Source organism: Cupressus sempervirens, chromosome 2 (assembly GCF_028749045.1).
Source record: "Cupressus sempervirens isolate cs-2001-9-10 chromosome 2, ASM2874904v1, whole genome shotgun sequence".
In the NCBI taxonomy this organism is placed as follows: Eukaryota; Viridiplantae; Streptophyta; class Pinopsida; order Cupressales; family Cupressaceae; genus Cupressus; species Cupressus sempervirens.
In genome coordinates, this window is record NC_143119.1 from 90,260,128 (window position 1) to 90,332,216 (window position 72,089).

Sequence of the window (72,089 nt, forward strand, 5' to 3'; positions counted from 1 at the left end):
AGAACAAAATGTGATTGGTATAAAGTGGGTCTTCAAGAACAAATTGAATAAGGATGGCAAAGTCATCATAAATAAAGCAAGATTAGTGTGTAAGGGTTATGCTCAAGAAGAAGGTTCAGATTATGGTGAGACTATTGCACCAATAGTCAGACTTAAAGGTGTAACGATATTACTTGCATATACTAGTTACAAGAACTTCAAATTTTACCAAATGGATGTGAAATATACCTTTCTAAATAGTGTATTGGAAGAACAAGTCTACATAGAGCACCTAGATGGGTTTACTCTATCAAAGGATTAAGACGTGTTTTTCAAGTTGAATAAAGCTTTATATGGCTTAGGCCATCTCTAGAGCATGGTATGAAAAGTTACACTCATGCTTGGTGAAGATTGGTTTCAAAATGATAAGTAAATATCACAAATTGTATATAAAATTGGAAGTTGACAAATTGTTGATTGTTGACGTATCATTTTCTAACAAAAAAGGTACAACAAAAGGAAGTGAGAATGGATCACATGACATCAAAGGAACAAGTAGCACATATGTTCACTAAGACGTTACCTAAGGATACTTTTGAGTATCTCAAAGGTAGGATAGGGTTCATTCCCCTCTCAGGTTAGAACTAAGATGCAAATGTCACATCAATCCACTAAACCTAATGTTTATCTTTCTATGGATTGGTGTAATGAGGGTGAGCCAAGAGTAAGTAGAAGTTTGGTTTAGCAATTGATTGGTTTGTCAGGAAGTTTGTTGAAAATTCAAAGTATCAAGGTGGACTCTGAAATGAGTGAAGCACCTTTGGTGTTGTTGTCAAAGTGGTAGATAAGATAAGATAAGATAAGATAAGATCAATCTATTAATGTCCAACAAAAGACCACCAAGGGTCTAAGGAATTGAAAGCATACAAGCAAGGAAGCAACAAACTACAAGACACTAAACGATGTCTAAGAAAGAGCAAGTGAGAACAAAATAAACAAAACAATAAAGGGGTCATCAAGGATGCAAGAACTAGAGAACCTTCCTCCATTGAAAGAACTCCAACACCAAACAAGATGAATTTGGGCACAAAGGACCTCTGGTCTATCGCTATGAGTTGCGAGAGCAGTGTCGGTGAGGAGTAAGAGTAGTAGTAGTACTAAACCTGGTGCAGGGTCTCACAGATCTAGAGTGGCTAGCCATGGGGGTAATACTGGCATTGGAGGTGTGCTTCACCCCCCTTGCTAGAGAGAAGGGGGAGAAAAAGGTGGTGATGAGGGGTTGATTCCTAACCTTCTAGGGGGTCAAGCGCTGCAAAGTGGAGTCCTAGAGCTGCATCGCCTCCCTGAGATAGAGCGCAAGCATCTCTGATTCGTATACATGAAGAAAGTTGTGAGGGACCTACAGTCTCTAAATAGGTAATGGAACCTCCCTCTGATCTCATAATAGGATGGGTAGCGGAAGATGAAATGGGTCTTTGTCTCGGCCTCTAACAAGGAGCATAAGCAATAAATCCTATCCTCTTTGCTCATATGATGATCAATCTAGACCTGTAACCAATGGGAGCCAACTCTGAAAGATCCAAGGGAGATGCATAAGGCATGACACCAATGCCGTGATAAGTAGCTAGGTTGTGTAATAACCCCATCAGTGATAACCAAGAAGTGCTCAACATAAAAGGCCATCTTAGGACGTAACCCCTTGGTCAGGTTACTCCAGGTTGTGGTGATCTACTATCCATAAATATTTGTCCTGACCTGTCCATTCAACTCCTCTAGTGACGGGAGGAGATGAGCAAGAGCATCCAATGAAAACTGAAATGGGGAGAAGAGAAGAGGAGAACAAAATAAGAATAAACTGAAAAGGGGAGAAGAGAAGAAGAGTTGTAGAAGAAATCACAAAGGGAGAAGAATAGATGAACAAGGATATTATATTTTAGGAGAGAAATGTCAAGAAGAACATATCAGAAGATGAGTCAAACATGTGAGGCATTCAGTTGGTGTTGTATTTATTGTTGTTGGTATTGTCTAGTGTTGTCATCAATGCCAAAGGGGAAGATTGTTGGTATAACTAATATAGATGTCCTCAAGAGTTGATAGAAGAGTTTCAGGATGTCTTGAAGCTCATATTTGATGATGACTGAATCAATTATTGTGTTGTCTCTGATGTTGACTTAATAGTTTGTGTTGAATTATTTATATATAAAAAGTTTGATCCACTACTGGGCCCTGATCTCCAACAGATGGTGTGTGTAGAGGCTCGGGATGCAGCTTTATCTGCCCTATATCTGTTGTCTTTACTCATGGTGCTACCTACCTACCTGGCCAGATTGATTCATCTACCTGCCCCACATGAATTAGTCTATTACGTAATATGAAAGTTTTTATTGTGCAGGTGGCAAATCAAATGTGTAGACTATTTGTATGATTAGTTAGCATGCAATTGATATGGGACAACTCAAAGATGTCGCTAGTTGCTATGTTTGTAATTTATTGCACATCGTTATTGAGTTATGAATGGTTGAAGTGAAATAGTTTTATCGAGCTACTCAAATTATGATAATCAGTGAATGATTTGATTGGTTTATCAAATCTATGTTATTTCAAGTGATGCACTCCAAGATTTATCAAGTTTATTAAGTTGTTTTTTATTAAGGAAAATAGGATTTGAAAGGACCCTGAAACCCCATTACATAGTAACAACAAACCATAGGAGAAACAAGTCACCAACCAAAAAGGTGACCGAGGTGGCTACAAAGATAACTCAGTACAGCTTAGCCACTTACACCAGGTTTTGACCAAGCACCTGGAACCCCAAATAGATTTTGAAGGGTGCCTGAAACCTTGTACAAGACTAAAGATTTTCAACGAACACTTAAACCAAATGAAGCAACAGACAAACGCAGAACTGGTCACCTCGCAAAAAAAAGTAACCAAGGTGATAAAAAAGCCTATCACCAACCAAGAGAAAAGATCCAACAAGAAGGCAGAGCCAGATACATCACAATTTGCCCTTTGATTTAGAGCGTTCCTTGCATGATCGAAGATTCATTCCAAAAGGGGGAGCAGCTGGCCTAGATTTCTTTCCTTTAACCGCAATCCAACCATCTTCCACCTTATGTTGTTCGATCAATGTAAAGTTATGTTTGATTTGGTTTACAAGAGGCATGTTTTGGACAAATTGAACAGAGTTTAGGAAGAAAAATAAAGAAAAGGTTGAATGTTTCAATTTCTTGTTGAGAAGGTAACATGTATGCAATTTTTAGTAAATCTTTAAAGTTTGTGAGATGTTTGATGGTGTGGCAAGGATGTGCAAGCAAAGAGATTCGATGGATCGGTTATATATTAAAGATTGTGATGGAATTTCATGCAACTATGTTTGTTCATCGAGAAAAGTGAAAAGGACAATGGAAATTGTTGATTGTGTGGTAATAGCTAATGATGGATTAGTGTTTTGTAACATGTTTTGGTTAAATGTTGTTGGATTTTTATAGGTAACATGTTTAGGATTAGGATTACCTAAAGATGAAAGGTATATAAACGTGGCAGAAAGTTAATTTACAAGAGTGGTGTGGAGTTATTAGTTTTAGTGGTTGTGATCAACAAGGATTATGTGATCAAGTTGATAGTTAAATGTTTGCAAGGAGATGCAAATGATGAACTAAAAAGGATTTGTTCAAGCAATTATGAAGTGTTATTTCCAAATAATTATACTTGGTTAATCCTATGAAGTTGACAAATTAAAAGCCTATAACAAGGTCACTTTTAACACAGCAAGCAAGATCATTAGCAGGAGTTGAAGTTAATTCCTTTAACTGGTGGCTCCTCAATATCAATCAAAAAAATTATTTCATACAATTACTCCTAACAGAGTAAAGCTCCTAATAGGGTTAAAGGTAAATCCCTTGACCGAGTGACTCCTACAACAAGGTCTATTCTTTACTAGACATTATTGTGACCTCCTAACCGAGTATGCTCCTACCCGGGCACATTTAAGAAGAGAGCAAAATATTTGTGGATATCAATTCCCACTATGGTTTTTCCCTCTAACCAAGGGTTTACACAATTAAAAAAATTGTACTAATGTTACTTGTGTGGATGCTTTTATGAGTTGTTTTATTATTAAATTTCACAAATTAACATGAACGAATGAATAGATGATAAGTTTGGTTCTTATGGTTAATTATTTTGATAAATTGTGATTTGAGTTTGAAGTTGGCTATCACGGGAGGAATTATTGTGTTACTCGTTACATACATGCACATATGAAACGCAAATAAAAGGTTCAAATTATTAAGTCCAAACTCCAATCCCCATCTCAATGCCATTTCAAGCTCAAACTAAATGGCTTGGATACAAGAAACGAAATAAGTCTAAACATCATTTTGCTTTCAATGCAAATTTTCAAAACTAGCCTCAATAACTTGCAGACAAGAAATAAAATGTTAAGAAATCCCTTCACACGATGCAATCTAAGATTTCAATCTTTTGATGAATCAAAGGTGACGATGTTCAAAACAAATTGATAAATCATGGATTCGACAAGTCTCCTCACTTCAACAAGGCTTAGCAATCTAAGATTTCAATCTTTTTTATAAACTTTGTATAGGGGAATAATTAGTCATCTTAGTTGAAAAAATGAATGGTCTAAACATCATTTTGCTTTCAATGCAAAATTTCAAAACTAAACTCAATAACTTGCAGACAAGAAATAAAATGTTAAGAAATCCCTTCACACGATGCAATCTAAGATTTCAATCTTTTGATGAATCAAAGGTGACGATGTTCAAAACAAATTGATAAATCATGGATTCGACAAGTCTCCTCACTTCAACAAGGCTTAGCAATCTAAGATTTCAATCTTTTTTATAAACTTTGTATAGGGGAATAATTAGTCATCTTAGTTAAGAAAATGAATGATCAAGCATTTTGTCATCTTGCAATTGAATACGAGGGACATCGTTAAACAATGGAAATTTACTCTATTAAATAGATGTTCAAGATTTGATTTAAATTACGAGTTGGATTATAAAAAAATGCTGAATTGATTAATGCTAAAAAGATGAAAGAGTTGATTAATTATAAAACCTATGTATATCATTTACTACTGACAAACGATATATGCAAAATCTATATGGTCAAATTGAGATATCCAGAATGCTAATGTCAACATGATTGAAATGAAATAAACTTTAAACTCGATATTATAGCTACAACAATAAATCGTGTAATTAAAAAAAACAATTTAATCATCTGTTATACCGATGACTGTCATTCTGATGAGAAATACATATGTGCTTACTACATCTGCTATGCCAAATATAAACGTGTGGTCAATATAACAGTTCACAAATAGTCTGCAATCTGCCTGAAAGAAAAATAATAGATACTAAAAATCTGACAAAAAGTTACAGGTGACCTTGATTCGAAAATTTGCTAGCTTCAATCGACTTTGCTTGAGATCAAACTGTGTGCATATGACTCGGTTAATATTCGAACAAAAGAACCATTTTTCTTTCTTTAGGGATCATAAGTCATTATAGGCTATCCATCAACCTAAGACGTCGAATTCAACAACTTCAGCAACTGATACCCTGGATATGAGTAAACTAATTGTTTATTTTGCCTTTTTTTACAGTGTAACTTACACTTTTAATAGTGAAAGGGGTTCAAACATGTGAAATAAATGCAGTAATAATGAGCAAATTTAGATAGATAGATATATGTCTGTTAAGATGTTGGCATTGAAGCTCTTCAATACATACAAACAATATTTGTATACATGAATAGTGCATGTTCATATGAGACTCCTTTTTACAAATAATGCTTGTATTAGATACATATAAAATATACTATATAAAACAAGAAAGCCCCTTACATACATGATTTTTCACTTACCAATATGTTGTATAAAACAAGTGCTCTGGACGAGCAGGAGTCCCTGCCTTCTGGTGGACGGAAACAATGTTTAGTTATTGGATGGAATAGTTGAAGATGGGTCAAATTTAATGGTGTTGCTAAATTTCACATATAACATAATCATATAAATTTCAGCTTATCTAAAAAAAATTCAGAACATTTCTTAATCGATTATGCCAAACGAAAACAAGATTTGTGAAATTATATGGCATTTCCACAAAATCAACTAACGGACAAGTTGTAACATTCCCATATAAATTTATTTAGCGCAGCTTTAAAAATAAATTTAGAATAAAATATGGGGTTTAAAGTGGCATTGCAGGAATCTGTTCTATTATTTTGTTATTGTAAATTTTAAATTTTTGATATAAAATTTTAAAAACATATATTATTTGTTTTTTTATAGGTACTAAGTTTGTAGCTATTTTTGATGTTCATAATTATATTGCAGTGTTTAATCTGTTGACACCTAATTTGCATTATTTTTGAATAGCCAAAAACAAACAAACAATTAGGTTCTTTTTAGTTTGGATTAGAGGATCGAAATCGCAGGCAAAATGGTATCGTTGAAGTACAGAAGCACTTGGCTGCAAGCATTCTGAAATGCGGGAAGGGAAAAGTTTGGCTCAATCCCAATGAAATCAACGAGATTTCTATGCCCAACTCCAGGCAGAATATCCACCAGCTTGTAAAGGATGGCTTTGTTATCTTGGAAGCAAAGAGGAAGGGGCGTCATTCTGGTTATGGTAAACGAAAGGGTAGAAGGGAGGCAAGATTTCCTACGAAGCTTTTCTGGATGAGGTGTATGTGAGTTCTGCGTCGATTGCTTTGCTTTGCAAGTATGGGGAGTCAAAATCTTAACCAAATTTTCTATCTTAAACTAAATTTACTGACTATCCAGGAATCAGACTTCTGTTTATCTTAGCCAAGTGCGTTTAACATTTTGCTGCGCTCCAGGTAAGTGCATTTAAGTGCCTCTTATCATTCCACCGTCAGCAAAATTCACTAAACTCTTCAGCCACATGTACTTTGAGATAATTTTTTCCTTAATTTAATTCTGCCTAAAAATACCTGAAACCTCAGCAAAATTCTTTACTTGATTTTGAAGTTTCATTTATAGCTTCAATCCAAGCAGTTGGGAAATGAAGTAGTGTCAGTTGCGGAAGCCATTGATGGAAGGAAGCAAATGGGGCTGCAATAAAAAGGGAACTAATATTTCAGTGAAAAGTTGCTTGAGAGGAAGTGTTTTAATATTCGTGCAGGGTAAATGTGTGCAAATAACATCCTTTCCCTTTCCTCACCCATTGGTATTAACATGATAGATCGCTCAAAGAATTGGGGTGCCAGAGTTTACCATAAAGGAGATCTCGACCAGGCACCAAGGAAATTCCACATACCTCTCTGGAAAAATAGCAAGATGAAGTCCACAAGTGCGCATTGCCTCTCATGTCTTTCTTAAGGTATGAAATCTTCCCTGTCCAGCTCCAGCATGTGGAAGTGAAAGATTCTCCCAGCGTCATCTGAGGCTGTGGATCTACAACTCGATAAGTATTCAAGAAATCAAATAGAGAATCAAACTTATCCGCCAAGCATTCACAGTTTAAGTGAAACGCTTAGATTGAGAATGATAAAAGCATTAGCGATGATCAAGGATAGTTTATTTGCTGCTGCTGAACTGGAGGAGCTCGAACTCGGGAGAAGCTTCATTAGTAAAATCTTTTTTAACCCCAACAAAATAGAAACAAACCAATCAGAAAAAGGAAATTAATGGTTAGAAAATAATTTTAAAATAAAACCATTTTTAACTTTTCTAATTCAGCAAATCTGATTCTGAAAATTAATTGAGTGGGGGCAACCAGGAACATTAGTTCCCTGCCTTATTACTAACAAGAGAATTCTTTATATTTATGATTTTCTACTAACAAGATAATTTTTCATGTGTTAAGGATCTGCCTTACTAACATTTAATCATTTTTTATTTTTCAGAGAATGAATTATTAACAAAATATAATATAAATACGTCATGAAACTACACCGCAACTACCCTCCCAACAGTAAAAACCAGACCTCACTCAGCTGTTGAGCACTCTTTTGATGAAAAAAACTTCTATTATGTAGGTCAAAAACATCATAAAATTTTTAAAATTATTAATCATAGATTATCATAGAAAATACAATCAAGTAGTAACATACATCTAAAGAATCAAATTCAGGTATGCCAGTAACCGTAATTGATTATAATTCATCAAAGAACTAACAAGTACTTGCCATCTTTGAACCAAATCTTAACAAATAGCAAAATTAATAATTCACAAAAACATTATTAAATAGCTACATTTGTCTCCCGGAACCAGATCAGCCTAGATAGTCAGCTTCCTAAATCTTAATAATCGATTCTCTCTTTGGCAGAACCTTATTTGAAAGGCAAGAAATCAATGCCTAGCATAAATGGTCTTAAAGCTTCTGGAATTTCGACACCATCTTGCTTCTGATAATTCTCTAAGATGCAACATATAGTCCTTTCTGTTGCACTGAGGGTCGAATTCAATAAATGAACATATTGTTTTGTTTGCTCATTGCTCTGCAACCAAACGCAAACAAAAACAGTTAAAATCAATAGTACATATTGTCCTGCTGCTCCTAGAAATTCAGATCCAAGTATTATGCATAAATTTGACTTGCCTTCTTTTGTCCATATCGAATTTCTAGTTTCCTGGACTGATAATCAGTACAATTGGAACAAGATACAAGCTCTCTGTATGTTTTTGATGCAGGAAACCATGCTTCCAAATCATATTTTTTGGCAGCAGCATCATTTAAAGCACCCGAAACAATCAACACAACACGATATGGAAGATTTAACTGCTATGCAAAATTTATGTTAGTGAATCAACAAGATTTCCTTTACAAGAAGGCAAATCCAGGGATAGAAAATTTAAGCATTGATAATTAGAAATCATATTCTAGACATGGTAAATTCTGACTGTTCTGCAGGAAGTACCTCCTTATAGAAGTCTTCAGAATTTTTAAGCATCTCCTCATGCATGTCCCAAGAATCATTTCCGTTTGGGCTAGTTATGCAAAACTGTTCAACTTTTTCAAACTGGTGCACTCTAAAAATTCCCAGTGTATCTTTTCCATGAGAACCTGCTTCTTTCCTAAAACAGGAAGAATATCCTGCATACCTGCAGAACAGAAGTTTTGATAAGTTATCATGTAAGTAAACTGTACGATCCAGACTCTACTTGTTTTGCCAAAAACTAGTTCAAAAGATTTAAAAACCTAAAACATATCGCTTGTTGATTCAACCAAACAAAAAACCATTCGTTACAAATAATAAACCAGAAAAGCAAATGGAACAAACGTGCAATCACCTTATGGGTAGTGTTGTAGGGTGAAGCCAATCACCCCGATGATAAGAACACAACGGCTGCTCAGATGTTGCAATGAGATACTTATCATCGCCTTCGCCAATTACCTGTCCATTTGGATGTTTGTTATATAATTATTATTGAAATTAAACAGAAAGATCTGAACTGTAATATAAATGGAATCATTTCCATACCTATGTCAGTAGTAGTAACAATTCCAAGCATTTGCAATAAGAGAGCCTACTGAAGAAAAGCCACTCTTTCCAAATGCACATCTAGTTCAAAATTAGGTTACCAAAAAAAGATGGTATCAACAACCCTCAACAAGCAGTGCCTCTTGGGGATATGGGGCAGAGCCCCCAACATCAAGGGATAGTGTCCCTTGCGGAGGTCTGAATGTCTTTTTCACAAATTTATCACCATTTTTTGTTTTCAGTTGAATTTTCCAACTGGAGGCCATGAGCATCCAGGCGGCCGCAGCCGGGGGATGTTCCCCCCAAGTCCCCTCATCCTGGAAGGGGTTTTGAGGGCCACATGTCCCCATGGAACAAATAAAATATTACATTACCAAGGCAGTCACAAACAAGCCATCAAGGAGTTCTATGTTCCTGGGTTTGGTGTAAGACAACATGTGGTCAAAAAAGACATTAACTGCTATTTCAAAATACAAGATGAAAGAAAGGAAAACAAGTTGTTTAATGGAAAGATATATTTCAAAGACACTTAAAAACATGTGGCATGCTTTCCGTTCAGATTATAAACCATGTAACTAATTATCAGAAGATATATGCAAAAAAAATTGATGTACTTACAAAAAGTATCATAAATATACAGTAAAAGAGGAGAAATGGCTCCACTCCAGACGCTGCTTCTAGGGTTACCTCCCAACAGCCTGCTCATACCGATGCCCAGAGTCCGCTGCAGGTTTCAGAGCATGGTGTGCAAGGTGGATGGCTGCAGGCTTCTCAGAATGGGATGCATGGTGGACAGCCACAGGTTTCACAGATTGGAGTCTGCAGTGGCAACAATATTGGCATCGGGGCACGGGGCAATTTTCCTCCTGGCCAAACTGTGAATTTTTCCCAAAGAATGGTGTGCACGGTAGTTTTGGCGAATCCTCTGCTGACCCCACAGAAGACTGCTAAAACAGATGAGGAGCGTGTTAATTTTCCAAAATCGCTGCAAATGTACTAAGCACTGCCATGTATTTGGTATATGTGTTCTAAATAGCAGCGACCTCTTACTTATAATGAGAAAAGGATTAGAAAAGACATGTCCCTTGGACATGTCTATCCCTTCATGGGACATGTCTATTCATTAATTTGATAATTAATATAATAACGAATATATATATATATTTCTCTTACATAATAAACTTATATCTCATATATAATTTGATATAGCCATAATTTTATCCAACTGAAGCTACCAAAAATCAACACTCCCTCTTAACTAGGGAGGATAAACACAAGACAGATATTACACCACTGGCAATCTTTACGAATGACACCTTAAGAAATCTTCGATCAGAAGATTTCTACTATTTTTATATCATGAGTATTATCACATTTGATATCATGAGTATTGGCCTTCAAAATATCAACATATGATATTCACCAAATACTCTAAGTAATGGTTTTCATAATATCAACACTTGATATTCACCATGTACTCAATAAGGTAATGGCCTGCAAAATATCAACATATGATATTCACCATTTTGATATCACAATTGAGTATTGGTCTTCAGAATATCAACATATGATATTCACCAAATACTCTATGAGTAAAGGCCTCCAAAATGAGATGCAAGATATTCATCAAACACTGTGAGTAATGGCCTCCAGAATATCAAGTTGTATGATATTCAACACGTAAACTATGTAATGGCCTCTAAAACATCAATTTGCATTATTTTCACCATCTACTCAAAAAATGTTTATAAGGAATGTGCACACGCATTCTCATAATGCTTACCATATAAACATCCACCATGCAAATATAATCTATCATGATCTGCATAGATATCATAAGATATTCATCATAATAGAAAATTAAGTTATTGTAAGATCATCACCTTTCAATAATTTCTGCAAATACAGGTGACATCATTTGGAAGCCGTCACTTCTTCATGATATACACAGAGGGCATGACCGTCACTTTCATAAAATTATCTTTACAAATAAATCATATGTCTAGTCTTATTATTAAAACTATGTTGAAAGATCATTTAAATATCATAGTAATGATCTCGACTTATTTGTATTATTAATTTTCTTTAATATATTTAAAAATAAAATGATTTGAGTTTTAATCTTATACTCATTAAAATAATTTGATTTAATTTAGAATTAATTTTATAATATACAAAATAATGTCCTTTGAATTTCGATGAACTTCAAAGGTTGTGGTATATCTTTCACTTAAAGTCAATTTTTTTTTAAAAATAAAGGCTAATTAACATAATTTGACTTTTTTTTAAATTAATAAAAAATTACTTGTATAAATTAAAAAATCTTGTTTATTTAAAATATTACTGAACTAACCGACCAAAAAAATATATTACCAAACTAATAAATTAATTAATTATTAAAATTTTAAAACAAAACTTATTCCAAATCCTATTTCAATTGTTGTAACAAAACATAGAATATGTATATTTTGACTCCTCTTCTAGGTCAACCAAACAGGTCCAAATGATATTTGAGAACTTATTTTAAGAATGCACAAATACTAGAAAAGAGCTTATTCCAGCATAGATGAATGTCGGATTCGACAATTCTTGCAGCCAAACAAGCCCTAATGGCTTAAAATAGGAAGCATCTGCCCAAAGCTTCTATTCAAATCAGGAGGACACATAACTTTCATCTGCCAGCTATCGTTTTGTATTTAAGCATTCGATTGATACTAAGAATGAGACATTCATTCCGAGTTCCGTCTTGGAAAAAGTGGAGTCTGACTGGGAACAACTTTGGAAAACTAGTGTAGAAGCCATGGATTCTCAATCACGACAACCTTTTAAAAGTTTTAGATCTTCACATATAACAAATGATTTTGTTGAGACACAATGTTTTGAATGGGTTTCAAAATCTCTGTTTGATGGGACTTGTCTCATTCAGCAAGACCTCCAAATATTTTTAGCAATAAGCTTATTTCCTGCGATTATATTTTCTACTTTCTTCACACAGAAAAGGCCAGACGACTCCATTCAAGAAGATAATCTAAAGAGAGACATCATTATTCAAGAAGATAATCTAAACTTTTGGCAATGACATCTGTTCTGCCAATGATACTAAAACCATGTTTTTGTGTTACTTTTTAAATGTTATTTCTATCAATGTATGCTGTCATTCATGAGTACTTCCAATGCATAAGCATCGTAAATTATAATGCCACAATAATAACACTATTTTTGGACCACTTGATATGGTTTCATGATGATGAATGTAATGATTGAGCCCTTGCCGGCTTTCCTTTGAGTTTATCTGCATTTTCTCCAAGCTGCGTTGGTTACAACTACGTTCTATTTTGGACTGGAAATTGCTTGCAGGGATAATCCTGTTTTTAGCAACGGTGATTCTTCCATTATACACGAAGGTGATTCATTTAGTGGTCTCTATTTGTACATTTGCATTTGCAATTTGGCTCTAATACCATGTTGATTTTCCAAGATCGCTGCAAATGTACTAAGCACTGCCATGTATTTGGTATGTGTGTTCCAAATGGCAGCAACCTCTTATTTATAATATGAAAAGGATAAGAAGAGACATGTCGCATGCATGTCCCTTCATGGGACATGTCTATTCATTAATTTGATTATATATATATATAATGAATAGCTCACTAAGGTTTAATTTGCCAAGCTTTTGCCAAGTCTTAGTCAAAAATCAGCTTGCCCGGTATGGAATCCGAGTCCAAGTCTTGTAACTACAATTATAACATTTTATGTAGTGTTTATTTTATAAGCAATATATTTCTAATTAATACTAATATTTTGACATGTAAATGGTTGTCAAATTTAAACTATAAATAATAAAAAATTGTTGTCATAGACACACTCACATCATTATGCACCACCCCTAGCTGCCATTGTAGAATGCCTCTCAACATAATTAGAAAATATCCTTGTTAAACATTATTGCAGATACATAACAAATATATATTGGTGTAAGATCTCATGGATTGTAATACTCTATTCAAGTGTTCAATTATGCAAGAGCTAGCCGATTCAAGGCCAACAAATAAAACAAAAGAAACATACACAAACATAGAACTACATACCTTGTACAGCTCTTCGTCGAATTGCGCTAACTGAGCACATTCTGCCATAACTTCCTTCCTCATAAAGAAAGGTGTCTGTAACGGTGAATATCCACGCTTCCTCAAAAATGCAAGGCCAAAATTTATCAATGCTTGATTAAGAAGTACACCATCACCCTTTAGATAGTATCCTCTCCCTCCTGCTATATCAGCACCTAATGTACAAACAAAGGAACATTTTAGCTACAGCAGATTCAGATTTCACTGAATAATTAAGGGTACACATTTTTTACCAAAAAGTGATAAATAATAATGAGCACCTAATAAGACCCCATAATTATAATTCTTGCATGTGCCATTTAAACCAACAAGCTTGCATATCAGCAAAATTTCAGAATTTATTAGAGGCATTTATAAAATATTATCTCATTAGCTTACACCAAATCCCCAACTGTCTTTGGTGCACCTAGTTACATGGATATACCTGGACCAAACTGGTCAAGGTTTAAATCCTGAGAATGGTCTGGCCTACGTCACCCAGAGCAGGTCACAAGCCTTTATATTGAAAAAGGTACATGCCCACATGTAACTAGAGCAACTCAGAAGTGCTTCCTAAAAGAGCAGTCTTTTGGACTCCTAATTTTAGTACAGAAGTCCTCAAAAATGAATTTTAATAAATCTAGCTATTAGAATTAAATCTTTATTAATTAATGGTCAACATTGTAACTTATGTAAATATCAGATAGTTTCTAACTTACAATTGTTTCATTATAGAAGCACCGTCTTTGTAATCTTTTAAATCATAGAAGCATAAATCTGCCAAGAAATCCCAATTTTACCCAACTAATCCTAAATCCCAAAGCTTGCCAATTTTTCCCCAAAAAATGTTGATTTATGAAGAAATTGTTGACCCAATTTTCAATGACCTTTTTTCCATTTAGAGCACATTAACATCATATTATAATCTCTAAAAATGGCAAAAAAGGTAAAAGGTCATTTCCAAAAACCTATAAAACCCGACAAAAAAACTCACAAAACTGACAAATCACTAAGAAATAGGGTTGCTTACTGGACAAAAGTTAAGTAAACAAGGAATCAGCTTGGAAAAAAGTTGTAATATTGTCCCTTCAGTTTTCTTTTGAACCTCTGAAAAACCCTAATCAGATAAGTGAGAGGAGCAATGGTGGTCATAAACAAAATTTGAAAGGACCTCAATCATCCTGAATTGCTAAGTTGCCGGTTGAGATTCTGGTAAGGATGCAGGTTCAAAATTCATCCAATTTTTTGGGGGTTGCGTTCGGGTTCGTTTTGGGTTCATCTATACAATTGTTGTTTTTTTTATAAAAATATATAAATGTATATATATGTCTATTGCGCAGTCTATTAAAAATAAATATTTTCACTTATTAAATTAAATTTATTAAAAAATAAATAATATAATTGAATTTAAATACATTATGATAAATTTAGGAATAAAATTAGTATATATTAAAAATATATTCAAGTTTGTATATTTTGACTTGTTAATAAAATCTAATAAAATGTTCATATGTTTTCATTTAGTTAGAGAGGTCACAAATTCTTTTGAGTTAGAGAGGTCACAAATTACAGACAGACTTTCACTTTCATTGTATGTGGAGAGCGATGGCCATCGCAGAGGGGACGAATTTTCTATTACATGCGCAATGGGTTTTACTGTTACGTCTGTAACGAAATTCTCTATTTGAGTGCATGATAAAACATTTCTACTCGGGCTTCTCTCCAACTGTGGAAACCAGGCTTGCCTAAAAAGACTTCTTTCTCCTAAACGGAAACTGTACACAATGTCTATTTCTATCTCTTGAATGGAGCTTAGAATCTAGATACTTCACCACATGCAATTCGTGATGATTTTTTGGTGACCCCTGAAGATGAAAAGCTCACAAATCTTAATCTGTATGAATTTAAGGGCAAACTTGACAGAATATTTCACATTTTATAGCAGTTGGCTGAACTTCATACACAATGTCTGGCGAACCCTATGACTAAGGTCGTAAGCATGCTCCTGTGCCGTGAGTTCGCTCATGTGTGATGAAGAGACCTGTCGTTTAATACCAAAAAAAACACTAAACAGTTTGTCGTCTAATATGAATGCTGAATGTTGTCGTTTTAGGATTGGAATGAAAAACAGATGTTTAAAAAACTCGGGTGAAAAGTCAAAGCAATCAAAGTCAATCATCATTTTCTCTAGGATCACACATCATTTCCAACATTCACCCAAAGTTGACCCAAATTCAAATAGGGTCCTGCAATACAAATTTGAAGCGGATGATATGATAGATTTTAATGACGTCCACGAGACTAAAGTAGTCTATGGGACCCATGCAATCACCCTCCCGAGTCAGGAGCGAAACTAGTCAGTTGTAAAGTTTTGGTTAACTTGTCTCTCCTTCTCTGAAGTTTGGTAATCAAATCCGCTGCTCTCTTTACTTGATCTTCCTCGAATAAATAGTTGAAGTCCCTGTTCTGCAATATTTTTGTATAACCAGATTTGATGTCATTGTAAGCCGGGCAGTCTTTGACAAAGTGCTGCTCTGTCTCAACTATTCCCATATTACAAAATAAACATGTTCTATCTACCCACTCTTCCTTTGGAACTTGCCACCGACCAGTTTCACATCGCAGCTGATGTGAACTAGTTCAAAGTTGTGCCATCAACATTTTTGCTGTCCAGTTAATAGGTGCTCTTATATAGGCCTTTTCATCATGACTAGAAGTGGGATTAAATTCTTTAATGTAATAAGATTTTTTCTGCCCTATGCGTCTTGTCCACAAAATATTGCGAAATTTTTCATTGACAAACTTTTTTATTTCTATAATGTTATCCGGGCAGGTTTGGATGTTGATATCCCATTTTCGCATCCATTTGTCATTTTGCTTCATCCATGTGCTTTTCCGCCTCACAAGTTTTTCCTCTATGATCAACTTTGCAACAATCTAATGCCACAGTCTAATGACAACTTTGCAACAATTTTAAGCCGACTAAGAATATCGAGCGAATCGACTTCCGACTTCCAAGGCTGGGTAGCAAATATGGTAACTTAGCTAAATTGTAAAGGACATGTGATATAGTGTTGAAGCAGCTAATGAATTTGTTTATGTTAAGGTTGTAGCTTCAGTTGGATTGATTTGATTTGAGCTACATTATTGTTATTGGTAAATAATCATTACCTATATGTACTTATTCAAGTTAAATTATATATATATATATATATATTGTTATACATATTATTATTTTTGTTAATATATTTTTATTAATTAAATGATGATTAAACCATTGAGACATGTCTCCTCCTCTCATATATTTATGAGAATCAGATCTACATTTGGAACACACCAATATCATGGCAGTGTTATTACATTTGCAGAAACAATTCTTAAAACATTAACATGGTATCAGAGCCAACCTGCAAATGTAACAAAGAAAACTGAACGTAGCATATATGTTCACAAATGAAATTGTTTACCATCATTTCTCACACATAGATGGCATTTTTAGAGTGCGCTATATGCAAAAGATAGATCTGTTGGAAAGGTGTTAAATGCCTTTGAACAAGTGTTAGATAGACATACAACCAGCATTTCAAACTCCAAAGGAGAGATGTTGATCAGAATAAACGTGGATACAAGTGGAGACACAATCACTACCATAGGCTCCTATACATATTGCTAGATGGTGTATGAGCAAATTACAGATACATGATTATATATTTTAAAGATGTAGAAACTTACAAGACAGAGATTGATAGAAGGAAGCGTATTAAATGTACGACATCTAAGTAAACTCACACGGAAGGTAATATGCAAACTATTTCAATGAGAGATATAAAAGACACAATCTCATGTGCCACAGTGATAGGAAAATTTGACATAGATCACCCAAACAATAAAACTTGACCAAATCATCACAGATTCGTATGCCTGACAAGTCGTCAACAACATACTTCCAGACTTGTACATCCTGAAATAAACCATTATCCAAAATAGATATATCCATCTCTGTGATTCCCGACACAAAGATATATCATTAGGAAACCCATTGATAATATTTCAGATGAATTTATCAGAGGCGCAAGATGGATATGGGAAACCATCTAAAATTGCAAATATATGATTCACAATCTAATGGAAGGCCAATATGGTGCAAATCTGGAATAATTGATCAGAATGTTTGTAAATAGTGAATATAGAAACAAAGTTCCGCATTGGCAAATGCGAGGCGCACTGCAGATTTATATTAAATTAACCGTCGACTTATCTTATCTGCATAAGAGTATTATAGATACAAAACGCAGAGGTACCCCACGTCAGAAGAAATACAATTTTATATAAACAAAAGGGAGACTCAATTAATGCATAAACCAAAAATTATAAGAGAAAACATTAGTAAATGATATTGCTAAAAAGGAAGTACAAAATGGATCCCAAATTAATATAATAATTGCCCCCGAAAAGGATTAAATATATATATATAGACACACACGCACGCACGCACGCACGCACATGATAACCATCAAACGAGGATGCCCAACAATTAGATAACATCAGCATCGAGGTGGCCTATGCTAATATTTGAGGGATCAATGTGGTGAAGTCATCAACTAGCTTACACAAAATTATAAGTCAATTCATATTTATAAATTGAGCACCATGCATATCAAATAGAGAGCAAATTGTATGATGTGGAGATTGGGTACGATATCCTCACATGTTGAGTAAATCTTAAATTGTATAGCGAGTGGATAACCATAACAAGTGGATGAAGCCTATTGTTATAAAGGTGGGCATAAGGTATGTCCTCTTTGATATTATTATTGAATAATATACATATATATTTTATTTGAGGTTTCCTCAACATTAGTAAGTCAATGAATATGTAATATATTTTGTATTGAATATTGTGAAATATGTATTGATATATATGCATTTATTCAAAATGATATTTGAAAATTCAATATAATGTTTGTTAACCATAAAGAGATTCATTATTTGAATATTAAAGGTTAAAATGAAGTATAGTAATATCTAGGTTATGTTATAATCTTTTATGTTATTAGTAATAGACATGAGTTCAATTACTAACATTCTTATTGTATATGTACTATAAGAACTATTTGCCTTGATCCTTTTCTCTGAGAATTTTACTGCAAGAAGAGGGAGATTGAGATTCTTAGGGACTCTGACATTTCATTAGAGACAACCTTGAATGAGAGGGAGCAAGTAGAGGATAACCTTCAGTGATCTAGATCGTATTAATATCTCCCTCGGATGTCTTCATCAACCATTATGGAGATGACGTGAAACATACTCTGGCCACCACCATGTACAACAATACACAACTGTGATATAAGCCAATGATATAATCCCCACAAAAATACAAAAGGCAATGTGTACCACTTCCGTTCACATTGCGATATTTTCCCCAAATTATGCCTGATTTCCATGGTGTTTAGTTGAGCTTTCGTTTATGCTTAAAACCTATACCAAAATCATTCACGTCTTCTATCATATTTACCCTTGTGATCTACTTTGGCTGGTTCTTGCAAAAGGATGCTAAGCTTTTGCATATTTTGTATATGAAGAGAAAGGTTATTATACCTCAGAAAAACTCCCAAGAATAGAAAAATGGCACTAGATAACATTTCTATTTACTCTTGCAATGCGATGATTTTATCTACTATCTAGACATGAGTGACTACGTAGGCTGCATACTCCTCCAAGTGACATGAAGAAAACATCGTTTCTCGTGTAGAGTCCAGATTATTATATGAGTGACAAATAATTTGACAAGGAAATACTGTGCGTACTGTAGATTGCTTCATATAATGTTCATGATACAAGGTGGCAAAAGGAGCTAAAATTAGAATGCTATTCTCCACTATGACTAACTCTTTCGCCCACTTCATGTTACTGAACTACAAATTGCTTGGCAATGTGACTGGTAGTGTCATGTCAAGTGTTGAAGTGGACAAACAATCAGTTGGGGTATGTCGAGCATGGCAAAGAAGAAAACCATCAAAAGTTAGATATATATTTTTTCAAGGAATTCATCTTTTAATGTAGCCCAATTAACGTACAAACTATCAATTCATGGGGCACAATATTAAGTTGAAAATTAATAATATTATATTATGGACAAGCTAACTGATATACATCAATAAGATCTTACCAATGACTACTGAATTCTAATTATATAGTCATCTTGGTGATATAATCTACCAATTCCTCTACATAGTGATAGGAAATATTTTTCTTAAAGCAAACATGGAACAAATATAACCAATTGATTCACTCGTTGGTAAGATGATAAACACTCAAAGCTTTGCTAAAAGGTGACTATCAATAGTGACAAGGCTCAATGATATACGAAAGCAATAAAGTTTTTAGAAGTGACTAAATCTAAATATATTCCCATGAAATAATGCAACGGTTCAAAAATGGAATGAGGAGGATACAAAATTGAGCATTGTTTGTCTACTCTAGCCAACATTGGAATGAATTCTAAAATAGTGGAATAAGTGGGAATTTTACATTGTGGGGGGAAATAATAACAAATGTTTCATTCCCACTCGAACCATCTTTAGAAGGGAGATGTAAAAGAAAGAACATCATTAGAGTTTCAAATCTAAATCATCTCTTGGGCAACTTGTATTAATGATGGTGATGTAGAGATAAGTGTTTATTATTCTTAACTATTACATTTATCTACTCATTACAGTCTCTCTGTCCTTTGTAGTTTTATTTGTACTAGGAGTTATTTTTCCTTGATCTTTTCCTTTGTGTCTAAAGTTGATATTGCAAGAAAAGCAAAATGGCACATTAGGTAGCTTATGACAATAGCTTGAAAGAAATTGTCATCAGGCTGGATAAAGTGAGGCTCTTGAAGCAAATATTTTTGATGATTGAGATTATGAGTATCCTTCTACATTAAGAGGGAGCTCTTCTTCAAAGGCAACGCAAGAACTTAAAAGATTGATACTCTGGGGGGAGTCTAGAAATACATGTGTGTGACTACATGATTTTGATGGGCCTACTCTTGTGTGCATTATGAAGAACTATTGACTTATCATTAGAAAGTCAAAAGATAGATATCAGATTCAGAGTGAATCTGACAAGCATCCTTGGGGGCAAAGAGCCTCTAAGGGAGTAACTACTGGACCTAACTTCCCAGGATTATTGTTCAGAGGGAGAATTTTGAGGTGCAATCCCTTGTGAATGATATCTTCTCTATGAGGGAGAAATTCTAAGTGATTCCTTGTAATACATTCTTCTCTATGAGAGAGAAGTTGAGGTGAAAGTCCTTGTTCCACCCTTTGACTTGGTTCATGGTGGTTATTATTTTGCATATGTGGATTATGTCATGAAAGGTGACGATCTTTCATTGATGTATTTTTAGAGGATTGCTATTGTATGGTGACGATCTTATTAATAGCTTGACCTATTATCATGACAAACTACATTTAGTTGCTATCCCGAAGTGTCAGTCGTCATGATAATGAAATTATCATGATTAAACTTCATTTATTGTCCCAGAGTGCCAGAGATCATGATACTTGTCATGGTAGAAACCATGACATTGTGATTTCTTGTTATCTGATAGACTAGATTAAGATGTTGTCCCGGAGTGCCAGATATCAAACAACTCATCCTACTAGGATAAACATATTCTTTTGGTAGACATCAAGGATTTTTTTGATGCCAGTACACATACCAAAAGAATATAAGTATGATGAATATCATATGATTGATATTTCTTGTTGAATCATACTTCGGATGATATTGAAAGATAACATCTAAGTTGACGGACATATACTGATATCCTTAAATGCTTGAAAGCATAATATGTTCTACAAATCCTCCCTAGCTAAGAGGGAGTTTTAAGGTTGTAGCTTCAGTTGGATTGATTTGATCTAAGATACATTATTGTTATTGGTAAATCATCATTTCATATATATATTTTATTCATGTTAAAAATATATATTATTGTATGTATATATATATATATATATATATATATATATATATATATATATATATATATATATATTGTTATAGATATCATTATTTTTATTAATTAAATGATGATTAAACCATAGAGACATGTCTCCTCTCATATTTATGTGAGATTCAAATCTACATTTGGAACATACCAATATCATGGCAATGTTATTACATTTGCAGAAACAATCCTTAAAACATTAACAGTTTTAAATCGTGATTTCAATATGACCCGAGCTCTTTGACCCCTATAATTTATAATTAATATTATAGGATAGTTTCAAAATTTTAATTATTATAACTAATAATATATTAATAGCATAAAAGTACAAAGTGGCAAACATCTGCGATGATATATTCCCCAAAAAAATGAGATTTTTTGATCAATGACTTCCAACATTAATTTTTGTCATTTATTTGGCAAAACAAATTGCAAATGCTATTGTAAAAACTCTAAAAGCTAGGCTAATGATAAAAGCCTACAACGTGACATGATTCTCAATGAAACTGACACACAATGTTGAAGTTAGAACTAGTAAAGTTGGGTAAAAATTTTTGCAAAGTCGGGTAGTAGCATGGGAGATAGGCAAAAAAAATCTCTTTCTACATTGAATATATTGTATAGCTTGACTAATCCTATTTCTTATTTAAAATTGATTTTGTTTGTAGAAATTTCAAATACTTAAATTGTTACAATATGAAACAAAAGAAGACCATAACAAAGCTGCCTTATTTGTTTGGATATGATCTAAAAGAGGAAGGTAACAAAGTTTTGCCTTATTTATTCTGGAGAATAACAAAGAACCCTACAATAATTATTATAATCATTTTAGTCTCGTCAATTATGACAAATAAGTTCTTATGATTAATCGAATTGCACAATATTTATATCTTTACTCAAAATTAAAGTAAATAGTTCATGCAATTTGATCTCTAAATTCAACATATATAAAGTATTTTTGGTATATACGTGCTAAGTCACAAGATTCGGTGAATCCCAAGCATGAGATTTGGATTTTGCCGAATATTAATTTTTCCTAAAATATTCAATGAAAATTGTCAATGTTCGCCCACAAAAATTGGGATTTTTTTTATTGTTGTAAACATTTAAAAACTACTATTCTAGGCATTTGGCAACATATTTTAGGGTTTTGGAACCATTTTTTTCAGCCCTAAAACGCACAAAATTCTAAAAACAAAGGATTCAACAGAGGTTTTAACAATGGTTTGTACAGTCATGTAGAGATGGAGTGTGCACATGCGAAATTTCCAACTCTTGTAGATGAGTGTGCATAGGATCCTGCAAATGACAACAATTTTTCTTTTGCCTGCAATTTTTCGGCTCCCGCGTCTGCAAATTCCTCAAATGTCTTCTTAAATTTATTTCATGTAATTATATAGTTAAATTTATTTCATGTAATAATATATCGTAAGTCTTTGTTAAATTTATTTTAATGTAAAAGTCTTTGCTAAATTTATTTAATAATGTTATGTAATAAAGTATTTATTAGGTTGATTTCATTGTAATGCATAAATGTATTGTTTGTTTTATTAAATTTATTAAGTACAAATGGAATAATATTCACTAATCTTAGGTTTATTTCGTTATTAATGTAATAATGCATATATTATATTTATTCATTTCAAATTAATTTTTGTTTTATTAAATTTGTTAAGTATAAATGAAATGTTTTAAAAATATATTATTTTTGAAGTAATATAGTTGATTCTTTAAATTTTAAAATGTTTGAGTAAATAGGTCATTAGAAATATATTTAATCAATCTATTAAATTAATGTGAAATGAAATTTTTGTTTTATACTTAATATATACTATGTTTTATACTTATAAATGTGTCATCATGTTTATAAAGTTTTTAAATCTATTAGGCAATTTTAATTATTTTGATAATATATGGGATATATTAAATATATTTAAGAAATAATTAAAATTATATTAGGCAAACTTAATTCAAATTTTCTTCCGAAGTTTTTTCTCTTGTTGAACTTCATTCGAATTTTATAGTCATCGAACTCAAATTCGAATTCAAACCTTGTGACTTAGTATACATGTCCATGTAATAAAAAAATTTAAATGGAAGCTTTTTCCCTTAAAAATTGGCAAATTTTATGAAATCTCAGTGACCCAGATTATCAGAGAGATGCACCAGAAACAACCATACGATCAGTTCTATTATCATTAACTTTACTATCCCATTCAAACAAAAGGAAACAACTACTAACTTAATCAGTAAAATAAAATTCTAAGTCCAGAGAGCCGACCCTTTTCAGACACCTCCTTTGAACCTATAATTTCTTCAGAGACAATAAAATAGTTAGCGAAATCAATCTCAATGTACAGAAATGGGATCTAGGATCTTCGGACGCTAGGATCGTGTATTTGGCTTTGTTTTCAGGTTTAAGTACAACTTTCTTATCCCCAATTGGAATAGTGGCTTGAGACCAATCTAATCTTACCTCCCCACCCAAGTCTTTACAAAAAGTTTCTACTCAGAAGCATCTCGTAGCTAGCAAGAATGTCTACTACTAAAATGGTTAATTTGAGCCTTTTGTTAGGGAATTCAGCCAGAGAAACCTAAGCATCATTTATCTGTCCTATAAGGGGAACTTGTTGGAATCCATGGCGTAGCATTTACCAAAGGTTTTGGTTAAAGATAGGTCTAGGGCCTTATCCACTGTAGCAGGCATAATGTTGGCAGAGGCACTAGAATCAATGATAAAATTGCTCAACCTACAGCCATGGATGAACAAGGATACATAAAATGGGTTGGGTTTTTCAACATTTGCATATGCTTAAGATATTTTTGCATGATTAGATGTTTCACCGTTATTGAGTCCTACAGCAGGATCAATATGTGTTTTAGAGTTGATTCTTGAGCTATCTGATTGAACCAGACTTTTAACACATTCAATTAATCTATTTATTTCATCAAGGTCAAATCTTAAATAATCAAGGAGAAACTTGAATCCGGGAGGACTTACAAAATTCCACTCTATTAGACCCAGACTTGGGACCAGTTTCTTTGGGTATCCTTTCTTCATGAGCCGAGTTCTTTTGGATTTTGAATTCAACCTTGTGATGTCTAGCATGATCACACCATTTATTGGTGGGTATAGAAGAGGATGAAGAAGCAAGAGTCTTATCACTATGATTACTCCTGGTGAGTATAGTACAGGAGGGATCTTCTAGAGTAGTATGCATGCCGCCACCTCGCTCTGAGTCAAACTCATTCAAAGTAGCAACTTACAGAGTCGCCAAGTCCTCCAGAGGATTCCTCATTGAGAGGTATTTCTTCGATAACTTCTTTATTGACCTCCATCTCTCTAAAACGGATCATTTTTGGACAAGACGATCCATCATATTCATCAATCAAGTGAAAAATACACATGTTCGCCTTCTTAGAAGAAGGCCCCTCAATTGCTAATTTTTGATTTCCCGACAGTATATGAGGTTGTCTTCCCTGTGTTTCTAGGTGATTAAAATTTATAGGGACATCACAATAAGTCATTTCTAGCATATTCCTTTTCATCTTTGAGACATCATTCAATAATCTCTGAAATACAGGATCTGTCAAACCAAAAGTAAATGCCTGATTTTGAGGATTTTGCATCTCCTATGTCCACTTCCCTGCAGCCAAGAGGTTGTCTTCTAACTCTACGGCTAATCTTTGTGTTGCATCAACATTTGCTACTCTTTTCCTTCTCAAGTGAAAACTTATGTCAGGGGGCATGGCATTCACAAAAAAACTCTTTCTGTTCTCATTATTGGGTCTCTTCATGGCAAGGATTTATACAAGATCTTATTAAATTTAGCTATGAAGTCATGCATGGGTTCTTGAACATCCTTTTTAATTTGCGACAATTGTAACAAAAGAGTATGTTCAGCATCAGCAGCTTTGAACCTAGATTCAAAGCAATCCTCATGGAAGCCCAGTCAACGATAGCCCCATTTGGAAGATGGTGGAACCAATCAGCGGCAGCCTCTTTCAAAGTTTGCACAAACAATCTGACTGCAACATTTTCAAAGCTGACAGCAATAACTCCAAAGGCTATGTTAAATGCATTCAGGTGTTCATCTGTGGATTTCTTCCCATTTCCATTGAACTTAGTTAGAATGTCTTGAGCTCCTTTAGGTAACGAATCAAGATTAGCTCTGAGGGCCAAAGGTCCCACTTGAGCACCCCAAGGGTTTGCAGCCATGGCAAGGAACTGGAAGTTAATCAGTTGGATATTAAAGTGTGTGAGGATTAGGGTTCTAGACAAGACTAGAGCTTGCAAGGAAATGGTAGTTGGTTTAGGTATGATTGGAGAAGCGGGGCTACTTCTACATTTAGTTATCCCCTTCCTCTTATGAGTATGATCTAGGGCAAAATTTAGTGACTTAACAAACTCAAAGGATTCGTCTATGGAGTCTTTACTTTTATCACCCCAAGTGTACTTTTCCCCAACCATCCTGACAAAGGAAAAAGGTTTATTACTAGATTTACTGTGAAGGGTTAAAATTCGAAGCTTGTTGGTCTAGTCTTTCTACAACTACTTCTTGAGCGACAGGTATCCCTCTTATTAGTTCAGCTCTCTCTTCTTCGTCTTCATGAACCTGACTAACCTACAAGTCTTGTTAGTTGCTAATCCTGTTATTCCAAGCTAGGGTATTTAGGTCAGAAATAATATCTTCTCGAGTATTATCGAACCCTAGACCTGGTTGAAGAACTGGGAAAATGTCTTGACGAGGCAAGCCCATTATAAATCAAATATTCCCATTTCCCCAACGGAGTTGCCAAAAACTGTTAGTGAATAGTTTTTCCCTCCCAGTTATTTCAATTTATATTAATAGGAAAACAGCTTTCACCACAAATGAGTCTTGAAAACTTGAAAAGACTCTATGTTTAAAGGCACAGCTCCCTTCTACAATGATTTGAGTACAACTCTTATTGTAAATGAATTATAACATCTACTCTTTAAACCTGAAAGAATAAAGTGAAAACATCCTCTCATAAACACAAAAGAATGTTGCATATTGAGCAATTAATATTTGATATATGCCATACGACACATACTTAAAGATTCTAGATCGTGATAGGCTCACCAAATTAAAACAAAGGAAAATATAACTTCAGCACAGTCAATGAAACAGCATCCATGCAGAAAGGAATTTCATACGAAACCATCATCAAACAAGATAACCACATGATTATCAGAGAGATGTACCAGAAATAGCCATACGATCAATTCTATTATCATTAACTTTTTTGTCTCATTCAACAAAAGGAAACAACTACTAACTTAATCAGAAAAATAAAATATTAAGTCTAGAGAGCCGACCCCTCAGACACCTCCTTTGAACCTATGATAAATGGCACTATGAGGTTCCATTTTTCCCATCTTAGTCATTCATATAGAGACGACCCTAAACCCTACAATGGCATGTAGTTATTCATACGAGTGTGTTGGAAACAATAGTCCACCAAGATAACAACCATAACAAGATGCACATAGACAATTACACCAAATATGTTAACTAAGGACACCCTTGATCAGAGGGAAAACCCCTGTGGGAATGATGCCCACAAGATGATGTACTAATATAAATATTCCTTGTTAGAAGATGGACCCTGTTAGGAGTCTATTACAACATTTAGTACATATGAATCCCTATTAGGAGACTTTGAATCCTTGCTAGATGATTCCAACCCTATTAGGAGTTGTGCCAACCCTGCTAAGAGTTGTAGAAGATAGAAGGACCCACTCTCCAAACAGCTTTTGGGGAAAGACCACTGAACTCACTGTCCAACTAATCTTTCAACTATTCCTTGCAAAATAATTGTATGTACTATACTTTAACTTCTTTCCTTTGTCTTGTCAATCAGACTAATCACTGTCAGACCTTGTAGACCAGGTCACAAACCTCGGATCCAAGTATCAAACTTCGGATCACACAATAAAACCTCGACAATGAAGCTTCCTTCACCTCCACTCTACTCTACTTATCTTCGCATTCTGCTCTTTGTGTTGCTTCCAATCATTGGCATTCCTCCATACATGATAAAGGAAAATGTTCTTCCTTTATACCGAATCCATAAAACAATTCCCTAAGTTGGTTGTTACCCCTTCTCAATTAATTATTATAGAACCACATTAAGAACACGTTACACTTAACGATAACATTAATCTTTCACCTTGCAACTTGAATAACTTTCCGTACACAACATTATGACGAGCGAGGTTAGTCATGTCATCACCAACATGTCTTCTTTACATCTTTAACTTCAGCTTCTCAGAATAACATCTCTGCTAAGAGATATAATAAGTTTACCAGAACATGCCTCTGTAAACTCGATCTCAAAACAGTCTTCACCGAAACTTGCATAACTTCTTCCAGACTTAATATCTTATGCTTCCAAGGTTAGTTGCGTATACTAGACACATAGTATAATCTCCCTTTAACATCGCTACTGAAAGTACTCAACGATCTGTTCGTACCAACTTGATCTTTACTGTTGTTCTTTCTATTAGATACCATAAAAAATTGCTATGTTGACATCAATGATAAACACAATCATGAATGTAACATATCATCATGATAATGATCTAATCATGTTTCTACAATACTCCCCCATAGGAATATCATCAGCATTCATGCTTCCAACATATATATACCAAAAAGCTCCCTCTGCAAAAGATAATGTCAAATTTATAACCAATCCACTCACAATATCTGAAAGAAGTGAATCCATGTAGTCTCAAGGACATCCACAACACATAAACTAATAACCTGCAAGAACAACTCTCATAAAAAAACTCCAACAATCTCCCAAGCTCCCCACAACCAACAGAGGAAAGAGATAAAGGGATAACCATGTCATCTCTCACATGACATACATGAGCACAAACCAGTGATCACAATCTCTAACCAATCTAAAATTCAATGTAAGTGAAAACTGAACATACAAGAAGATAACCAAGACCAAAGAGAAACCATGCAAATCATAACCTGTATCATGTCTTTCTACACACACCTCTAGATGTAAATTGTGCAAGTATGATCTCCTCCATAAAATCCCAACCAAGAAGCCACAACAACACCCAAACCGTACCATATAACTAATCATGGATGTAAGCCTCTCACAAAAAAATCAAACTCATAAACCATTCTAATCCAAGGAATATGCCTAATATAAAACCATCTCCCAAACTCAACTAGCATAACATATGCAAATGGAGATAACCAATGTTAAACCATATCTCAAATGAACCCTCCAGAATTAACTCATGTACCATAGCTCAAGATCCATATCCATGAAAGATGAACATAAACATAATGCACCTGAGAGAAACAATGGCTATACCTCTCAAATGGTAAAACCACTGAGTAGACCAAGAGTGAGGAATGAGAATGCTCATCAAGATATCCAAGTCTCTTACCAAGAATCAACTAAGAACAATCTCCTCGCAAGTCCATATCAGGTGAATGACCTTCGAACTCTCCTGTTGAAACCATCAACTATCCCAACAAATACTACTCTAATCCAAGAGAAATCAGCATCACCACCGTCTCTATGTATCCGTGAGCACATGTAAGCAATCAATCCATGCCAACTCCAAATGCAACATAGCAATATCATGAAGTATCCAACTTATGAACAATGTACTCAATACTAAGAAACTAAACCAAGATCAATGTCAAAGTTTCAACCATGGCCTCAAGAACATAAACATGACAACATGATCTAACCATCTCAACCAAAGAGATAGCACACTCCATTTAAACATACTATAACATGTCAAAAATGTTAAACGCATATGAATAGTATACCATGACATAAAAATAAGACCATCCTAACACCAAGGACCACACCTTTACCAAGAACCCTATTAATCCTTAAGATGCAACCATCTCCACACACTATGAAGAAAACCATCTCCATATACCATGAAAAACCATCTCCACACACCATGAAGATAAACAAAAACCCCATGAGTCCTCAAGATTTAACCATCTTCACACATCATGAAAATAACCAAATGCACCATGCAAATGTTAAAGACACTTCTACAGCAATAGGATCTAAGACAAACCTCCAACATTTGCAAACACTTAATAAATAATAAATATATCAATGCCAAAAAAAAAACTCCCCCTCACCCATGGTAGCAAGTCACCTATGGCATCATAACATCCATCTCCTACATGAAGATTCTCCAAGTCTATACACACAACCAAAGTGTCAATACCAAATGAAACCAAGATCTCCAAACCAAGAAGATACAAACCAAACTAGCAACTAATCCTGCACTATCACCTCATCACTATCACAAGCTCTCAATAAACCCTGTACCCAAGCTATCCATGACATCATGATAAAAAAACCATCCTCTAACTATAAGAATCAACCAAAACATTAAACCATCAAAGAACTCAAAGTGCATATCATGAGCTCTTCAAAAGAAACCAAATAACCATGATCCTCAACCAAGAAGATATACCACCATAAACAAATCAGGAATCCAAGCCAATGAACATCAAAGATGTATCTGTATATCCAATCATATCATGTCAAAATCTATGGCATTATGATCACATCCATGAACCGAGCATCTAACTCTCAATATGTCCAACCTATCAGCATAATATAATCAACCACAATCCTCCACCATGATTGTACCTATTAACAACATCTCATCCCCTTCTATATGAAGAAAAAATCAAAAAATCATGTGACTTAGGGCATAGACAACCCAAATCCAAGCCACCAATCTGAATATGCATCAATAATGAAAGATCAATGGGCAAAGACAACCCATAACCAAGCTATAAATGCAACTTGTAAATATAGACCGCTTACAACACTACACAACTTGTAGACCCAACAAGTCATCATACATATCCAAACCAAACACTAATAACCATATCATCATGAGACCAATCTAAAATATGAATTGAGTATACAATGACATCAAATTCAATTCTCCAAAATATACAATGTCATAAACTCACAATGCTACCATAGTCAATACATACCATAAACTGTTCAGATTAATATATCACCAAATAAACCATGCCAAACTTGCACCAAATCTGAACCAATGTGTAGAGCTCTCCAAGAGCTTTTTATTGACTACTCGAAGTCCAAAATCCAACTCTGTATGCCAAAGATATGCCCTAATTTGTGCTCAAAATAAACATCTAACTTTCGGGTTCTTAAAACTTGACAAAATGTCAAAATCACAGAACTAAACCTACACCAAGTTGTAGTGCTCTGAATTAGCTTTCCAACGCCTATAAGAAGTCTAGAATACGATATCCTTAGAAAAAGTTATGATTGTTTTACTAAGACAATCTTTATTACCATTTTCACTGTGATTATCTGCTTGGGTGGATGATTCTTTGTCATATTCTTACCCAAAGTAGAAGTTGTTATCTCAACTCTTAGCTCTATTGAAGATTCTGAGCTTTGTTCCTACCTTAGCTCTCCTTCATTCTGCAAATCATTGTTAATGATAACTTCCACATTGTCAAGGTTAGCCTCTAGAGCAACAATAGTTACCAAAGCTATCTCTTCTAATACTTCCTCTTTAACTAATTCAAGTTCATTATCTTTATCATCACAATCATTCAAGAATCTTTCCATACTTGCTTTAAATTCTTCATCTTCATCAAAAAGTGAACTCTTTCTAGTTTTCCTTACTCTCTTAGGGCATGTAGATGAAAAATGACCAAACTCATTACATGTCCAACAAGCAAAAACGTCCATACCTTCTTTCTCTCTTTTCATGAGCAAATCAATACCTTCTTTCTCTCTTTTCATGAGCAAATCAATACCTTCTTTGATCTCCATATCTTCTTCGGATCTGGATCTATCCAAAAACTCAGTGCTCAAATCTATACACAATTCCGATCTCTCACCAAGAAGCTCCATCTTCTGGATGTCGAAATTTCCTCCATCAGATTCAGGACTATCTTTTCTAAAATAACTTGCCACTGATCTCACAAAGTTGTTAAACTTTATCTTCAAGGACTTGATGCTCTAATACCAATTGTTAGAAATAATAGTCCACCAAGATAATTGAGAGGGGGGGGGGAGGGTGAATCAATTATCCAATAATTAAAACATTTATCAACCTTAAACAATCTTATCCATTCAACCATAGTAAACAGCAACCATAACAAGATGCACATAGACAAATTACATCAAATATGTTAATTAAGGAAACCCTTGATCAGAGAGAAAACCCTAGTGGGAATGATGCCTACAAGATGATGTACTAATATAAATATTCTTTGTTAGAGGATGGACCTTGTTAGGAGTCTATTACAACATTCAGTACATATGAGTCCCTGTTAGGAGACTTTGAATCCTTGTTAGAAGATTCCAACCCTGTTAGGAGTTGTAGAAGACAGAAGGACCCACTGTCCAAACAACTTCTAGGGCAAGACCACTAAACTCACTGTCCAACTGATCTCTCAACTATTCCTTGCAAAATAATTGTGTATTGTACTTTAACTTATTTCCTCTCTCCTATCAACCAGACCAATCACTGTCAAACCTTGTAGACCACGTCACGAACCTCAAATCCAAGTATCAAACTTCGGATCACACAATAAAATCTCAACAATGAAGTTTCCTTCACTTCTGCTATGTTTTGCTTTATCTTTGCATTCTGCTCTTTGTGCTACTTCCAATCATTCGCATTCATCCATACATGATAAAGGAAAATGTCCTTCCTTTATACCGAATTCGTAAAACAATTCCCTGAGTCAGTTGTTACACCTTCATTTAATTATTATAGGACCATATTAAGAACATGTTACACTTAGCGATAACATTAATCTTTTATAGGACCATATTAAGAACATGTTACACTTAGCGATAACATTAATCTTTCGCCTTGCAAGTTGAATAACTTTTTGTACACGTAACATTATGATGAGCGAGCTTAGCCACATCATCACCAACATGTCTTCTTCACATCTTTAACTTCGGCTTCTCAGAATAACAACTTTAACATCTTCACCAAAACTTGCATAACTTCTTCCAAACTTAATATCTTATGCTTTCGAGGTTAGCTACGTATACTAGACACATAGTATAATCTCCCTTTAACCTTGCTACTGAAAGTACTCAACAATTTATTTGTACCAACTTGATCTTTACAGTTGTTCTTCTGTCAAATACCACAGAAAACTCTTATGTTGACATCAATGACAAACACAGTGATGAATGTAACATATCGTGATAATGACCTAATCATGTTTCTACAATACTCCCCCTTAGGAATATCATCAACATTCATGCTTCCAACGAAGTGTAGTCCCTAGACTAGAACTATGGGTATTTGAACAATTATTTCTTATATTCAATTAATGAACATAATATCAAATTTAAACTAACACTAAATATCATTACTCTAAATAAAAGTGTATTTCTATTATATGTGATTTTACACATACACACATCTATAAGTAAAATATATTTATATACACACAACAATTTGGTAATAGTGTCACTTTGTCCTCAGAACAAATATTCGTGGCCAAATCATTTCACAAGAATTACACATATACACACATATAAGTAAAAATATATTTATATAGATACAGCAATTTAGTAGCAGTACCACTTTGTCCTCCTCAGAACAAGTCTTCGTGGCCAAATCCTTTCACAAGGATAAAGGAAAATCTTAATTAGCTCAGTGAAAAAGACCCCAATTAGTCTCAATATAGCTCGAAGAACAAGAAAGTTTTGTATAACTACTACCACAAATTTGATTACTTGATAAAGGATTGTGAAAATCAAATTGCTTTCGAAGAGCATAGACATGAGGGATCTTAATCTAAAACCAATGTCACAAAGCACTCATAGCAAAAAGAATCTACATTTTATGCTTTCATGGCTAAATGCTCTACAAATCATGTGACATCTTCTTGGTACATAGACTTCAAATACTTCTCAACACTTCACTGATTAACATGATTGGTTCATACACTTCTCACCTTTCACCAATTCAACCAATTTCAGAGGAGAACAATATATTGTTGTCGGCAAAGGCAACATGCAGATTCAGTCTAGTGGAGGAATATCATATTCCTAAGTGTCTTTAACATTCCTACTATGGAACTAAATCCTCTCTCAATTAGCCAGATTATGTGGCATTCTCCTCAGCTTGATGTGGTCTTCAACTCACATAGGCATTTGATTGTTGATCGTGTGACTTGCACAATTGTGGTAGTTGGCATCAAGGATCATGGTTTAAACAAACTTTCGGATATGGGCAATTTTATTGAGCATGCCTTCGCAACTACATTATTTTCCATCAGTATTCTCTAGCATCAGCAGTATGGCCACCTAAACATTCACTATCTTGCTCGACTTGTTCCGGAAGATCTAATTCTTGGCTTACATGAGATTTAACTCAAAATCATTGAGTTTGTAATGCTTGTCAGGCAAGGAAGTAGCACAAGACACCATTCAGGGATTGTGACTCGGTGATGAACCTCAAATGTATTGTTGTTGGATGGTGACTCGTGACAAACCTCAAACGAATTTTTGTTGGTTTACGTTTTTGTATGTGTTCCAATGAATACACCTTTTGTTACTAGTTCTAGGCATTTCTTGCTTTTTGTTTATGATTTCAAATATAAAATGTGGGTGTACTTTCTTAGACAAAGAAAGTATATTGTTGTCAGCAAAGGCAACATGCAGATTCAGTCTAGTGGACGAATATCATATTCCTAAGTGTCTTTAACATTCCTACTATGGAACTAAATCCTCTCTCAATTAGACAGATTATGTGGCATTCTCCTCAGCTTGATGTGATCTTCAACTCACACAAGCATTTGATTGTTGATCGTGTGACTTGCACTATTGTGGTAGTTGGCATCAAGGATCATGGTCTAAACAAACTTTCAAATATGGGCGATGTTATTGAGCATGCCTTCGCAGCTACATTATTTTCCATCAATATTCTCTAGCATCAGCGGTATGGCCACCTAAACATTCACTATCTTGCTCAACTTGTTCAGGAAGATCTAATTCTTGGCTTACATGAGATTTAACTCAAAATCATTGAGTTTGGAGCTTGTCAAGCAAGCAAGTAGCACAAGACACCATTGAAGGATGGTGACTCGTGATGAACCTCAAACGTATTGTTGTTGGATGGTGACTCGTGACGAACCTCAAATGGTGACTCGTGATAAACCTCAAACGTATTGTTGTTGGATGGTGACTCGTGACGAACCTCAAACATATTGTTGTTGGATGGTGACTCGTGACGAACCTCAAACGTATTGTTGTTGGTTCACATTTTTTTATGTGTTCCAATGAATACACCTTTTGTTACTAGTTCTAGGCATTTCTTGCTTTTTGTTTATGATTTTAGATGTAAAATGTGGGTGTACTTTCTTAGACAAAAATCAAATGTGTTTACTCTATTTCATAAGTTTAAGGCCTTCACAGAAAAAGAATCAAGTTGTCCATAGTCATTCTTAGGTCAAATAATTGGCGAGTTTTGTTCTACTACTTTCTCCAACTTCTATGAATCACAAGGCACCAACCACCAATTAACCACACCTCGCACTCCTTAGCAAAATGGCATTGTTATGTGTCGAAACCTTGTAAGTGAAATGGCTAGGTCAATGATGGAACACATAATTGCTCCTAAGAAATTTTGGGCAGAAGAAGTATTCGCTGCAATTTATCTCCTTATCGATCTCCCACACAATTTGTGAAGGAAAAGACTTTGAGATATCCTGGACTAGTCGCAAACCTAGGATCAATCATCTAAAAGTATTTGGCTCTTCAACATATGTTTGGACTCCACATGCCAAGCATTCCAAGTAAAAGTTTATGAGTCAAAAACTTTGTTCACAGGGTACAGTGACAACCACAACTGGTGCAGAAGCACCCTAGGTTTTTACTCTAAGCCCTAGTTAAGTTTTGAGTTTTTGATTGAGGAGTGGATCGCATCGAATAAAGCCATCAAATAAGTGCATCGAGGACCTTAGGCTCATTCATACGATATTTGCAAGTTAGCATCCAGACAAGCAGTTAAGCTCTTTAGCCATACGAAGTTGCGCAAGCAGTTAAGTCTCTAGTTTCGCAAGTTCGCAGCAATCAGCTAAGGGAAAGTGTTAAGACGTGCGAAGTGGCAAAAGAGTGAAAGAACAATAGTGAGCACATGATCGCAATCTTAAGTGATTAACAGTTCAAGAAGCCTGCAAAGCTACAAAGGAAGGAAAGATAACAATTTTGCATTGTCGCCAACAAAAAATGTCAAGTCAGCCTAGCAGCAATCAAAGGAAACAAGGCAGCTCGCAACCTCACAACCTGAAACAGCTAAGCCATGTAAATGCAGCAAAGATACGCTCAAGGGTTTCGCAACATCACAAGTGTTAAGTGACAGTTGGTGAAGTCAGTAGCAAAGCAGCGCACAGAACCTTTCGCAAGGTTGCAACTTAAGTAAGCCACATTTCGCAAGGTCGCAAGGTCGCAAGGTTGAAAAGCAGTTAGTGAAGTCAATCGTGAAGACGGAATCAGATGCTTTTCGCAAGGTCACAGGAGTCAAAACACAGTTAAGGAAAATAGTGGCGAAGCCCCGCAAGTCTACATTCACATAGTCGCAAGAGTAAACAAGTAGTTAAGAGAATGGGCAGCGAAGTTGCTCTAAGACGTTTTCACACGGTCGCAAGGTAGAGTAAGCAATCAAGAAAAGAGGTGTGAAGTCGCGACCAGTGTTCGCGATGACACAATGATGAAGTAGACAATTAGTGGATAAACTGCGAAGGCACAAAAGTGTTAAGAAGACGGTCAGGCACAACATCACAATTTGGAACGCAGTTAAGGAGGAAAGAAGTGCGAAGAGGCGAGAAAGACTTGTTCGCAATGTCACAAGCCAAAAAAGTCAAAAGAGGAAAAGAATACGTGAAGGAAATTGGACACGTCAGCCAAGAAGCAGTTACGAGTTAAAGTTGAGAATCGAAAAAGGTGGTTGGACGCCAAATCTTGATGATTTGCTGGAACGAGCTGGAGTGGAGATAAAAGTTGAAGGATATTAGATGGCACAAGAAGCATGTGAGAGTTGGAGCTAGAAGAAATTGTAGAAACAGAGTTAGAGAGTTAGCATCGTAGAAGATAGCAAAGAGTTATTTTCCAGTAGATACAGTTTTCTTGAATGTAATGTGATTTTCTAAATTCAACAAAGATAGTTAAAGTGTGTTAATCAATTTCGGTCTATAATTTATCTTCTATGGGTACAGCTTAGTAGAGTAGAATTGTGTTGTGTAGGAGTAGACCAATAAATAGATTCTTCTTGATCTTTGTGTTCAGTCAAATGGACTATTGGAGTCGGGAAGAATCCTCTGTACATATGATCTTTTCTTTTATGTTTCTGTGTGTGTTGGAGCTAGCTCTGAGTTCAAGCAAGGCCTAGGCGAGTAAGACATGTCTCGGTTAGGAAACTTGCAGAGAGAGGACAAGAGAGTAGAGAAAGCATGATTGATTTTTATCAGTCATGAGAAGAAGTAGTGGTTTGATAGTGTTTTCGGTGAAGAGATTATTTCCTCTAATACTAGGGTCAGGTAGTAACCCTAGGGCTCAAGAGTGAGTCTAAGGAGTTCTAAAAGAGAGTAGAACTCAGGGTGGAAGGCGACCTCCCCATCAACAAACCTTACCAACTAACTAATAGAGACATTGAATGAAATAATCTTTTTGTCATGATGTTGTCTTTGATGAGGATCGATCTACTTCAAACAAAAGATATTGCTCTATAGTATACATCTGAATTCCTCCTCAAAGAATATATAATTAATTGTCTTGGCCTTGCAAGGTGAAGATCCATCATTGTCTTCTCCCTTCATTGCCTTGACGTTACAAAGTGAGGACCCTTCATTGTCTCATCCCTTCATGACCTTGATGTCACAAAGATTTTTTTTTTTTAAATTCAAGAGGGAAAGATAGCTCCCACTGCCATAACATCAACAAGCATTGTTCTACTTCATAAGAAGCTTATAACATACATAGCACAAATACATTGTCTCAAAACATCTGAAGAATCTGTAATTGTTAACGGAGAGAATGCCACCATCACTGCACTCTTTATCCTGTGATTAGTAATTGACAAAGTTGGCCATTACCTCCGTGCAATTGCACACTTTTATGCACTTAGCCAAACAGAAATTAAGCTTTCATTGTTGCTCCACACTATTATTTACACGTCTAGGCACATCTAAGTATCTGGAATTGTTGGTGCAGAGAATGCCACCATCCCTGCACTCTTTCTCCTATGATTGGTAATTGAAAAAGTTGGCCATTACTTCCATACAACCACACACTTTTATGCACTTCGGCAAACAAAAATTTAGCTTTCATTGTTGCTAAGGATCAAAGGAAAGCTATTGAACTAATAGTACATTTCTATGGAGAAGTAGACTGCAAGCATTCTTACCAAGACACTTCCAAGAGTGAAGTTTTGTTACTTCCAAGATAAGCTTGGCATAGTGGAAAATGATTCATAACATCAAGCAGCATTGTTCTGCTTCATAAGAAGCTTATAACATACATAGCAAAAATTACACTGTCTCAAAACATCTGAAGAATCTGTAACTGTTAGTGGAGAGAATGCCACCATCACTGCATTCTTTATCTTGTGATTAGTAATTGACAAAGTTGGCCATTACTTTCGTGCAATTGCACACCTTTATGCACTTAGCCAAACAGAAATTTACCTTTCAGTATTGCTTCACTGTTATTTACACATCTTGGCACATCTAAGTATCTACAATTGTTGGTGCAGAGAATGCCACCAATCACTGCACTCTTTCACCTATGATTGGTAATTGAAAAGTAGGCCAGTATTTCCATACAACCACACACTTTTATGCACTCGAGCAAACAGAAATTTAGCTTTCATTGTTGCTAAGGATCAAAGGAAAGCTCTTGAACTAATAGCACATTTATACAAAGAAGCAGACTGTGAGCATTCTTACCAAGACACTTCCAAGAGTGAAGTTTATTTACTTCCAAGATAAGCTTGGCATAGTGGAAAATGATTCTCTTGCTGAGAGAGAACCTCAACTTTTGTGATTCTATGCATATTGTTGATGAGTTCTTCTCTAAGAAAGAAGTTTGATGTGAAATCCCGTGTTAACGAGTCCTTCTACAACAGAGAAGTTTGAGGTGCAATCCCTTGTCTCAGGCAAACAGAAATTTAGCTTTCTTTGTTGCTATAGATCAAAGGAAAGCTCTTGAACTAATAGTACATTTCAACGAAGGAGCACACTGTGAGCATTTTTACCAAGAAACTTCTGAGAGTGAAGTTTTGTTACTGCCAAGATAAGCTCGGCATATTGTTAAATGATCCTCTTGCTGAGAGAGAACCTCAACTTTTGTGATTCTATGCATATTGTTAATGAATTCTTCTCTATGAGAGAAGTTCTATGTGCAATCCCGTGTTAACAAGTTCTTCTATGAGAGAGAAATTCAAGGTGCAATCCCTTGTTAATGAGTTCTTCTCTAAGAGAGAAGTTCAAGGTGCAATCCCTTGTCAATGAGCTCTTCTTTGAGAGAGAGGTCCGCAGTGTAATCCCTTGATCCACCCTCTGAAAGTGAGCATGGTGGAAGTCATGAGTGTGAAGTCATGAGTGTGACCTACTGACTCCATTTTATGCTTTATGGTTCACCCTTTAGGAGAAGCTATAGTGAATTTTGTTAGATTGAGATAAACTATGATGAGATTTGCTTTACTAATAAAATTTCTACTGCAGCTATTTGCACTTGTCATAAGATGGCACTCTGACGATCTCTCTCTTGCTAAGAGAGAGTGTTGAATTCCTGGTAGCCACGTGATAAATCTTCCTTGATGCTCTCTATGCCCCTCCTTGAGTTTCTCTGTTGCTGTTGTATTGCTTCTGGGCATCGTCCTCTTGTCTGCCTCTATTGAATCACAGTATGGTATTTTGGCAATATGTCATTTCATTGGGAACTTCTGCGGTCATTCATTATCTGCCTGTGTATTGCATTTCTGGCATTGTGCACACAAGGAAATGTTCATTTAAATACTTTCATATCTCCTACTCTTCTATTTATGTCAGTGTGCTACCTACGTGGACGTGTATATTTTCTGTCTTGACTTCTTTACTTCTGGGCACACCTGGAGTCCACACGTATGCTGACATGGTATCTCTGCTGCCAGTATCTCCTTCTGCCATTTTGGTATCGCAGAAAGTTTCCTTTATGTTTAGCATTGTTATTTAATGTTCATGGGCTTGGAATGGAATGTCCTCTTCGTCAGTTCATATTTGTCATATATTATAATTAAGAAAAAGACCGTTCAAGTTGTAACGGAAGTCTTCATCAGTTCATATTTTTTCTAATTCATCCTTTCAAGTGTGGAGTGCACGATATCTTTGCATTATTCAATCTGATATGTGATTCCTTATCAATACTGATGAAGAATTTTAATCTCAGTATTTTGCAAGAGGAAGATCGTATCGTTCAAGAGTTCTGAGAACTAGCATGAGTGTATTATTCTGAAATACATGTGTATCAGAGCCTTCAAGTGATATTCCTTTTTATTTATGTAAGCTCTGACTGTTCTATGATCCTTGGGCAACTGAAGTATTCAAAGGGGTGGAGTTATGTGTGATCAATTTTGATATTGTAATTAAGAATCTACTTTCTAGCCAGCTGGGTTGTTTCCCTTAAAATATAAAAAAATTAGCCTTTCTCAATTATTTTAAGATTTTTGTGTTTTTCAGATTCCCAATTACTCAAAACTTCAAAAGATATATATCTTTTGGAGTACATATTCATTGTCTAGAATTAATCTTTCCATTACGGGGATTGACTTTATCTCCAATCTCAACAAGTCTCTAGTTCCTCCAGTTAAGCAAAGCTAGAGTATACACTCCTCTATTCACTCAATTAAGAGTGATTGGTGGGCTGCAAAAAGGATGGAGGAGTCGATTTATGCAAATTCTAACTTGCACCTCCTCTCACATAAGCATGTTGATTATAAGGAGGTGGCAATGAAAAAATGTGATGCAATGCCTAAGAATGCCAATTTAGCTACTTCTGTTGCACATCTTTTCTCAATATCTATCAAGGATGAAAGACAAGAAGCTACAGCACTGGACAGACTTGGAGCAGCATTGAGGTTGCTTGAGTTCTAGTGAGCCAATTGATAGCATTGATGTTCTTGATGAAAATCCATTTGATTAGTTAATTGGAATGATTTGAGTTTTGGCATTTGACACTGAATTGTCAATTGTTTATTATATATCAGCTCTATTCTCAATTCTGAAATCTGATTTTTTTAAGGAAGAATATGGTTAATTCTAATAGATACATATAAACAAACCTGCAGCTTACCTGCACATGCACACACACAAAAAAGGATAAAAAACAGCAAACCCTGAACCCTTTAGCTCCCCATGCTCAACATGGAGACCTGAAAAACTGAATAATTATGGATTAAAAAAATACCTCTCTTTAAGTCTGCAATACCAAGAAGCTGAACAAGATCAACATGATTTTTCAATTCAGGCTCCTCCCTAATTTCTCCCCAAGTACGAATGACAGCATTGTTTGCCTGCAAATTAAAAATTAAGGAAAACTCAAGTTACATAATCTAACTCAAATTAGATAATCTATCTCTTATTTAACAAATAAATAGAACTCCAAACCAAACTGGTGGTGACCTACCTCATCATCACTGATAGGTACAGAGTCATGTACAAGGTTCCCAATGACCCCCAAAAGAGAATCTAGGGCAGCTTTTGCTTCTTGGACCTCTATTTCCTTCTTAGCTGATAATTTTTTGTTCTCTTCTGTTTGTTTTATGACTTCAGAAGCATCCTGCTTGGCCTGTCCAAAAGGAAAAAGTGAGCATATGTTGAAGCTAATGCCATCCAAATAAATCCACGGAACTATGTATAACAAATGAAAACAACAAAAAAATATTTTTTATGCCCTTAACCCATTAGTGGTACACAAGGCAAGGCCAGTTTGCAAAGGTCATGCACAAGAGGAAGGATAAGACTATGGAGAAACTTTTGCACCTATGGCTACACCTGAAGGGGTAAGGACACTTCTTGCATTTGCTGCTTATTATCATATGGATGTCAAGTCAGCATTTCTGAATGTTATCTTAGAAGAAGAGGTTTACATGGACCAACCTAAAGGGTTTGCCAGTTCAAAAGGGAAGAACATGGTGTGCAGATTACAAAAGGCTCTATATGGATTGAAACAGGCACCCAGAGCATGGTATGAAAGGTTGCATTCATACTTGATCAAAATTGGATTAACAAGAACAACTGATAATAGCAATATGTACCTGAAGGTAGAAAATGATGACAAGTTGATGATTGCAGAGGTATTTGTTGATGACATCATCTTTGAAGGTAACGATGTGATGAGTATTGCATTCTCAGAAGAAATGAAGAAAGAATTCGAGATGTCTATGATCAGTGAGATCAAAATATTCAAAGGTTTGCAGATTTATCAGTTTAATGATGTCATTTACATCAGTCAGACCAGATATATAAAGGAAATATTGAAGACATTTGGACTGGAAGATTCGAAGCCCAGTGATAATCCAATGATAACAGGTTGCAACTTATCCAAAGAAGATGATTCTAAGGCAGTGAATGAGACATTGTACAGATCTATTATTGGTAAGCTACAATATGTGGTGCACTGCAGACTGGATATAGCACAGGCAATTGGATTAGTAGCAAGCTTTTCCTCTAATCCAAAAGCATCCCACTCAATTGTAGTTAAGAGAATCTTCAGGTATCTCAAGGTAACTGAAGAATATGGGTTGTGGTATGAACATAAAGGAGATACACTCATACTAATTGGGCAGGTAATGTAGGTGACAGGAAGAACACAGGTGGTGGAGGATTGGAGCATTCTTTCTAGGTGAAAGACTTGTTTCATAGACAAGTAAGGAGCAGAATTGTGTATCTCAGTCAACAGTTGGAAGTTGAATATGTGGCTGTTGCAATTAATTGCACAGAGGTGATATGGATTAAGCAAATTTTGAAAGGAATACAGAGGAAGATAAGCTGAACCAATGGTTATCTACTGTGATAACACAACTGCCAGAAACATTTCAAGGAATCCAGTGATGCACTCTAAGGCCAAAGACACCTATCAAGGATTATTATCTTAGAGAACAGGTTCAGGCTGAGGAAGTAAAGTTGGAGTATGTGTCAACTAAGGAATAAGTAGCACACATATTCACAAAGTCATTACCCAAGGATATGTTTGAGTACCTAAGGGGCAGATTAGGGGTAATTCCCTCACCTAAGTTGAATTAGAAGAAGATGTCGTTACATCAATTCAAGTGCACTTATTAAATATCTTTATGATTTGATTTGATGTTTGGAGGCTACTCCGAGGGAGCAATTGCAGATTGAACAGGGGTGTGATGAAACAAAGGTTGCAAAAACATATAGTAGGCAAGCATTCACACCTTTGGCATTGTTCTCAAAGGAGAAGAAAGTGCCTTCATAGTTTGAAAAGTAAGAAAAAGGGAGAAAGTGACTTCATTACTTCATGAGGTCAAAGAGGAGGAAGTGTAGTGAAAGGGGAAGACAAAAGTAGAAGTAAGACAAAAGTGGAAACATTTTGTTTCCAGTAATTGCTGTTGAACAGGTTTGTGTATGAAGTCAAGCAAAGCATAGCATGTGTTGCCATCAATGTCAAAGGGGGAGATTGTTGACATTACTGATGATGTGATGATAGTGTGAAGAGTGATGATTTAATTGCATGATGATCAGTTATTGTGTTGTCATTGATGTCAACTATTGACCTAATGTTCCTAGTATGTTGCCAAGCATAATTATGAAGAATTGAGTCTTGCACTAAGAATCAGGCGTGTATGATCGTGCTAGCTCTTAAGATGCATACGTTAATTGTTGTTGTTGAAGAGAAGAGTAAGATGATCGTTGAAGTGTGCAACTACTAGAACAGTTTGTGACAAACAATAGGTGATTTGATTGGTTTATCAAATCTATGATAAATGAAGTGAAGCAATCACACAATGATGTTCACAAGACAGTGAAGCCAATATAGTTACAATAGCAACTCATTAGCATGACAGGTAAAGCATTTCCAGGATGAAAAAGAGACAGGTACAATAGTTTCAGGTCAAACAGGTGAAGCTTTGATAGACAGGTTAAAAAAGAATTAGTTCTTGAGTGACAATTGGTGATCTAGTCATCAATTATAGTTGTCGAGATTGTGATGAATCTAGATGAGTCAATCATGATCTAGTGATGTGGATGTACATGTGGAGGCTAAGTCACAGGATTCGGCGAATCCCAAGCATGAGATTTGGATTTTGCCGAATATTAATTTTTCCTAAAATATTCGATGAAAATCATCAGTGTTCGCCCACAAAAAATTGGGAATTTTTTTATTGTTGTAAACATTTAAAAACTACTATTCTAGGCGTTTGGCAACATTATTTAGGGTTTTGGAACCATTTTTTTCGGCCCTAAAACGCACAAAATTCTGAAAACAAAGGATTCAACAGAGGTTTTAACAATGGTTTGTACAGTCATGTAGGGATGGAGTGTGCACATGCAAAATTTCCAACTCTTGTAGACGAGTGTGCATAGGCTCCTGCAAACGACAACAATTTTCCTTTTGCCTGCAATTTTTCGGCTCCCGCGTCTGCAAATTCCTCAAATGTCTTCTTAAATTTATTTCATGTAATTATATAGTTAAATTTATTTCATGTAATAATATAACGTAAGTCTTTGTTAAATTTATTTTAATGTAAAAGTCTTTGTTAAATTTATTTAATAATGTTATGTAATAAAGTATTTATTAGGTTGATTTCATTGTAATGTATAAATGTATTGTTTGTTTTATTAAATTTATTAAGTACAAATGAAATAATATTCACTAATCTTAGGTTTATTTCGTTATAATGTAATAATGCATATATTATATTTATTCATTTCAAATTAATTTTTGTTTTATTAAATTTGTTAAGTATAAGTGAAATGTTTTAAAAATATATTATTTTTGAAGTAATATAGTTGATTCTTTAAATTTTAAAATGTTTGAGTAAATAGGTCATTAGAAATATATTTAATCAATCTATTAAATTAATGTGAAATGAAATTTTTGTTTTATACTTAATATATACTATGTTTTATACTTTATAAATGTGTCATCATGTTTATAAAGTTTTTAAATATATTAGGCAATTTTAATTATTTTGATAATATATGGGATATATTAAATATTTTTAAGAAATAATTAAAATTATATAAGGCGAATTTAATTCAATTTTTTTTCCGAATTTTTTCTCTTGTCGAACTTCATTCGAATTTTATAGTCATCGAACTCAAATTCAAATTCGAAACTTGTGACTTAGTGTGGAGGTGATGATCTAGCATCACAATGATCAAGATCAATTTGTGGAAAACATTCTAGAGGAAGCTCATGACACGTCAAAACATGTTGACCTCTGGCACAAAATACTATGAATTAGATAGTGTGGTCATGTAAAGTGGTTTGTAACATAAGATATTATCTTACGACGATTGGATCCAAGTTGGATATTTGTATTTCCCAATAGTAATACATTTAGGATTTGGTTAAGTCAGTGGACCAGGCAAAAACCAATATAAATAGGTGAAAGAATAACATATTTGATGTTGTTGATTGTGGTCCAATTTGTGTAACTGAAGAAGTGGAAGGTGCAGTCCAACTAGGAAGAAGGTTAGTAAGTTGAGAAGAGAGTGTGAGCTAAAGTGGATCTAATCAGGCAGAGATAGTGTTGTTTTACACATCAATCTTCTTGTTGTTCCCTAACAGTTGCAATGGGTGAAATCCCTTAACCGGGTGGATCATAATAGGCCCTTATTGTAAATCCTTTAGCAAGGTGACACTTTAGCTAGTGTTCAAAATCCTTTACAAGGATACTCCTAACAGAGCAAGAGGTAAATCCCCTAATAGGGTGGCACCTAACAATGTCTTTGTAACTCCTAACAGGGTTAAGCTCTTAACAGAGTGTACTTCAGAATAGTACAAATTATTTGTGGGTACTAATTCCCACCACGGTTCTGATCCAAATTGGGTTTCCACATGACCAAGATATTTGTGTCAAATGTGTGAATGATTTCATGTGATGGATGCTTTTAGTTGATGCATTTAATTTGATTATTGGTTAGTGGTTAAAGAGGTTCAAAAACTTGTTTGTTTGGCTGATTTCTGATTCACCTCCCCTCTCAGTAATCTTATCCCTTAGGACCAACAATTATGTTTCCAAGAGATTTGTCTTATAGAGCCTTATACAAAAACCTGCAGTGCAGCTGACTGAGACTTTGTATCGATTCAAGGTAGTCAAACAAAGTGAGGGAAAATTATCAAATCTTTGCCTCAGATTACTTGTTCATTTGATCAGCAAAAGTTTACTGTCCTTTTCTGATGCTTGACACAGAATCAACTGTACCAGTAGCAGATCAAGTGTATACTTATAACACAGAATTCCAATCACATTACAGACACTGAATATTTCCAGCTGTTCCACTTAAACAACACACTTGTTAAGATTGCAAACTTAATGAACAAAGTATACAAAACATACCACAATAAGTTCATACTAGTATTTCTAAAAGACGTGTTAGAGGTGACAATAGTAGGATGATCGGCACTTTTCAGGAAGTCTCACAAACCTTTTGAGACCATAACAATGTGCAGTTCATCATGATTATATAAATTATTTGGGACATACAAACTCAAGAATTGGATTTGTTATGGACACTCAGAACTACAAAAGCAAGAACTGATCATCCAAATCCACAGAAGTAAATATATTTATCAGATTACTCCTGTTCAAAAATATGAAAAATGTAAGCTAGTAATAAGCAGGAAAAGAAGGCTGATAAAGATGAAAATTGGTGTCCCTCTCTGAGAGGCTCTGTTATTACTGACTTTTGATGATGCATGTAAAGGAAACCTGGCAAAGCCAGAGGAGTGGAAAGTTTTTGTATGCTGACTACTCTATTTTAGAAGCAAAATTATTAATGAAGAAGAATGAGAAGAATGGCTAGCGGGTTCGGAGACAAATAAAAAATCATAATTTTAGAAGCTTGTATTACGTGGAGATTCATTGATACTAATCAATACATTTGAGAAAGTTCAACCCCTAATTGGCAACTAAATCATTTTGTAGAAGAGGTTCAAGGCCTTGAATGCATTTTTAAAATATAAGTTCTCCACCTTTCAGAGACAAACCTGGGCCTATCACAAGAGCACTTAATGGATGTATAAAGTCATATTCCTAGCTACCAGAATGATCTTATTGAACATTTAAGTATTAGGGCACCTTAGCATGTTCAGATGGCAGAAATGTTATGTGCTTCTTACTGCTGAAGTGCATCTCAAGCATAGGAAATTATTAATGTAGACAGTGACAGTGGAATAAAATTTATTTGAATCTTCGTTTACTCTTAGAATGATTACATTTAAGGTAAGGTGTACAAATTAATAAAGATAACTACCATATTCCATAGCAGATTGGTGTTTCACTTGGCACCTGTTGGCCCAAGCTGAATTATGATCCCCCCATGACTGGTTTCTGTGGCATGTAGCATATTTCTGAGGTGTTTTTTAGAAGCGTTTGGAAAGGAGAGAATTGGGATTAGGCATTTTGCTTTTGTATTGTTGACTGGTTGGATTGCAAGAAGACTCACTATGTTGTTTGCAGTCATGGCAAGCAAAACGTGGTATGAAAGTGAGCCAGAATGGGAGACAAAAAGTACCACAGTTGGAGCATGGGATACAGTGGACATTTCACTATGATTCTGATGCAGTGATATAGTTTCTTTGTCACACAACAGGTACTTCAAGAATAGGCACTGGTAGCAAGCTAAAAGCTGCACTACAAGGTAATTTTGTCACCAAACTTGTAAGATGTTCCAAGCATAGACCTAAATGGGGCCAGTTATGGATACAAAAGGACCGGTGAGTGCAGGCATGAATGTGGTCAGAGGCCTGAAAAGGGAAGAATCGGTCAATTCCTCAAAGGCTTTGTTAGAGCAGCATAGAGAACTTCAGGGTCTGTGCTATGAGGTGACCATGCTGAGAGCCTTCTCTGGATGTCGGACAAGCAATTACAAGCATATGGGTTTCTCACCATAATGGCTATGTAATAACATGGTTTCAATTTTTTTTCTACAAAAAGCCCACCATAGAAAAGATTTAAGCTGTGGCTTGTAATTGCCTACTCTGGAGGGAGAATATCAATGACTCAAGCTTACGACAGCACTGCCACCCTTTTAGCATGTATAAGGCAAGTGGTGGCAAACAAATAAGCCACGTATGAAAGCTATAAGATATGGTAGATAGCTTAAGGGAGATGCTAGTTTTATTGTTTTGTACTTTGCTTTTGTGTTTGGCCCAACTGTGTTTTGCTTCTAGCACTTTTGGAAAAGTATAATGTAACGTTTTTACATTTAAGGGGCTTAGTAGTGGTTGCTTTGCATGCTTGCCTTTAAAAGTGAGTCTTGTTACTGTAAGCATGTCTTTCCTTTGATGGTGGAGCCTCAATAGATCCCTGGCTATTTGATCTTAAATGGCTTAGGATTCCAAAAAGTTCAGTACATAAATGTTGGAACTTCCCAATGATTACAAATATAATTACCTGTAGATATACAAAAGCTGATTGACCAGATAAGACAACATCCAAGCAACTTTGTAAGTTCAAGAGTTCCAAAAGTTTTGCAAAGTGTGATTACACATATGTAAGAGGTTTCTCAAAGATTACAAATCAAGTTACTACCTTGGAGACGATATGGTATAGTATTTTATAGGAATATCCTATGTGAAACAGTCTTCTATGAATTGAACTACCGGTATCTGTGTCAACCAGTTAAGCAAGAGCTATGTCCTTGGTGCCTACCAGTTAATACCCACTAATTCAGGTGTGTACTCACCATTTCACTGCCAGAAAATTAGAGTTAACAATGTACGACTGTGGATCGACAGTTTTGAGGAGTGTTTCAGTTAGCTGTATATATTTGAGATAATGAACTGTCGATTAGTTGCCATCATTTGTGGACTGCCTTCCTTGGATTAAGTATCACTGAGAAATGGGTCTATAAAACATGGCATAAGACAGAAGAGGACCTTGGGGGACATTAACAAAACATTCAACTCCTATTTTATTGTCTGGAAATTTGCTACAGTGATTGGGTGTATTGGAGACAAAACCATTCACACATGAACCTATCATCTTGGGGACAGTAAAAACCTCAAGAACAACACAAATTACTTAGCATAGAGTTTGTATGCTGGAAATAGTGAATACCCAATAAGTTGTATTCAAGGTTGCATGGGAACGGGAGTACTTAGCGTACTTGGGGTACTTAGGGTACAGGTATAGGTACGGCTATTTTTCATCATAGGAGATGGGGGTACTTGGGTGTGTCAAACTTTATAGAAAATCTGAAATTATGAGTCATGACAATGGTTTTTCAAAACAAGAACAGTGATAAAGTTTGCAAATGTAATGTATTGTTTTCAGTTCCAGATTTGCTTTATGTTTGTAATAATAATATATGATAAATGTTTAGATGCATAACAGAGAAGGCAGACTTTAAACATGAACAGGAAGATCATAAATCATATGACCATGACATATTGCAAATGATAAATTTCTGACTTGAACAGTGATAAAGTTTATTGTTAATCATTATTGTATCAAAGTTTCAAATTGATTAGGTATTGAATTAAGCTTGATAAACAACAAGCAGATATGGAAACAAAAAACTGAAGAAAAAAATCAGAAATTTTAATCAAGGTCCTTAGCCATGATGCTCTCCAACGAGTACCCCGTACTTAGGATACGTATACCTAGTACACTAGGGTATGTGGGTACATGGGTACGAGTACCCATGCAACCTTGGTTGTATTATATTGGAAGACTTCCTAACACAATTTAAGATGTATATATTCCTACATTTAGAAGGGCTTATAATGTTATAAGAGTTGCGATCTTGCCATCCTACGAAAATGATTTTGTTTTTTAAAAGCAACATCAGTATTACCCAAGTAAATGGCACACAAGGATAGATAGCTGGAATTCTTCAACTTGATGAGATCCTTGAAGTATAGAAGAAGCAACTTACCAAACAATACATGTATGCCTCCTAATAAAGGCACAGAAAGGGAATTTGAATCTTCCACTACAAACTAGAAAGCTCCATTTAAATTAATCACAGGTATGAGACCAGCAAGTGTAAGCTCATTGGAAAGACTTTTCAACGCCTTTGAAAATAAGGATGGTTTTAAGAGAGAAACAAATTCGTTGGATGATAAATCTTGATAAGGAGGATATGATGAATGTCAAGGTTAGACCTAGAGAATATAAGAAATTATTTGAAGGTATATTGTTGGGATAAAGAACTTCCTTCATATGCAGAATACCATGTGGGTGATGGAACTCTTCATATTGCTAAACAAAAAGACCTAGATAATCAAGATGGTCAGCTAAATACACAATCAAGACAAAAATAAGCAGATAGTTTCAGCCAGAAATAGGTTACATACAACAGCATAAGGCAGGTTGTACATGTTGCTTCTTTCAAGTCTGAAGATAAACAATCCTCGATGTCTGGGTAAAGTCCTCAACCTAATATTTAAGGCAGAACAGCTGACAAAAGAAAAGATTTACCCAGACCATCTTTAGGACCAAGAAATTGGCAGAAGAAAGAGCAGTTGTAGCAGTTACGCAAGATGAACTTGCTAGAAGAGGAAATCTCCTACTACATCCCAATTTTTGACCTAATTTAAAATATAGGCGTTGAGGTTCACATGAAGTCAGTTGACAGTTAATTTGGTTATAATCCTGTGAAATGGTAAGAAGGTTAGTCGTTATAATTTCAAGTGAAGATAACAAGTTAGTTGATCATTTATCACGAATTCATGGAATTGAGAAAATGGTCAACCATTACGATTATTTATGATTAAATAATTTATTATGATAATATAATTTAACTGCGGGGAATTTGCTTGCAAGAAACACGTCGGAAGAGTGGAAGCATTGTTAGAAAAGAATTAGGCAGAAGCATCACCATCACTGGGCAAATGGGTTGAGGACTTAGCGACTTGAAACAGGATACATTTGTGGGACCCGCATGAGCTATTAAATAAATAATTTAAAATGTAAAATAATTTAATTAAAACAATGTAGTTGAAATATAAAACATACGTCAAAAGATTTTTGATCTTTCATCATATCATTTCAATAAATATTTATATACGTGCATATAAATATAAAAATGATTTGGCACCATTATAATTTAATAAAGTGATGTTTACATGTACATATAAGATTATAAAAATATTCAAAATATAATAACATTTGAATTATAATATTCAAATTATAATCTTCCAACTCTATTCTTTCCAATTTAATATTCTTGTTTTTAACTGATTAACACTTGGCATGATAAATCGATTTAATATTTGGCAATTCGAATTGTCTTATAATCTTTCCAACTTCTCTTCCAACCTTTTTTTATTCTCTTTCCTTCTCTTTTTTGAATCAATTTAATGCTTGGAATTCGAATGGTTTATAATCTTTTTAAACTAGCGGAAGCCAAGAAGGCACGAATCTTCTTTGTAACTATAGCCATGATTGAAGTCCGACAAGTCCAACACCTTTTTATTTTCTCGTCTGCCTTGCCATGGAGATATATATTATATCCATAATAGCATAGTGTAAACCCTTTTTTTCAATTCTTTTAACTACATTTTCCTTTATCTTTTTGTCATCTCTAGCACCTGGTTTCATACAATTCCGTGAGCCAAAGTCCTTCTCTCCTAGTCTAAGCGACCATTTTTCAAAATATCAACCAGTACTTTTGTCCCACCAAGAACATCATTGTACAGAAATCGAGCTCAAGCTAGCATGGTTGCAGCCTTCCAAGTTCAAGTTAGATTCCCACTAAGATTGTGTATGACATACATTTCTCCTCTGCCTTCGTATAGCAAGCTCACAAGCTCCCACCTTCTCGTTTCCAGCTCTCTATCAAATTCAGAGGATGCCTCCTTATCTTATGTAAGAAGACGGAAAATAAGATTAAGCAATCAGCTAACAAGGTTGCAGGATTCTGTGGATTCACATGCTCAAGCTAATGGAGTCAATATTGCTGAAGATGCCACCCAAGTATTCATTCTAGATGAATCACAGGCTTCAACAAAAGTAGTACAAGCCAAAGATACTTGTTGGGTAACGCTTTGAATATTAACAAGCTCTTACATGACATGGTATATGTTGACCCAGCCTTTTCAAATGTTCACAATATGTTTGTATGTTTATTGCTTACATTTGATATCTTGTTTGATATTATAGATTTGATCCTCTTTTAAAATTTTGCTTGTCATGGCAAGTGAAAGCCAAGAAAAACATAGTATGGGTCTATAAATCATTATGCCAATGGATATTAGAATTAAACAATCAATTCTGAAACCTTTAAAGAACATAACCAAGTAATCACAGATTGTGAAATGTTGGATGTATGCAATCTTCATGAATAATCAACAGAGCTGATTACTCTGAGATCCGAACACCTAGGATTCATCGGCTATATAGCCATGGAAAAGGGTGAAGAGGTGAGATGGAGTCTGTAATGACTTAGAATATTATACATTTAATCTAGAATATTATCATTTAATAGCTCATGCATGGTCATGTTATTGTAATCTCCTACTATCAAGTCAAGTGGTGTAGATACCAGGATTGTTCGGTAGATGACAAATGTTCCAAGTCCAATTCCAAGTAGAGAGGGCCTTTCTCGTTGGAGATTGTGTGGGGAAATAAAGTTTGGTCCGAGGTTGGGTGGTTAAGCCCCTGACAATGTTTCACCTCTCCCCAAGTTGTCGGATGTACAACAAACAAAGATAAGCTATACATTCAATTGTTTGTCAAAAACATGTATTATCACTTTTATGGTGTACATGCAAAGAAGGTAAGATTAATTGAATTATTTCATTGTTAAGTTATTTTACACCTAGATGAGAGAGAGAGATTTATGGATTGTTTTTCATTTATATGAATATCGAATATGAGCATATTTTCTAATCTTGAGTTATTGCCATAGTTAAGAAATCGGAAGGAAAAGAATGATACAGCGGTATCTAATGCCCTAAATGATCCAGTGGTAATTGAAGCCCTAATTGATACAATGGTATCTAATGCCCTAAATGATCCAGTGATAATTGAAGCTCTAACTGATACAGTGGTTTGTGATGCCCTAATATTATATAGTGGTAATTGATAGTAATCATCATTTGGTTTTGATATAGCGGTATTGAATGATAGTCGTTATATGATTTTGTTATAATGGTATTTGTGGACTAATCTAGATAATTACAGAAGCATCCCTACAATGATTTTTGATATCAAATTCCATAGTATGTGGATTTTAATTTCTATAGTAAATTCCTTGATGGTGATTTAAGTTCTTAGTTAAGAAATTTTGTTTAACTAATTTTAACCGTCAATCTCTTTCATATGAACGAAAACTAATTTATCTGTCTTCCTATGAAAATGAAGTAATGATTGTATTTCTATGAGTGTGTTAGTTGTTAATTAAGACCCGGGAAAACTGGATGCTACATCTCCTTCTCTAATTGAATGGTCACATGTGCAATATGAATGCTTCAATCTAGATTTAACTCTCCACTTCCTGGACCATGTTTGAGCATCATGGGCAAACATTTGAATTCATTGACTCGTTGGAGGGAATCCTTCATGTAACAATTTAAAATATCTGTTGAACTAAATATGAACTAACACCAGCAAGCATGGTATAGAATGTTGTAGGATGCTACTTGGGAATCAGTTGCATTCTAGATGAAAATTCAGATATTTGTTTTACAGATATCTCTGTTGCATTCTAGGTTTCAAAACCCTATAAAGATTGGACTGGTAAAACTTCAGTTTTGTTTAAGCATGGTTTGCAATGTTGCTCAAAGCTCCCAATGGCACAAGAATATTACCACTTTCCAGCAAAGCAACTCAACATGAATGTATATGGTTGGTCTCCAACTTGAAAGCGCACAATGACAAACCTTTTGCAAATGTTTTCTAAAAGCAAAAACAATGATCACTACCATCCTGTCAACTCTATTTTCCACTAGCCCTATATCATGTAATATTCTAATCTACAAATACAACTGATACTCCAATTAGATCTTTTGTTACTACTTTAATGTGCTTTCATTTTAGAATATTTATCTTATTAACCACGCATTAATCTTATTTATTTTTACCTATTAGATTTAGCATAGTTAAATTCAGAAACCCTAGCCTGTGCTCAAAAAGTCTTAAACTAACCCTAAACTGCATCATCAATCACCAAATAAGAACTGAAATTTACTCACGATTTTCAGTTTGGCAACCTCCTTATTGATCTTATTGAATTCTTTCCGTAAAGTGTCCAACTCAAATTGCCCTGCAGTGATAGATAACACAAAACCAACCAAGTCCAACACAAAACCAAACGTCAAAATCCCAACCAGGAATTAAAAACTTTCTGCCAAAAATAACTAAATCTAACTTAAAGTTGAATACCAAATAGTCCCAAGCTCGGTAAAACAGTCTAAGATTTAATCTAACACAAAGTGAGAAAACAAGACGAATCTACAACATGTAATGTAAGTGTCCGGATCAACTGGACAAAATCATTCTTTTCAACCTCAGTGTCATCTTATGATCAATGAAGAAGCCTTTGGTAACCAACACAGCAGTGAAAACTAGACACGTATTTACTGTCATGCTGACAAACCCTATCGACTATAACTAAAAGACGGCCAAAGAGGCTGAAGTCAAATGGATGATTCGGGACCTAGACAGGAGCCACGAGCGATATGATACATATGTGAAATTCAGTAGAGCACTACATTTAACAGACTTGGCGTGCTATACCGTTACAAAGCGTAAAAACACAAGAGTTAACCCAACAAAACAGAGCATAAAAGCAACCAAATTTTCAGATGTGCAAATCCCTGAGAAACCATTGCAACAATAGCGGGAAAAAACTTACGTTCACGCCATGCCTTATCAAGCGCAATGACTTCATCAACGACCTCCACTTTGGCGAAACGCCGCCTCTGCGACTCCCGCACGCGCTCGGGGTTGTGTCCCTTGTCTTCTCGAAACAAATTTATGTCCAACATGTTGAAAAATCTGTAACCTCTGAAGCGAGTGCAGCTCAAGAAGGCAAATACAGGGGGTCGTGTTGACAGCGAGAATCCAAACCGGAATGGGGGTTTTAAAGTAGCCGTCTTTACTAGGTCATTTGCAGTGAACGGCAATTGCAGAAAATCCTCCCCCTTGGTAAAGAACAAACATTATACAGCTGATTAGTTTAGCCAATAGAACTTAATACTGTACACAACTCCCCGCTAAACCAGTCATTATCCCTGTCGCCCCCGCGATACCACTCGTAATCTCCCGCTATACCAGCCGGTAGTGCCGACCGCCGGAACTTTGGCAAAAAGTCGTTAAAGTAAAATTAATCAAAAAATATATATATATATATATATTCCACCACTTCACCAACTTCGAAATCGGCCTCTCGGATCTTGTTTTTGTGATTAGCAATGCATTTTGTTTTCTATGAGATTTCTAAATTTTTCAAACAAAATAAAAAGGGTATACATTGTTGATGTCTCGGTTTATGGATTTTGTTCATATGATTGTGGTTGGCATAATTATGTATTTACTAATTACACTTGTTGTGAATATGTCTTGCAATCAAAAGCTATATATATGTATATATATGTGACATGGCCATTTCACCTGTCATGTCAAATTAGTGAAATAATTTGGCATATTCTTCTAATTGTTCATATTAGTAAAGTATTCTTTGTTTTAGTTTTCATGTTATTGGTTTGTATGTAATGTATGGAAGATAGTCTACAATTTAAGGTATCAATCTACCAACCTTATTCAATTCTAAATTTTTATGTGATTGATAGAAGTACGGTATCAACATATGCATTATCAGTATTGGATTATATTTCAACATTAATAGTTTAAACCGTTTCAAGAATTTGTTCATTAGCATATGAACCAATGCCAAGAGTCTACTATTGTTATATGTAATTGATTATGTGTATTGTTATGAACATTTTGTGGGTAAATATTGATTACCATATATTCTCTTGGATCCTGTGTTTAAATGTGATGTGATTCTACTATATTAAAGATTTGAAGGATGTATGGGGATTCAAACATTGGGGATTTATATGCATTTAAATTTAGATGATATCAATTTAAAATTGGTTTGGAAAGAAAATATGATTTTAATTGGGCTTTGCGAATGGAATCAATTCCCAATTAATGTAGTTTTAGATTTTTACCATAACATAATATGGTTTGGGGGTTTATGGTATCGATTTGGATATAAACACATAGAGATGATTTGGATTAAAAATTTCTAAAATTGATAGTGCCTTTGGTGAACAATTCAAATCATACTATTGGACTAATTTTAGGAGCAGATATTCTTACTACCAAATATATTTTTCAAATTTCATTTTGGAGGACACTAGGATTGAGATTGAAGGTTGATTTAAACATGGAATGAAACTCTATTTGAAGAGCATCAAAATTGATTTGTATTCAATCATAGGCATTAAATATTTTCATACTAAAATTTTGGTTGAAAATGGTTTGGATTAGAAACCATAATGCATGTTTGATTGCTTCAAATGGAAGGTTTGAGTTTATTAGAAAATTTGTGATTTTGGATAAGCCTTCAAGTTCTTGGCAAGTTGAGAAAACTTCAAGATTGAAGTTACGCTTAAAAGAGTATGACAGTTGGGGAATGAGTAGAAATGGACTTTGGCTACAGGGAGAACATTGAGATGAAATATATGAATTGAGGAATGTGAAAGATTGATATTGAAGAACACAATTTGTCTTTGCTCGTTTTATGGCAATGAAGAAATGTGAAGTTTTACAAATTTGGAAATGATCTTATTCAAAAGTATGTAGAGATAATCCACTGTAGTGTTGAATTCCTTAAAAATAGTTCCAATGTTGATTCCTCTGCATCAAAAAACATAATGAATCTTCTTCATCTAAACAAATGCATAAGAATAGATTATATGCAGTAGTATTTTGTTGAATTCTATGCATCTTTGTAAGGAAAATAAATGAGGTATAGTCACTATGAACAGAGGTAAATAATGGAAACTCTAACACATTTAAATGTAATGTTGGCCAACTATGTCACTAGATCCATTTATACACAAAGATCAATTTCATCAATGATTTTTGGAACTAAGGTTACCTTACTGGTCATTCATATAATGTAAAAAGAAACCGCAATAAGAGATATGTCATTTCTAGAACATGCACATTTTAAAAAACCATTACCTTGGTGATTATTATTTTTTAGGTAATCAGATTAATAATTTTGTTGATCTTTCTAAAATCTAATTTAACAAAATTCGCATGTTAGTTATTGGTTAGTGATCTAGTGTAGACAATTTATTACTTCCATAATTAATAAAACTAAAATTAAATCAAATCTCCTATCGGCTCATTATTGCATGCATAGAAACATGCGACTACCAGTTTAAGTTTACTTAGGATAATGTATTTTGATTTTAGTTGTCATTGGGACACTTAGGAGTTTGCATTCTATTTGAGTGCATGGTGTAGGAGAAATTTTCTCACACATAGTTGTTGTCTCATGCCTCGTTGTTTGTGAGCTATATCTTTGTGTTCTTATCACCTTATCATCCTCTCATTATTGTACACACTTTATTACACAGCGGAGGATGATCTGCCTTTGGTGGACATGTGCTTACACCTTGCATAGTTGATAGCTCATCTATATCATCACTTCTAGTTAGAATGCATTGCATATATATTCAAACACATCTATGATGTACTCATCCATTGTCATTTGATCATTATTTTGTCTCTCTTGTGTTATCTCTCGAGCTTCTAGATATTGGCATTACATTAATTGTCCTAGGCAAATTCTTACATGGTATTAGAGCTAAATGAGTGTTTATTTCAATCATTGGAGAGTTTTGTTTGCTTCAACCTTTGGAGGGTCATCATTCAAATGTAGGATCAACATTTTGTGGGAGCATCTTCAACAAGATTGAACCTTGTCATTGCATCCGGTTGACCCTTCTAGCAAATTTTGACTATATATTTATCTGCCTTGGGAAAAAGTCCAATTTGAGCCAAAAAAAAAATTGCAAATCATACCCTTAAGGCCTGACCTACAATTTGGTAATGGTTCTTGGCATTTTTGTATTTCAAATTTAAAGTTATTTTTTTATTTCCATCATTATTTTTCATATTTGTATTATTTGTGTACTGGAGCTATTATTTTTTGCAAAAAAAATGGCATATCAGGACTTTGTGCAGGGTCTTGCAAGTAGATCGGACAGTCAACCCCCGAACCACTCCAAATTGAGCACATAATTGAATTTGATTAGGTGAGTCAAGTGTAATATCCCATATTATTTAGGGTTAGATTAGGATAATAATACTTGTAGAATAAATGTTAGAATTCAAACATTAACTAGTCAAATTACACTATTCTACCCCTAACTTAATTCCAAACCTTAAAGACGTCTTTAGATTGGGTTTCCTAAGCCACAGTTATTCGACTGTCTTCTCTAGAGTGCACCCTTTAAAATTTACATATGCATATGTTAACATCATCAGAATATTTTGGCACATCAATCTCAAGCATGTTGGTCAGATGGAGGTTGTATCAATCCCTCATACCAACATTATAGAGATGATGACAATCTCAAGTATATTGGTTCGATGGAGATTATATTAGTCTCACATATTGACATTATAGAGATCCTTAATCTCAAGCATGTTATTCACATGAAGACTATTAGCCTCACGTACCAACATTTATAGAGATTCCTTAATCTAGGCATATCAATCAAATGGGATTTTAGTCTCTCATATTCACACTTATTGATGCACAAATATTGTTAATATAAAATGGTGAAAGGACAATTAACATTAATAATGGAACTAGACTTACCTACCTTTGTTGGGTGTGTATCTAATGCCTCTATGTTCTATATATATCCATGTACTTGCAACTACTAGTGGTCTTACTTGTGTGGGAATTCATATGTATTTTTAGGTTATGCATTGTATATGATATATTGCCACCTCCCTTAATCAGTACAAATGCCACATGCACCCTGCATACTTGTATGGCGATCTCCATGTCAGACATTTGTGCCTAATAAGATGTTGGTTACTCCTCCACGTATGAAATTATGTTTGCTCCTTAATGGTGGATTTACTTCATATATTTCTTATGTCAAGTGTGATGTTATTCATCTTATCTGATGTGTCCTGTTACCTAATTTTAGGTACCTATTGCACCTTTTTGTCTACATGTCATTTTTTGGGTTTTATGCCTTAAATGCTCGTGTGATAGACTTGATCTTCATTTTGTTGATATTCCATGATGCCTCCCCTCTTACTATTGTTTTCCCTTATATATGTGCATGGGGAAGGGTCTTGTCATGTCGCAACCCTTGGTCTTGTCATGTTTTACCTTTATAAGTGTATTGATTATTTAATATTACTGGTATTCATTGGTTTAGAAGTAGTTATTAATTAATAATTGATTTTATTTTGATTTATAAGTAATTACTAAACAATATAGTTTAGTTCAAGACATTAATATACTGATTAAATAATATCAATATGATTTATATAATTGATAGATGCCTACATTTCTATCTTATTTGAGGCTCATTGCATCACATCATCACTCAGATCTGATTAGTTCACTTTACAAAATGAATTAGAGAGTATCCCAATAGTTGCGAGACCATGATGGTGAGTTCTCACTGCGGAATGGTGTGCTTTGGCTTTGAACAATCTAAATATTCTCTAAAGGGTGCATTTGGGATAATTCTCACCTCTTGCAAACAACTCAAGCTTCATTGTTCCTCTATGCACGTGTTGGTCCCTCTTGCTCTATCACCAACCAACGGTCTCCACTACTCCTCTAGTGGCTCATCTCCACAGACACACAACTAATGCGCCAATCACCATGCAAACAATGTTAGATAGTCCACATGACAATGAAAAATATGTTATGTGATAATGACAAAGATGTCATACAAGAAAACACAAATATTCCATATGACATCAAATTTGCCACCTCCTTGTTCCTTCTGTGGTTTCGTAGAGCTCTAGTAGAGAGATACATAAATGAATGGGCAATTTCCATGCACCACCACCCTTTCCACCAGATAGACACATCAATAATAGTGACAACTCACCTACCACATCATTGTCCAAGCAAGCAAGATACTTCATAATATACATATAGTCAGCAACCACATTATCTAATGAGTAAGCCTTTTCTAATGTCATCGTTACCAAATTGTAGATCAAGCCTTAAGGGTCAGATTTGCAACAAAAAAAAACTTCAAATTATATTTTTTCCTAGGGTAGGCACATTTATAGTTTAAATTTGTAAGAAAGGCCACCTAGATGCAATAGCAAGGTTCGATCTAGCTCAAAATGTTCCAACAAAATGTTGATCTCATATTTGAATAGTGGCCCTCCAAAGGTTGAAACAAGAAAATCTCTCCAATGGTTATAAAATGAATGCTTGTTTGGCTTTGATTCCATCTAAGATGTGCTCAAGACAATGAACAAAATGTCAAAATCGAGAAGCTCAAGAGATAACACAATAGAGAGAAAATGATGATCAAATGAGAATCTAAATAATTATCAAATGATAATCAATGAATACATCATAGATGTGCCTAAATATATAGGCAATGCATGATAACTAGGAGTGGTGATAGAGATAAGTTATCAACTATGCAAGGTGAAAACAAATGTCCACCAAAGGTGGATCATCCTCCATTATGCAATAAAGTACGTGTAACATGTAAAACAACAACACGATGATAATGTGATAAGAACAAAAAGATGGAGCTCGTAAACAACAAGATGTGAATACAACAACTATGTACAAGTGGATTTCTCCTACACCATGTGTTCAAATAGAATGTGAACTCCTAGTCTCAATAACAACTAATATGAAAATGCATTATCATAAGTAAACTTAAGTGAAGTGTAGTTGGTAAATATTTATTTACACCAAGTGCCTCAGTTATAAAGTTCAAAAGGTCATTAAAGCAAAAAAAAGGCTTAGTTATGATGTCATCATATTCTGGCATTTAATTTGATGATTTTTTGACTATCATAACTAAGCTCCACATTTGTGTTCTTATCACATTATCATCCTCTCATTATTGAAGATGTTGCACATAATTTACTGCACAATAGAGGATGATCCACCTTTGGTGGACACGTGCTTACACCTTACATAGTTGATAACTTATCTCTATCATCACTTTTAGCTATCATGCATTGCCTATATATTCAGGCACACATATGATGTATTCATCCATTATCATTTGATCACTATAGAGATTCTCATTTTATCTTTATTTTGTCCGACTTGTGTTATCTCTTGAGCTTCTAGATCTTGGCATTACATTCATTGTCTTAGGCAAATTCTTATATGGTATTAGAGCTAGAGGAGTATTCATTCCATAGTCATTGAAAAGCTTTCCTTGCTTCAATCTTTGGAGGCCCTCGATTCAAATCCAGGATAAGCATTTTGTGGGAGGATCTTGAGCAAGATTAGACCTCATCATTGCATCTGGGTGACCTTTCTAGCGAATTTTAACTGTAAATGTGCCTATAATGAGCAAAAGACAGCTTTGAAGTTTTTTTTTTTTGCGAATTGGACCCCTAAGGCCTTATCTACAATTTGGTAATGCTTCTTGGCATTTTTGCACTTTAGATCTGAATTTTTTGGATTTGTATTATTTGTGTATTTTCAGTTTTGGTTTTTTTTTTCTATAAAACAACCTATCGGGCCTTTGTTAAGGGTCTTACAAGTGAATCGTGCAGTCAACCCCCAACCCATTTGAAATTGGGCATCAAATTGAATATGATCAAGAAAATCATATTATCACTCAAATCTAATTGGCTCAGTTTACAAATAGGATAGGAAAGTATCCCCAATAGCTATGGAACCACCATGGTGATTTCTCACTACAAAATAATGTACGTGCTTTGGCTTTTGAACAATCTAAATATTTTATGTGGGGCACATGTGGGATAATTCCCATCACCCCCACACAACTCAAGCTCCATTATTGCTCTTTGCCCATGTCAGTCCCTCCTACTCTACCACTAGCTAGTGGACTCCACTGCTCCTCCACTACCTCACCTCTACTGATACATGACTGACATGCCAACTACCATGCAACAAATATTGGATAGTCCATGTGATGGTAACAAATATGTCATGTGCTCATACTCATATATGTCATGCAACATCTATGGTCAAATTTGTCACCTCCTCTATTGTGCGGCATATCTGTAGACCCTACATAAAGATCTAGCATAGAGACATATGGACGAATTGGCAGCTGTCACATGACCACTACCTAGTCCACCTGAAAAATGCATCAACCCATATGACACATCAATGATGGTGAAATACCATGTCATCTGCCAAGTAAGTAAGTCACATCAACATTTGCAAACAATTAGCAGCCATGTCATCAGATGAGTAATCCCTTGTTAACATCATCATTTTGAGGCATTTAATTTGTCAGTTGTTTGACCATCATAACTAAGCCTTCTTGTTTTGCTTTAATATTTCTTTGGACATCAAATTTAAGCTCATAGGTTTGCCAATTTCGTCAGGGTTTCAAAAATCAAACTGCTCACCATTTATAGTTTCAGATTTATAGTCCAACTTTGAGAGGCCATAACTTGGTTATCTAAGCTTCAGATTCAGTGTATTATTTTTGGCCTAAATATCCTAAAATGTTTAATTGTGTTGTTAGATTTTGGTTTTGGTGTATGAATTTTGTAGAAATTACAACTTTTGGTGACTATACTTGTCTAATCCTGATTTTTTCAACTTCAAATAATTTGTTTGGGCTCATTTGGACACATTTTGAGGTGCAATTTGTTTTTTTGCAGTGCATGATTTTTTGTCTACTTTCTAGATTTTCAATAATATTATTATCGCATTTGGCCAAGAGAAGCTTGGGATAAACTTGAAAATTTGTATGGGAAAGTAGATGAAGATATGGCCCACATGATTGAGGACAATATTCTCAAATTGGATCCTAGGATTTTTTACACCATACAAGATTATCTCACCCAAGTATACTTCTATAGATCGTAACTTAAGGATTGTGGTGAACTCATTAAGGATGGAAAATTGATCAATCATTTGATGACTCCTCTTTATCTTGAATATTTTGCTTTTATTTCAAGTTACGATACTCACAAGTTTGCAATTGGAGATGTCTTTATTGAGCCTTCATTTGAATCATTTTCAGAAATATTGGTCTTACAACAATAAAAGTTTGTCGGTGTGGGAATTCTTAAGTCTTCCAAGTTAAGGCATTGGTGGCCAATAAAGGGAATCAAGGTAATATAGGTGGTAAGAACTCCAACAAGAATAAAAAGTAGTGGAAGGCCAAACCATAACAAGGGACACAACAATTTTCCTCCTTGCAAGAATGCAAATCTCGCTTCAACTATAAAAAGGGAAACACTTCTAAGAAGGAAAATAAAATGTGTGCATGTAATAAGAAGAATTATCATGATGAGAATGAATGCTACAATAAGCATGTTTATGAGTTGACAACCATAATGAGAAAACACAACATTAGTTTTCCAAATGCCTATAAGGATAAGGGGTCGTCGTCTACTTTAAAAGGTAAGGGACAAGCTTTGGTACGAAGTACAAATAATTTAGAGGAACAGGTTTTTAATTTAGTGCTACACATCATATGAGTGCTTCAAAGGAGTTTTTTTAAATTTGAAAGCATCCAAGGTACCTTGCATCTTTGTTGGACATGATACACGAGTTGAAGTTGAAGGGAAAGGCAATGTAGATATGACAATGGACTTTTAAAATATGTTCTTCATGTTCCCAACCTTGGCACCAACCTCCTTTTATTCTACCAAATCACTCATTATGAATGTGGAAACAAAGTGAAGTTTCTTCCTAATTTAGTTGTGGTAAAAAATCTAAAGGGTGATTCCATGGTGGAAATTGGCAAGGCTAAATATGATACATGACTTTATTCTTTTTCTCACTTTCTACCTAAGTCTAGTTCCCTTCCATTGTTGACACACTCAACTTCATAAAGTAAACTTTGGCATGAAAGGTTTAGACATCTCAATTACCACTATCTTCAGTAGCTTAGCAAAAAGGATATGGTCAAGGGTCTACCTCGAGTCAAGTATTCATAGGGTGTATATCCATATTGTGAAGTGGGAAAGCATCTAGAAATTTTTTTTTATAAGGGGAATTATTAGAGAGCAACATTTGTTCTTGAATTAGTTCATAGTGATGTAGTTGGCCCATTTAATGCATTGTCATTTGGAAAGTCTTGCTATGTTCTCATCTTCATTGATGACTTTTAACACTGCACTTGGATCTTCTTTCTTACTCATAAGAATGAAGTGTTTGAAAAAAATCTCACCTTCAAGGCTCAAGCTGAGAAGAAATTTGGGAAAGCTATCAAGATTCTTTGTATAGATAATGGAAACAAGTATGTGAATTCAAGGCTCATAGAATTTTGTACACGTGAGGGTATTGATCTTCAACATTTAGTTGCATACACTCTGCAAGAAAATGGTATTACAAAAAGGAAGAATAGAACCCTTAAGGAGATGACCACTTGTATGCTACAAAAAAAGTATCTTGATTGAGTTGTTTGGGTTGAAGCTACGTGTTGTGCTATTACATCAAAAATAGAAGTTCTGATAAGGCCTTGAATGGAGTTACTCCTTCCAAGACTTGGTGTGGAAGAAAATTGAGTGTTAAGCATTTTAAAGTCTTTGGTTGTCCAACTTGGGCAAGGTTACCTCCACAACAATGCAAGGCATTGGAACCACAAAGTAAACCTTGCATATTTGTATGTTATTTTGAGACTCTTAAGGCATACAAACTTATGGATCCAAAGACACGTGTGATTTTCTATGAGAGAATTATTCACTTTGAATATAATTTTCCTAGTGTGGCTTCTTCAACTCATCCCTCTTCCTCCTTTGCGGAAAGTGATAATGATGATAGTGACTTGGAAGATGAGACTCCTTCACATGTGACTCGTAGGCCATCACCTTTGCATGGTCAACAAATAGTTGAGGATATTCCTTCTTATCTTCTACTTCCACTAGACTGCATTGGGCACAACTAACACTTGATTCAATAGGTTCATTGATGGGGAATCCTTTGGATACTATGAGGATAAGGGAACAATACACATCATTCTCATGCTTATATAAAAATTTCTTCAGAATCCACAATCATTTAAAGAAGCATCACAGGTTCTTGACTAGGACAAAGCTATGGAGGAATAATATAATTATTTGATGAAAAATAACACTTGAGGCTTGGTTCCTCTTCCCAATGGAGGGAATTCAGTTTGATGTAAATGGATCTATCAGACCAAGATTGTAGTAGATAGAAGTGTGGATATAAGGGTAGACTTGTTGCAAAAGGTTTATCATAGGTTCTTGGTGTTGACTATACTAAAACCTTTGCACCTTTTTCTAGGATGAACTCCATTCATTTGACACTTGTTATTGTTGTAGCTCATGGTTGGGTTGTACATCAGATGGATGCGAAGAGTGCACTTTTACATGGAGATCTTCTTAAAGAAAATTATATGGAGCAACCACAAGGATTAACATAGGATACTACTATGATTTGATGGTTGAGGAAGTCTATGCATGGACTCAAACAAGCTCATAGGGCTTGGTATGCCAAGATGGATTCCTTTATTCTCCCAGTGGAATTCACAGGTGTCATTCAGATTCAAATGTATACTTTATTCAAAGGGATGACTTACACTTGATGCTTGTGCTTTATGTTGATGACTTGATCATCATAGGGAGTACTTCATCCATTATTCACAATGTCAAGTCTTCTTTGCAAGACAAATTTGTTATGATAGATTTAGGTTTTCTTCAATTTTTTCCTTGGTATTGAGATCACGATGTCTTCAACAAGGACTATGCTTTCTCATCCCAAGTATGCTCTTGATTTACTTGCTCAATTTTGCATGAAAGATTGTAAGGTTGCGCCCATTCTCTTTCTTTCAGGCTTCAAGTTAGAGGAAAATTGTACCATACCACTAGTTGATGATATATTTTATAGATAGCTTATTAGAAGTCATCTACTTTACACAAAGAACTATGACATAACTTTTGCAGTTGGCATTATTTCTCACTTTATGCAAAAGCCACATGAGCTTCATTGGAAGGTAGCCAAATGCATCTTGCAATAGGTACTAGGCTTGAGTTGGTTAGATACATAGACTCTGATTATGTAGAGGAACAAAATACAAAGTATCCTTAATTTTGAGTTTTTCTTGTTGAGGGATCTTTGCCTTCCTCCTCTTAACATACATTCAATGAGTAATTTGTCTAACTTGATTGCTCACCATTTTGTTTTCTTTAATTGCTAAGATAGTTCATCCTATTAACTCCAATAAACTAAGAAGCAACATTACAAGTCATGCTTGAAAAGCGAGCAACATTGGATGTTTCTTCCAATTCTATCATTGAGGCTTGTACATAATAGAAGGTCAATTTTAAAGCATTCAATGCAGAGAGTTTGAAATCGTATTGAGGAATCTCAAAATAAATATAAATAATGGGACTCAGATGGCTATAATAGTTCAAAGTGTTAATGACTTGTACGATATGATGGACATTTGGGAGTAGGTGAGGGTCAACCTCAAGAGGATTTAGAAATAAAGTTTCCAATTTTTGCTCAAACTCTACCAAGGGAAATAATTAGATAAATTTGATGGATGGTTGGGTTCTATTTATACCCATGTTAAGGAATTTAGGGTCATTTTTTAGGAAATTAATGGCACGAGGAAGGATGCAACACTTCGAATGTTTGAAGGTGGCAAGTTCTTTGATATACTTAACTGGGAAATATACCAAGATTCCAATGAGATCCAATTTTACCCTATTAGCAATATACTTCAATAATTCAAGGGGATAATTGAGGCAGTGAACACATAGGAGGATTTGCAACAGTTGTTCTAGTACAAAGAAGACATAAACAAGATCATGTAATGTGTTGGAGACATTCAGAAGCTTTCTATACACACAAGGAAGTTTAAGAAGGCACAAAAAGAGGTTAAAATTCATGTCATTGCCTAATTATGGAGATGTGAATCAGATCATTAATTGATTCCACAAAGAGCACCCAAGATTCCTATTCGAGGAATGAGTCCAGAATTTCATAAGATTAGAAGAAGTTTATGACACTTCAAAAAAAATTCTCTTATCTTTTTTAGAGTTTCAAACTCCAAAAGGCAAAAAGTTTCTAGGGTCTAAAATTTCTAAACATCAAGTGGTTGACTTGGTTTTTTTTTAGCTTCTTATTTTGGAGTCAGGGTTAGCTATGAAATTTCGGAGTCATTGCATGTTTTCATTATTTTGCACGTAGATCCTATTTTTGGTAAAATTGCATATGATCTCAAGGTCATTTTTGTATGCCTTGGAGATATCAATTAGTTGTTTACGTGAATGACAATTCAAGTGAAGTATTCAAGGTGACAATTATAAAGTAAAGTTGAACTCCAGTTGAAGAATGGTGGAAATGTAGCATATATTTTACCATCTTTGGGTGGATTATGCTTGTATTTGCATATAGGGATAATATAAATGGATGCAAATCTATACATCAAAGTTAACAATCAATTTAGGAGTATTTTAAAATTGCAAAACAATATATTTAATTGTATTTTCCCATTTCATGCATTATTGAAAGTGTAAGAATTTGGCCTAGGCCATAATTCACTCTAGACCAAGGAACTCAAACACAAGCACACGGTAGACCAAAATAGAGAGAGTATGATCAGAATGACGATATTCATTCAATATGCCACCTTGAGAGTACACTAGGAGTGGGTGTTTATAAAGGCCTAAAGAGAGCTTCTAGAATGCATAGAAGTCAACATCATGATAAGTCATACAATTAGGCACATGTCCACCAGATATGGGTTATCCTCCATTAAACACGAAATAAGTGTGATGATGTGAGGATAAGCCTACAATGGCGTATCATGCAAATCAATGATGTAGACAACATGTGCTAAATTAGGTGTGTGAATAACTATGCTGTCAACATGACAACTCAGTGAATGATGCAAACTCTTGTGTTGTAGACACCATGTGCATAATTAGAGTTGCGTAACTCATGAGAGGACACAAACTCCTAAGTGTCTCACCTGAATAAATAATAAAATAATGCAAAATAATAAAATAATGCATTAAACTAAGTAAACTTAAGTAAAGTGTAATAAGTAAATACTTATTTACACCAACAGAAAGTCAAGCAACGAGTTTTGTGTGTTTCAAGATGAAGCACTATATAGACACAATAAAATGACATAACCAAAGGTAGTATTTTTTTGCAATAAAGCTATATGAAATTGGTGCTTCATTTATGGTGTGTATTTACCATTATCTATGCAAAATTTATGAATTATAGAGAGCCAATTGTGTGTTATTATAATTTATGTATGCAATCAATTAATTTAGAGTTAATTCTTGTTACAATTTCTTGTTGCGATGAATCATTAATAAGATTTTTATTTATGCTTTAAGAAAAATTCATCTCATGTGTATATATTAGTAGTGGTTTATGATTTGATAATTTTTGAAAAATCATGCACCTTCATAGTTTTCTATTGATGAATACATCTGTGATATGTGAATTATGAGTAATTCTAATTTATATTTTGTGGGTTTTCTTCATCTTCTTGACATTTTAATTCACAAGATGATACAATGATTATTATGTTCATTAGGTTTTAATTTCAACATTTAGCTTTAATTCTTGTTACCCTGCACTTTAATCAATTTTTAAAAAATGGTTTAGATATAAATTCATATTAGATAAAATTAATTTGCATTGGTAGAATTGCATTTCATGGAAAAAAAAAAAAACTAATTGCTTTTCATCCTATACTTAAAGAACTACCAAAAGCCTCCTTATGAACATTAACATTAGTCTTCAGTTGAACTACCCAAGCAGTTGACAAATAGCCTAAAGGAACCTTGGGAATGATTTCATTATTCTTTCAAGAGGGGAATTTGCATCTCAAATTCATATCCATTATCTCATGTAAAAATTATGCTCAGTATGTGATAACCACAAGTAAAAACATTTGTATTTATCATTATCCCTTTAACAATGAAGGGTTTTGTTTATGCACTATGTTGAAATGGCTCTCACTTGTGGCAAACTATAACTGACACAGATATGATTTCTTAGGAAGATGGTTTAATAATATTAGCCAATAAAAACTGCAAACACTTTTGTTGTGTACAAATCAATTTATGACCCTGGTTGTATTAAGACATGTAATGTTGTTCCCAAAAATGATTACCCTATGCATTATATTATAATTACGAGGGTGGGGGGGGGGGGAGGGGCGCGGCGGGGGCATATTCATATTTATCCCAAGAAACCAAAATGAAAGAAAATCAACTGGATAGTTGATTAAGGGAAGAGAGACTTTGATTAAGAATTAGGAATGAGGTATACAACTCAACTTTCATCACCTTCGGACTAAGATTGCTTTATGATCACAAGGTACTTAACACTTGAGGGGAAATTTTAATTTGCTATTATTATCATACACCAATTCTTAATCACTTTAGGAATTGTGAAATCTTACAATTTCTTTTTTTCTTGTTATAATCTCTTAAGAGTTTTGTATTTGGTATCAAGGAAAGTGCCCATTGGGGCAATTTTTTTAATGTCCACTAGGGCCTTATTTTTAGGCCATACCATTTTTACTTGGTCCTCTGCCATCCTAAACCAATTATTTTAGTGGGATCCTGTTTCATTGTACTCCCTATCAGCTAATATTATTGATATGCCAAGTGAAAATAAAAAGAGAGGTATTAAGCATCTAGGGACCATTAAAAGTACCTCTCGCTTGGACACCCCATGAATTATGAGCTCCGAGGCTATCTTGGAAGGGAAAGATCTTATGTTTTCCACATCTGAGAAGAGAAATTAAAATCATTCCACCTACAAAAGACCATTTTTTTGTTCAAAAGGTAAAGAGTGAAAATAAGGAGGTTGACGATGACGATATCACCTCTTGCAAATCCAATAGATTAGCCATTAGATCAACAAAAAATGAAAATAATTACTTGCTGACTATGCCTTCGAAGAGGACATGGAACAAGGGAACCAAACAATCTAAAAGGGGAGTGAGAAAATCAAGACCAGAAAGGGCGATGCTTTTGGAGATTGATGATATTGGTAGCTCAATTAAATCTACCTCCAACAACTAGATTCATACTTATGACAAGGTGAAAGAGGGACTTGTTGATCCTGATATTGACATGTTGTTGACAAAGGATGTGTAATGTCCTGTTTAAGACATTTCTTGATTTGCTTCCTTATTCTTATAACTCTTCCTGATAATTCAATCTGATATTGCTTAGTCTATCATTTGTTCTCCTATTTATATATTTTATTACTAGTGAATAGTCATGGATGGTTGCATCCCTTCAAATAATAATTAACCTAGTTGTTATGGTTAAGGTTTAATAGTTTTTTATTATCATATATTTAACAATACATATTAATATATTATATGTATAACATTTATTAATTATTAAATTTCCATATTTGTAGTGTATCCTTGGGATTATGGATAATATAAGTTATTTAGATAACATAATAATGTTATCATCATTCATTTAGTACCATCCTTATTTATTATCATTATTATATATATCATAAGATTTTTATATTGGTAGATATATATTCTAATATTACTATATTAGTAAATAAGGATATATTATCATTAGTAAATGATAGTATATTATCATTATATTTAAATATATCACAAAATGTTTTAGACAATTTTATAACATATATTTATCTATATAAATATATTAAATTAATAGAATATTATTATTTAACTCTTATTAAAACCTAGTCTAAAACTGGGGACATCACAGTCCTCCCCTCTCAAAATTTGCTTGTCCTCAAGAAAAATCATTCATACACAACTCCTTCATAGATACAAACATATTTGCATACAAAAGTCCTAATTTTTTTAATGAAATATACATCTTAATGAATGAAAAATGAAGCAAACACGATGCAGACACATCATACATTCTTTATAATTTTTCACAATGAAGTAGAGTAAAGGGAATGATTTATAACATATAGTTCCCCAGTACACCTTTTGATTGTGGACCCTGCACACACAAATAGTTATTAGCATGTACATGTATATAATAGCTTCAAAAAAGATTAGTCATGATAAATTAGTTCTGAACCAATTTCCTACCAAGCCCAAGAGCAAAACTTTGGCGCTCTTGGCCTTGATGGCAACCTTTGACATCCATCAAGGTGGTCTACTTGGCAGATTCTTAACTGAGTTAAGATGACATGATGTCAAATCTTAACTTAACCAATCTAAGCCTAGAAGTGAAACTCTGGCCCTCCTGGCCTTGATGGCAGCCTTTGACATCCATCAAGGTGTTCTACTTAGATGGTAATCTTATTCTTCCTACCTAAGCCCAAGAGCGAAACTTTGGCCCTCTTGGCATTGATGGCAGCTTTTGACATCCATCAAGGTGGTCTACTTTGGAGGTAATTTTATTCTTCTTAAATATTCTACCTAAGCCCAAGAGCAAAACTTTGGCCCTACTGGCCTTGATGGCAACCTTTGACATCCATCAAGGTGGTCTACTTAGGATGTAATTTTATTCACCACTTTATATCCTTTCTAGCTCGATATTTTATTCTTCCTCTTTGCCTTAAGATTGGATCTTGTCATCCTTCAATTTTGATGGCAAGATGACTCCTTCCAACCAAGATCTACCTAATAACACAATTTACAAAAAGATATAATTTATAATATTATAATAATCATATATTATATTATATAATTATAAGTATTAATTATACATATAAATCTATCTATGAGTTAGATATTTATATGCCATAGATAATTAGTACATATTTGTATGACAATAATATATGATATTATATCTTTATTATATATTAAAGTAATATTTAATTATTATTCATATATAACACATAAGCATATATAATATAATAAAATATAATATATAGTCATATATTATTATGGTAATATATAATCATATATTATTAATATATAATTATATATAACTATTATAATAAGATAATAACTACCTTATTAAATATATTAATGAAAAGACGCAACCCTATGAAGTGTTGATATGTGTGTGTGTGTGTGTGTGAATTTCAATCGTTAAAGGGGGATCATATATGAATTACCATGAAAGCTTTTGGGAATAAGGAAGCAAAACAGATGAAAATATAATAGAATCTATACAAAATGGAGAAAAACT

At 34.5% G+C, this 72,089-nt stretch overlaps 1 protein-coding gene across 1 annotated transcript; it reads right to left on the reverse strand.

Annotated features, from left to right (window-relative positions):
- Positions 1 to 8,111: 8,111 nt before the first annotated feature.
- LOC149571173 (seryl-tRNA synthetase / serine-tRNA ligase) lies at positions 8,112 to 54,967 on the reverse strand. The gene is made up of 9 exons (XM_089812736.1): positions 54,655 to 54,967; positions 53,993 to 54,063; positions 41,282 to 41,443; positions 41,063 to 41,168; positions 13,549 to 13,742; positions 9,270 to 9,373; positions 8,897 to 9,080; positions 8,578 to 8,757; positions 8,112 to 8,476 (listed from the first exon to the last, which is right to left on the reverse strand). Exons 1-9 carry the CDS (start codon positions 54,785 to 54,787, stop codon positions 8,309 to 8,311), a joined length of 1,302 nt encoding a protein of 433 aa, XP_089668862.1. The 5' UTR covers positions 54,788 to 54,967; the 3' UTR covers positions 8,112 to 8,308.
- Positions 54,968 to 72,089: the final 17,122 nt, after the last annotated feature.

Excerpts from the sequence above, each read along its gene's own strand:
- LOC149571173 (XM_089812736.1), bottom strand. The coding sequence starts at position 54,787 with ATGTTGGACATAAATTTGTTTCGAGAAGACAAGGGACACAACCCCGAG. Across the intron at positions 9,374-13,548 it reads TCGACGAAGAGCTGTACAAG|GTAATTGGCGAAGGCGATGA; the intron begins GTATGTAGTTCT and ends CCAAATGGACAG. Across the intron at positions 8,477-8,577 it reads TTCGATATGGACAAAAGAAG|AGCAATGAGCAAACAAAACA; the intron begins GCAAGTCAAATT and ends GTTTGGTTGCAG.